Source organism: Elaeis guineensis, chromosome 7 (assembly GCF_000442705.2).
Source record: "Elaeis guineensis isolate ETL-2024a chromosome 7, EG11, whole genome shotgun sequence".
Taxonomy (NCBI): domain Eukaryota; kingdom Viridiplantae; phylum Streptophyta; class Magnoliopsida; order Arecales; family Arecaceae; genus Elaeis; species Elaeis guineensis.
Window position 1 is genome coordinate 13,594,799 of NC_025999.2, and position 72,089 is coordinate 13,666,887.

Consider the following 72,089-nt stretch of genomic DNA (forward strand, 5'->3'; position numbering starts at 1 on the left):
TCATCTAAAGACATAATTCTGTATTACAAACCAAATTTTATATCTCAATGATGATATGTATCAATACATTTAACATTCTTCCAGTCTGAAGTGAAACATCATATACAATATATGATCTAAACAAATCAAATCAAAACTGCTATCCAAAATTCATCTAAAGATATAATTCTACTAGTTGGGAGGCTTCTATTGGTAGGGAGGCTTTATACTGACTGGGAGGAAGCTGCTGGCTGGGATGATTGTATCACAAGATGTAATATAATATATTGCCACAAAATGATATAAATATAAAGTGATAATGTTCAGAATTATATATAATGGTAAAGCCATTCTGTATCACACTCTAAAAATATAATTTTGTATCGCATTCTGCCAATCTCAAATTGAACATCATATCCCAACTACCATCCAAAACAAATCATATCTTTGGCTGGGAGGAAGTTGCTGGTTGGGAGGCTTGTGTTGGCTGGGAGGCTTGTGCTGGTTGGGAGGCTTATATTAGCTGGAAGGCTGGTTGGAAAGAGGCAGGTAGGGAAACAATTGGATGGGAGGATGTAGCCTGGGAGGCTAAAGTATGTTGGCTATTGGCTCCTGCTAGTGTTTGTGAGGGAGTAGCCATCTTCATGAAAATAAATATTGAAAGTAAGTATTGAAACATAATAAAAATCTAGTTAAATACATATTAAGACTAATAAATGAGCATTTCAAACATGTGATCCATCCCTTTTCCTACTAATTTTACTCCCAATTTGACTGCAACCAATGTTTTGCTCTTCCTCCTTTGGCTTTTCCTTTCTAGATCCCTTGCAAGTCCTTGAATTAGGGCTCTATTTTTTATAATTCTTGCATCTTAGAGAACCACCCCTTCTTCTGATTCTAGAAGAATCTTTTGACTCATCTGCTTCTTTTCTTCTTATCTTTTTGGATCTACCTGAAGAGGCCTTTAGGGGAGGGGGATATATAGTGGGGTATTCTATCCTTGACCAGGCTTTCATGCTAGGAACCACCTCAATGATCTTCTTATAAGCTTTAAAAAATATACTTTTGATGTACCATACATTGACAAAATAGTATACATCCTTTTTAGTATATATAATAGCTACCACTGTATGATAGCATGGGATGTCAGTTAAATCCCACATCATACAGTCATATGTACTCTCCTCCAAGTTGACAGCAACTCTGTCACTGCAATGTTCCACTTCAAATCTATACCTACCTCCCCATATGCAATTATAACCCATAGCCTCCAATATATTTCTCTCCAACTTCTTTTGAATCTTTGGACAAATAGGCCTTGTAATTTTGTCTAATTCTTCTCTTTTTGCTTGGAATTGCTGCATCAAGAGCCTTTTAATAGTCTCAAATAAAGTGATAGTTGGTTTATCTGGAGCATGAACTACGTACTTATTAAATAACTCACAAATATTGTTCAACAATATACTAGATTTGCTTCTTGAAAAGAATGCACGTTTTGACCATAACTCAGGTGGGTGCTGTGTCAGCCACTACTATGTCGTTTCATCCAACTGATGTAGCTCATCTATGGCAGACTAAAAGTCATAATGTGTGGTCACTCGGGCATATTTCAAAAGAGATCTCTATAATTCTTGCCCTTAAGTCTAGCACTTTGAAAATTAGCATGCAAATATTGCACACAAAATCTATGATCAGCAGTAAAAAGTATGGTTGGAAATATCTCAATAAGATCCTACTCAATTGTTTAAAAAGTAAATAAGTTAAGAATACCTAAGTATAATACTAAACTAACTTTGAACAAAAATTAAGTATTTTCGAATAAAAACTTATCTTTTGTTTATCTGATATAAAGGTCCAACCATACTCTTCTAAGGGTCTAATGTCACTCAATAAATATGTCAAAAACTAGCTCTAGCCATCCTTTGTCTCTGTCTTGACCACGGCCCATGCGATGGGAAATATATTTTCATTATCATCTTTTCTGACTGCAGTTAGAAGTTGTTCCTTAAATGAGCCTTTTTCAAATGGCATCCATCCAATCCAATGATAGATTTACAGCCATTGATAAAGCCATGCTTGTATGCTGTAAGACAACAGTATAGTTTCCTGAAGATAGGTTGACTGGACTCATCTGGTCTACAAACATCCATTAACATTATGCTTCCAAGATTAGTTCACCTAATTATTTGGTAATACTCCCATAGATGGGCATACTGGTCTTTATGGCTCCCCTACATCACCTCAAGTGCTTTATTCTTAGCTTTGTAGCATTATGGCTTCGAAATAGAAACCGTCATATTCCTTCTTATATGCCCTCTAAAGCCCTTGATACTCCATTTTGCATCTGATTTAATCTCCTCAAGGTACTTCTCTACTAGAAACTTGGATGATGTTGTGATTTTTCAATTGCCTCTCATATTGATGCACTGGTTGGAAGGTCTTGATTTAAAAGGTATCATCCCTCTGCATCGGTGAAACATGAATCCTTGACCAACAACTTTGCTTGCAAATAGCCGTAATTTGAGTTGTCTCATATTGTAAAGCTATAGTATCTTTCTAAACTATGTGGCATTACTAAACCTCATTCCAACAGAAAGTTTGATGGCCGTTTTATATCGATAAGATCGTTAAATTTGGGATAGTATAGACCAGAGATCTCATCATATAAATTCATGTCACTATCTAAACTATGAAGATGAGAGCTATCACTACTCTTTACTTCCACCTCAATAGGTTGCTTGTTTCCAAAAAAACCTACACTTTCACGTAGAGAAGAGTGCTATATCCACGATCTTAATTTTTCATCAATAACATCCCTGTCCATATACTCATCAAATAGATCATCATTCTCTAAATCACTTAACTAACTAAGTGATCCACTAGTACTACAAGAACTGCCAAGTGACCACAACAATAGTTCAAAGGTAATTTAAAGCAATATAAATGGGATCACAACAGATCATTTTTTATGCTCACATGCAACACAACTATGACCACAACAAACCTAAGGCCACAATCTCTATTCTATACCCATTTAACAAATGGAATAAAATCAACAATCAAAGACATATCAAAATTGAATTTCATGACCAACCATCAATGGTATTTAGAAAAACCTCTTTATATATGAAAAAACCCTAAATTTGATCTCTAAATCATGCAATTTTTATGCCTTAATTTAAAGCATTCTAGTAAACAAACAAACATCATAATGCACTAAATCATCATTAATCAATCTCAAAATAAAGAAAAAAAAAATATCGGTCAACAAAAAAAGATAATATATTTTAAGATGAGTAATTGGAAACTTTGGATACCAATAAAGGTCATGCACGAGAAAAAAGAGATTATCAGAGGCACGCGAATGGTGGGATGGTAGTTGGGTCATCTAAAATTCATCAAAGAGAGGATGATGGAAGGATAGAATCTGAACCGAAAGCTCTCGAAATTGGAAGGGGCGTGGTCGAAATCCATTTCAAATAATCCCCATAAAGGGGTATTTTTGTCCACTATAGCGGCAAGTGAATGCGTCCGTGGTTAAGTGACCATTGTGATATTTTTGAAATGCTCCGACGACTTTAAGAACCTATTTGATATTTTTTAAAATATAAAAAATATTAATATAATTGATCTAAATTTCAAAAGATGTTTGTGTAATTTATTCTGTGAAGTAGACTTTCGTTTGGTCGAATAGACCTGATTGTCGGATCAATGATCCAGTTGACCTGGCCCCCTGGCCGTCTTCACGTATGACCTGTGGAGGCCGTCCTTCTTCTTCCCTGTAAAAAGAAAAATCTTAAACCGAGTCATCGCTGTCCCACACCAGTGTACACCTGCTCTCGTTCCGCCGATTGCCCCAAATTGGTCCCCTTTAGCAGCCGAACCACCGGCCCAATTCAACCCCGGTTGGAGGGCGAAATCCCATGGGGAAAGCGTAAAGTAATAATAAAAGAAATAAAAGGAAAAGGAGGCCTTCGATGGCGATGGGGCATGGCGGCTGGTGGCCTTGGACGCTTATATAAATAATATTACATAAAATGAAAGAGAACATTATAATCTTGTTAGCATAAAAGGATAATAAAGTCAGAATAAAGGTGGAATAGAGTAGCTTATACTTATCCCTCCTTGCCTTGGCTTTTGGGAAGGAAGGAGGGCGGCGAGGAGTAGCGCGAGGATAGGAGGACGAGCAGGAGAATAGGATGCATCGGGACGTGTCGCTGTGCAACACGTACAACTATGGGGACGCGCTGTACTGGGACGCGCGCTACGTGGAAGAAGGGGGCGCTTCCTTCGATTGGTACCAGCGCTACTCCGCCCTCCGCCCCTTCGTCCGCAAATTCGTCCCCACCTCGTCCCGCGTCCTCATGGTCGGCTGCGGCAATGCCGGTATCATCCCCTTTTACCTTCTTCTTCGTCCTCTTCCTCTTTCTTGCTACCAAAATCCATTCCTAAGTCCGATAAATTGAAACGTTTGCTGGCCGCTGCTGTTGTTGTGGGCATGTTGATAATGCAATTGTGGGATGCTGATAGGAAATGATGACATTAACTTGATAAAGAATAGGGTATGAGCATGGTGAAATCGGATGCATACTTCTTTTTGCTTGTTTTTGTTTTGTTTTTTGCTTTTTAGGTGAGACATGGTAGTAGGTGAGGTTTGTTTGATTTCTGTTACTTTATTTGTTGTAACATGTTTGTTCTCGTGGCTATTTCATTTTTTTCTTCATCCTTTTGATGGATACAAGGAGACTTCTTGCAAGATATCGTGCTTGGTGCTGATCTTGTGGTGAAAGTTAACGCTAGGATTTTTCAAAACTGGATACTAATTTTACAGTTTGATTGCTAGATGATATGTTCCATAAATATTTGGAATAGATGGAGTTGTTGCTGCTATCATTGGAAAAGGGAAAAAAGAAAAAGGAAATCGATTATTTTAAAATGGAAGTCCTTGAGGTTCTACCTGCATATGGGTGGCTACTTTGGAGCTTGATTTAGTGGGTGGATTATATGGGCTTTGATTTTTCTGCTTGCCATATTGGTGACCAGAATCTTCTAAAGGGAAAATAAAGAACAACCGTACCCTGTGTTGCAATATTTGCTTTGCCTCTGTGGCCTTTAATTGGTCGACCTTGCTTTCTTTGGGCAAGTGCTATAGCAGAATCCTCAGTTCTGGTTCCGCAGGTCCTACCCTGTCCCCTTCCTACCCAATCTTCAGCTCATTCCTTCTCCCAAGTACATCCTATATAGCCTTTTGAAACTTGTCTTCCTAACCTCAATAGTGATGTAAGAGATAATAACTCATAAAAAAAGAACTCAGATTCTAAGTAAAACAGACATGAGAAATGCAATTACGGATTTTTAGCACAAAGCATGACCAATTACTTTCTATTATCTTGGATGTTATAGCATTATTAAAACTCATAATATATTTTACAACTGGCAACTATATTTCTAAATTGCCAGGACAATTTTTTTTTTTTTTTTAATTTTTGATAAGATTTGTTTAATCTATCAAGTTTCAATCTGGATCACACATAGTTTTGACTTACACAAACTCGTGAGCTTGTAGGGAAGGAAAGGGAAAAGGCTTAACCTTTCCTTGTACCAACTTCACCTACACTTTGAGGCACCTTCAGGTTAGTGATGATTTTGGTAGCATCTGCAATTGCACTTCAGCAAAATGGTAACTTTGGGATCTTACAATGTCATGTGCACATGATACTGAAAAGAATTCTGATCTTATTATCTGATCGAGTTGGAAAGCTTAAGGATGTTTAAATAATTGAGATATCAGGATATGCAAGCCATAATGAGCGAGGTATCAAATATTGACCAATATAAAAGAAAATTGAGCATTGTTTAATTACTGATTTTAATATCTTTTTGTCACTTGTTAGAAAAGAAAGAGAAATAGTAAAAGGATATTGAATTCTCTCAATCTATATATTAATATTGCATTAGCCAATATCTTTTGACATCTCAGTTACATCAATAAAGAAATACAGGGTTACATTGTCTGTGCATGCGTGCATGTGTGTGCATGTACACATTCATGCATTGTTTGTGTTGGTGCCTTCGTGCATATATGCATGCATATCAGTTACATCAAAGAAATATGGTGTTGATTGTATGTATGTGTGCATATAAATTTTGTCAATAAAGAAATATAGGGCTGATATTGTTTGTGTACATGTGTGCATGCATTTCAGTTGCTTCAATAAAGAAATATAAGACCAAGGTTTCAAAACTTGGCTTTCTATCAGACCAGTAGAAAATCAATTAATCTCATGCTGAGACATGGTATATGTTTGCTTCTTGGTACCATATCTGGTTGGTTTTTTCAGTTTTTTTGGTGTCATCATATTTAATAAGGCCATTACTTCCTTTCTATTTTGTCTTTTTAGTGTTTTAGTTGTATTTCATGGATGTGTGATACCGGGCTATCTTGATCATGTGCTCACTATTGGTTGGGTTTTTCAGTTTTTTTGGTGTTATCATATCTAATAAGGCCATTTCTCCCTTTCCATTTTGCCTTTTCAGTGTTTTAGTTGTATTTCATTGATGTGTGATAGTGGGGTATCTTGCTCATGTGCTCACTATTGGGACATGCTACAATTTTTTCATCCCTAGATTCCATTTATTTTATTTTTTTAATTCTTATTGTAATCCAATAATAATAATAATTCATAAAAGTAAAGTATATTATATAAAACTCACTATGTTGTCAGGCTATCCACCCTACAATATATCAAAAATTTATGACAAACAAAAAATGGCATGGCCTTCTCCTAATTTTTTCACTTCTTGCTGTTTGTTAACCATTAAAAGAAAGGGATAGGAAGAGGCTCTTCGAATCAAATATGCTCTAGCATGCATGCTATTGGAAATGGCTCTACGCCTCATCCTCTACTTCCCTTCTCTCTTGTCCCCCGTCGCTCTTTCTGTCTCCATCCCTCTCACCTTCTATTTCTCTCTCTTTGGCTGTTGACTCAAAAGGGAAGTAGAGCTTGTGTAACGATCAATGCAAGTTATGTTGTGTCTGAGTGATTCATAAGGATCTTCAAACTTGGTGTAGACCATTTTAGTCACTATGGATAGAGTTGGATAGGATTCGGGAGTAAAGATCTGCCACATTAAAATGTTGAATCACATGCTAAACTTCAGGAGGTCATAATTTAATCATACAATGTCCGATTGAGATGATCTTTTTTTTTTGAGATTGGGTGTCTTCTGAGATCTATAACTTTAGGCCAACTCTTAGGAGATTGAATTGGGCCAAAACTTCATCATTTGGGCCTTGAAATAGGCTATTCAAATTGAAATTTTCCTTTGTAGGAAGACTTTGACCAGATATTATCTTATAATCCGTGAAGAATTAGGTGGAGCGATAGTAGGCAAGGTTGTTGTAGAAGTTGAGATCTACCTCCCATAAAATTTTAGTATTTTTATAATTATTTATATTACTCATCATTTTTAGAAATCTAGTCCTATTCGAAATAAGAAGAGGAATTTGACCTGAATTGTTGAAGGATGGATGTTCTGTTGGAACCTAGGATGAGGAATTCAACTCGAATTGTGTAAGGACTATATGTCACAATTTATGTGGTGTAAAGAATTAATGAATGAAAGAAAATGGGATTTAAGCTTTATTTTTGTAATTCTTCCATCTTCTTTTACTTTTCTTTTATGAGATTCAAGTTGAATGGATTGAGGAAAGTCTTTCTTATTCTTGATCGGATTAAGTTGGTATCAAAGTGTCGATCCTCTATATTTGTGAGGGTCTTAGTTCATGGTCCAGATGCATGAGCAATAAAGTAAAAGAAGGGCTATCCATGCTTCAAGTACATAGAATGACAAATACGAGTGTAGATGCTAGTTTTTCCTCGATGGATGATGAGATAAAGGGACGTCTCACACAATTGGAGGAGAAGATCGCTTAACTTGCTGAGATTATTTTCAAATTGGCCATACCTTCGCTGCAAGCACAAGCACCAACAACTCCTGTTGAGAAGTTATCTTCAATGTTTGGAGATGAAGATCCTCCATCTAGCGAGAAAGATGAGCGATATAGAGGTATGCAAAATCTCTTTTCCACTATTTAAAGTTGAAGGTCGAATTGAGATCTCTATATACGATGGGATTATTGATGTAAGGAAGCTATATAACTGGGAAGCTATATAACTGGCTAGACCAGTTAGAGCTCTAGTTGACTATCTATGGATACTCTAGCATTCAGAAGATAGCTTTTGTTCATCTCAAGCTTTCCAGCCATGCTCTTATCGGATGAAATTCGTATTTGAGGAATGATGTTCTAATATGATGTGGAGCAAATTCAAGGGCCTAATCAAGAAGTAATTTTATCCATTCGGCTACGAGGAGGATCGGTGGATCAAGTGATAGTATTCACGAAAGAAGTATGATCAATTTGTTTAAGACAACATCGGTACCACAAGCAAGTAATTTCACTTAGAATCTCTATCAATGATCATTTAGTTTTCATAAAGTATGTTGGAAGTTTCCACAAAAGCATTCGAAAGGAGCTGAAGCTTTTCAAAGTTGAAAATATCAGCAAAGCTAGCATGAAGGCCATGGGGATTAAAGAGAAGAATTAGCCCAGGGAAGGCAAGAAGAGTGATAAATTTAAGAAAAAATGATGAAAATTCAGGTAAAAAAAGGGAGCAAAGCAGGAAGCACGTTGACATGACTTAGAAAATTTATTGTGATGACTGTAACCTCTGTAAACACATCAAGAAGTGTTGGAAGCTTCACCCAAATTGAAGCTGAAGTGAAGAAGCCGAAGGACAATGATTCCAAGAAGAAAGAAGATGATTCTCAATACTGTAAAGGTGGAGTAGCTACCCAAGCTCGAGTATGCAAACTTTATACGGAGCTTGGTGGTGCGGAAATCCAAGACAGCAACTGAGAGTCTAAGACAGATTTAGAGGTGCGAGAGGAACTCTTTCGCTTGAAGATCCAAGTGAAGTAGAGCATTATCGAGGTTATTTTGGATTTTAAAAGTTAAAAGAACATATCTAAAAATCTAGTTTAGAAGCTAGCATTGTAGACTAAGCCTCATCCACATCCCTATCCTCTTTTTTGGATTTAAAAAGATGTTGAGTTGAAGATCACTAAGTAGTGCACCTTCAAGTTTGTTATAAATAAGAAGTATATTGATGAGGTAACATATGAAGTAGTTTCTTTGGATGTTTGTTAGGTCATCCTTGGGAGCTCATATCTTTGGGCTCAAGTTGTAGTCTTCTATAGATAATGGAGGAAGTATCTTCTCATAAAAGACTGGAAGAAGTTTATTATCAATGCCTCTAAAACAAGGAAACGTAGATCTTTCGATTGTTGCTCAGGAAAAGCTATTTGTTAATGCCTGTAGCAAGTTTGCAATGCTGGTACGAGAAGCCAATGCTAGTCATTAGCAGCAAAACTCTCGTCCCTTGGTTTCATTGACCAATCTATTGATATTAAGATTAAGGAGTCGCCCTTATCGACTGCGAGGAAAGATGGCAAGGAGTGTTCCTATTATGAAGTCCAGATGCAAGAACAAGCTAAATGGTGTGCTAAGACTTGAGAGCAAAGAAGAGCAAGGCCAGAAATCATTTTCGAGCAAAGCTAGGTGGTTCAATCACGAGACAGGAAGTAGGTATTTCTCCACTTTCAGCTTTAATTTAGTGCAAGCTAAATCACCTAAATAGGGGCAGTCATGATTTAGAAAGATTATCAGATTTGATGTGGATTATTTTGGCCCCTACAGTTAGTTAGGGTTCAGGAGCAAGATCTGCCATATTAGAAAGCCAAATTATATGCCAAATTTCAAGAAGCCATAACTTGGTCATACATTATCGGATTGAGATGATTTTTTTTTTTAAAAAAAAATTGGATATTTTTTTGAGATCTATAATTTTGGAGCAGCTCCTTAAGGGGTTGAATAGGACTAAAATTCTATCGTTTAAGCCTCGAAATGGGCCAGCTAAATCATTTTTTTTAGGAAAGACTTTGATAGGATGTTATTTTTGAATCCATGTAGAATTAGGTGGAGTGATAGAAGGCAAAGTTGATATAGAAGTTAAGATCTTAGTATTTTTTTATGATTATTTATATAAGTCATTTTTTTAGAAATCTAGTTCTATTCGAAGTAAGAAGAGGAATCTGATCTGAATTGTTCAAAGACGGGCACTTTCTAAAAACTAGGAAAAGAAATTCGACCTGAATTATGCAATGGCGGATCTCACTATTGTAAATAGGGGCTATATGCCGTAGTTTGTGTGGTGTAGAGAATCAATTAATGAAAAAAAGGAGGATTTAAACCCTATTTTTGCAATTCTTTCACCTTTTGGTTTTTTTTAAGAGATTTGATTTGAGCTGATGGAAGAAAATCTTTTTTTTCTGATTGGATCATTGAGATCTATACTAATTGGTTGGCAGTAAAATATGGCATGGTATTGTGCCATTCCATTTTGGACATGTCAGAGACCTATACTGACACAACCAGAGCTAGTGATGGAGGGGGAAGGAGAGGAAAAGAGAGAGGGAGGGAGGGAGAGGGGGAGGAAGGGAAGGAAAGGGATGGGGGGAGAGGGAGAGAGGCAAAGAGAGGGGCAGAGAAGGCTTTCAAGTCCCCTTTCCTTTGATTGCACGATAATAGGAGCTTCAACCCTCTTTTTTGGATTTTTTTAAAGTGAAGTCAGCACTATTTTTTAAGTGAAATTTTTGAATATTTTTGCTGACAGCTTCACTTAGAAAATGCAAAAAAAAGGGTTGAAGCCTCTGTTTCATTTTGAAATAAAGGGCTCAAAAGCCCGCTCTCCCTCTCTTGGCATCTTCCTCTCTCCCTCTCCCTCTCCCTCCTCTCTTTTCCCTTCTTTCCTTCCTCTCTCTTGTTTCGCTGGATTTCTCACACCAAGGAGTGGAACCATGCTGGTCTGCCCCCAGTATAGCTCGGTCTGCCCCAAGTATGGCTTGGTACATTTTGGACTCAGTGGTTCAGGGTGATAAAACATTCTATGGATCTAGGATCTTATTTAAAAGGCTAGCTTGAAGCTATTATTTGGATTTTTTTTAGCCATGTGTAAATATCCAAGATTTTTCCAATGCATTACTGATATAGGATTAAATACATAGCTTGCATAGGTCTGCACATGCTCTCTCCATTTAAGTCTCGACTTCCTTGGTGGCCTAAAAAAGTTGGATCCTATCAAATCCAACCAGAAACATCACGATCGATCTGTAATTAGGTCCAAATAGGCTTGTGCTATAGTGTCTTCAAGTCTACATGAGTTAGAGGCCACATGCATTCTAATATCATTTGTAATAATCTAAGATCTTATCAAAAAAGACTAGATAGAAGGTATTATTTAGGTTCTTTAATCTTGTATAAGTACCCAAGATCTTTCTAGCGTATAATTCATATGGGATTAAACACATGCCCATGCAGGTTCTTGTAGCTTCTGATGAGGTATCCTTAGAAATAGGGAAAGAACACCTTGCATGGTCCTCTGCTCTCCACCCCACATTATTTTTTAATTGTCATCCCATTCTAAATGGCCTTCATGCTACTTGAGTTAGCTTCAGTATTGGCCGGTACCAACCCATTTCAACCAGGATGCATGTTCATGCATTGTGTTGGCCAAAGCAATCTCGGTAGTTACTGAGCAGTGTCAACTTGTTTTGGCTGGGACACCCTGTTTTCATTAATTTCAACGACCTGGTGGGCATTAGGGTACTTTTTTGGCTGGAAAGGTATGATACCAGGGGTACCATCTTGTTTTGGTCTTTTAAATCATTGTAGGACTTACATTTTTTTGTGTGTGCATTTGCGTGTGTTCTTGTGTTTGTGCACATGTGCATGTTTTGTGGACGCAGACGTGTGTCCATGTGTGCACATCAGTTACATCAATAAAGAAGTGCAGGACTGATATTTTGCATGCATATATGTATGTGGGCATGTGCATGTATTGATTGGTGACTACTTGATATTCAAGATATCTTTGTTTGAGCTAAGATCACATAAAACCATGAATGAAGCGATGTTTTCACATTCTTTATTTTCCAGTCGAGTTGTTCTCAGTGCACCTAATTATAGCAAATGTCCCAAAGAATCATTAATTACTTGCTGGTTTTTAAAGCATGGACTGATATCTATTTTTCTTGGATTATATTTGCATGATATCCTGGTCAAATTTATGAACATTGATATGTTTAATGTTGCACTTCACAATGCAACCTAATCAATTTTAAGCATTGCCCTAGCAAGTTCTGTATTTTATTAAAAGAATTCCTTCCTAACATGCTATCAAATACAACTAGGATGATTCTCAGGGTTTGTTAGTATTTTGACATTTTACTGAACTTTCTATTTTGCTCACAATATATTAATTTAGTTGTGATAATCTGCTTAACAGTTATGTCAGAGGACATGGTGAAGGATGGATATGTAGACATAATGAACATCGACATTTCTTCTGTTGTAATAGAGATGATGAGAAAAAAATATGCACATGTTCCACAGCTGACGTGTATCCTACATAGCAGTTCCTTATCAAATTGATAGTTTCGGGAAACCTAAATGAACATGCAATTTTTTTATCCTTATATATTGATAGACATGCAAATGGATGTAAGGGATATGAGCTTCTTTCAGGATGAATCATTTGACTGTGTCATTGATAAAGGTACTAATGTCTAACCTTTCTTTTCTTGTTTTGCATATTTTGCAAATATCATGCTAATATATGCCATCTTTCAATTTTTATTGCTCAAATCATGCATTGTCATGGTGACTTTTGTCTAGGAACTCTGGATTCTCTGATGGTAAGTTTTGTATGTTCCCTATGTTGTTACAACCAGCTTTGTTAATTGGCATGTTCTAATCCTCTAGTATTGCTTTTGAATGCTAGTGTGGCACCAATGCTCCACTCAGTGCCTCTCAAATGCTGGAAGAAGTGAACAGGTCTAGATCCTACAGCACTGAAAATTTTAAAATTAAGTTATTTAATCGGTACAAATTTTAAACTTTTTAACAATTGATATCTTTTGACATGTAGGCTTCTTAGACCTGGAGGGGTCTATATGTTGGTATATCCTGAATACACATCAATCTTTCTATTTATGTTGTTGTGTATATTGATATTCCAAAAGTTCAGCAAATGTGATTCATTCATGTCAGATAACATATGGTGATCCATCAGTACGTATTCCCCATTTGAACCAAGCAGGATGCAATTGGAAAATTATACTATACATCATAAGTGAGTATAGAAATCTTCTCTCACCCTCCCTGATTCTGATTTGTGTTTATGATTTAATGGCAAAGATGTGGTGCCTTGACTTATGTCTCATTTTAGTATTATCTTTTGTTTTCTCCCTTTATGAATTGTTCTTAAGAAAACCATTGTATGAAGAATGTTGTCAAAGTATTGTACTGATTTCCTTGCTTTTTCCTAAACCTTTTCTTGACATTCAGATCAGGATCACTCCTTTCATTAAACATATAGTGATGTCCCATTTTTAAAACCGTAATCCTTAAGTTGAATCAGGATGAAACGTGCTTTACTTGTTGTCTACATTTAAGATTTTTGGACTAGAATCCAAGTTGGAATTTGGTTTTACATGTTCCCTCCTGTTTAACGCTCAGTTTTCTCCTGCCTTCATCTTCTTTAGTCATGTTGCATGTCATAACATTTCAGAGAAAGAATATAATATAATTATCAGGCTTCTTTACCGCTGCTACAGGGTGAATTCCATCTTTTTGGTTCTTTTGTTATTAAAAAGTTGTTATATTCTTTTTAAAATAGCGGGATAACCCTGTCCCAATACTTGGGATGGTATCCCATCTCGGTGTCCCGCAGGATGTCCCGTCGGAACTTGAATCCTTAATTTCTATGCTATGAAATTTGATAGGAAGGACTTGTCTTTTTGGTTCTTATGCACTAATTTCTCTTCTAATATTCTTGTTATTGCTTTATTTTGTGGTAGATTTTGTTATTGCTTTATCAAGATATCGTGATGCATATGTTGCATGGATGAAACTCTAATCCAGAACCAAAAAACTTTTCCTATTATGATAGATCTCATCAAGATTTGCAACAGCATCAGTTCAAAATTTTACCATTGCAGGCTAAAATATTCATTTTTTGTTGAGTATTGCAAGTATAATAGTTGCTAATTGTTGATCTATTAGATTCAAGAGTAGCTTTGATTACGAGTGCAAGGGTTCCAATAGTAGAATTAGAGGGTGCCTTGAGATGTTATTGAAATGGCTGTTCATGGGACAGACTTGACTATGTATGCTTCATAAGTGCATGATACCCTTCCATAAAATTCATTAAATGTTTATTTGTTCAGTTACTGTAATTGTGTTACTACTAGGTTGTCCCTAATATAGACTAGTTATCATTTTTCCATTAGTTAGCATAGAAATACAATCACAACATAAATAACTACTGAATAAAGATGAAGTACCGTTTATTATTACGTTGCAAGAAACACTGATAGGAAAAAAATTCGGGCCTTCTATTAATTTGTGGTTATATGGAGCAAGGTTCTTGGAGCTAGAACCAGAACCTATGTCGGTTGGTCGGCGATACGAGTTGGTATGGGTCCATATTGGATCAGACCAGCGTGAACCGATATGGTAGAGAAGGGGAGAGGGAGATGAAAGAGAGGGGGGAAGGAGAGAAAGAGAGGGAGAGGGAGAAGGAGAGGGGGGGAACAGGGAGAGGAAGTTGGAGCTCTTTCCGAGCTCGGTAAGACCGGAGGGAGGGAAGAAGAGAGAGGCGGAGAACTCATCGGATCACCAGAGGCTCGCGGAGGCCTCCAGATGGGCGGTGAAGCCATTGTGAGCTCTTCGACGGCCGGCGAGCCAGCTCTGAGGGAGCGGTAGGCGGCCGAGACTGGAGGAGGGTGGATTTGAAACAGGAGTTCGCCCCTGTTTCATTTTTTTTTGGGTTATAATGGACGAAGTCGGCAACACATTGCCGACTTTACCTTATTTTTTTATAAAAAATTTTGGTTGAAGTCAGCAAACGATTTGCCAACTTCAACTGAATTTTTTTTTTAAAAAAAGGTGAAGTTGGCAACCAAGTTGCTAACTTTGCCTGTTAAAAACTAAAAGAAAAAGGGAACAGGGTTCTGCATAGGAGGGCGGAGGTCATCCTCGGTTCGTTCGGCCTCGGCCGCCCTTGACGCTCGTTCACTGGCCGTCGAAGAAGTCACGTCGGCATCCCTTCGATGATCCGATAACCCCAATCTCCTCCTCTCTCTCCTTCCCTCCCTCTACCATTATTGAGCTCGATAGAGCTTAGATGGCCTCTGGTGGCCTCCGGCAGCCGCCAGAGGCCCTCTCTTGTTCTCTCTCTGCTTCTTCTCCCCTCTCTCTTCCTTTATTTCTTCTCCCTCCCTCCGAGACTCCGCCGTGCTATTTTGTATGCTAGAATCGGACCGGTTTCTTGCCGGTATGGTTCGGCACGGCCTGAACCATCTGGTTTGGGATGCTTCAGAAAACCTTGATATGGAGTCTAATTCATTTTTCAACCATCATTACGAACATTTTAATATGACATAGCTTGTCCTTTATGGTCATCTTATGAAACTTTCTAGTACAAATGCCAAGTGATTACATTATAAGATTCTATAGGCATGTCTCTTTGTTGACTTTGCTTCAGTCTTCTAGCAGACAGTCAAATCTTTCTTTTACTCTTCTGAAAATAGATTGAAGGCAGAGAAATGTCTTGCAATGGGACATGTGCTCCATTTTTAATTTGCTGTAACTTGTTTTTTTAACCATTATTGTTTCCAACATTCTTACCCATTCCATGCGTATAGACCTTCTTTTTTTCAGCAACTAATACAGTGCAGATGATATTGTCACGCCCCAAATTCGGAACATAACACGGCCATGCTACCAAGGGATGGACCCACGATAACACGAAGCCAAATTCATCTTCTTAAATATAATGACAGGTGTATCACAAATAAATATAATAATAAAGTTTAATTTAATTATTTAATTAACCAAAACTGGTTCAGAGCATCTAAATCCAAAGATGAAATAATCAAAGTCTTAAAATTCATAATGACTACAATCTATAAACATAAACTGAATTCCTAGTGCAAAATTTTTCAAGCTTGCTTTGCTGATCCCCAAGCCTGGATTCTCTTTTCTTCGGTCCTAGCCTTATTTCTCTGTACATGAAAAAGAAAACAAAAAGAATATGAGCTACACTAGCTCAGTAAGTAGACTTCCGCTTCCTTACCGGATCAAGCATAAGTTTTCTATGATAATGCATCATTTAGCAAATATCAATTATTGCGAAAATAAATATTTCATAGAGCATATAATAAAACAAGTTATAAGCTCATCATGCATGTATAAATCATGTATATTTCACAATTATGAATCGTAAATCATTTTCATCATGTATTCATGTCATGTTTCAAAACATTGCTCACAGACATTCGTGCTAAGGTCACTATTATACCCGTGACAGGGCCATGTTTCTTAATCGACAGAGTTCTTAATTCATATGCCAATTTTATACCCGTTGGCAGGGCCATGTTTCGTGTGGATGTTAGCTCCGGATGTCGACCTTCTCGAAGGAATTCATTTATAGCTATCTGAGAGCCTTTGAAATCATTTTATCTTTTTCTTAAAACACACATATACATAAATAGAAAAACAATAAAATTCATGCTTCATAATCATGCTATTTTTATATGACATATTCATGAAATCAATGCTCATCATAAAACATGCTTTTTCATATCACATATGCCGATCCTTATTTTATGAAAAATTATGATTTCATCAATAGTAATTCTTTACATAAAAGCATGATCATTTAAAAATAAATAAGGAGCATAAAATCCACTTACCTCGATCGTCCGGGATCTTTTAATCTTCCTTAAAAGAATCGGACAGTCCTATTTAAAATATTAAATCATCAATAAATTTTATATATTTAATAAAATTACAATATAAAGAAATGACCGATTTGGTAATCAGTCCACTAAATCTCTTCTTTCGGCTCTAAACCGATCTAAGGTCATAGGTCCCTAGGTCCCTAGGAGTGGAGAAAATAGCCTAATAAGGGATTCATAGGATTTCACGGAGAGAGAAATTTTTTTTTTTGGAGAGAGAAAGTAGAGAGAGAAAGTAGAGAGAGAATGAATTCAATTCTAGAGAGAGAAAGACTTTAGAGAGGGATGAGAGAAACTTTCTCTCTTTTTTTTTTCTTTTTTTTTTATTCTTATTATTTTATAAATATATATTTTTCTTTTCTTTTCTTTTTCTTCTTTTCTTTTCCTTTTTATTATTATTATTATTTGATTATATATATATATATATTTTTTTTTCTTTTCTTTTCTTCTTCTTTTTTTTTTTTTCTTTTCTTTTTCTTTTTCCTTTTCCTTTTCTTTTTCTTTTTCCCTTTTCTTTTCTCTTTCTTTTTCTTTTCCCTCTCGTGGCCTTCTTTGGCCGGAACAGAGGACCTAAAGGTCCCTGTTCCCCACGTCGGCCGTTCACGGCCACCCCTTGCCCGGCGGTGGCCGGCGGCAAGGGAGGCCTTCCCCCGAGTTCGGAGGGCCTACACCGGCGATCGGGGATGACCGTCGGTGCCGAAAAATCGGAGAAAAGAGGAGACGAAAACAGGGGTTTTCTTTTCCAGCAAAATCCGGCGACCCCGTCACCGGCAATCGTGCCCACAGGCACGGGAAAGAAGGGAGAGAAGAGAGGGAGAGGAAGGAGACCTTACCACAACCTCAGGTGACCCCCACCGGCGTGAAATCACGGCGAACACAGGTCGAGGAGTCACGGCTTCAAACAGGAAAATCGGAGAAAAATTTCCGGCAATCGACGGTGACTGATGGATCTACCCATAGAGGAGAGGAGGGGGGTTCTTATAGAGCTCGTCCTAGGGTCTTTTAATGGCCCTAGGACTCCGATTCTTGATCGGGGAAGAGGAAGACTCCGATCGGGAGTCTTCCTGTTCTGTTTTTTTTTTTTTTTTACTGGCTTAGTCGGTCGGATTTTTACTGGGCTTAGTGGGCTGGGTTATCACATTCTACCCCCCTTAAAAAAAAATTTCGTCCTCGAAATTTAACATACCTTCATTTTCAAATAAGTGTGGATATCTCGTCTTCATATCGTCTTCAAGCTCCCAAGTAGCCTCTCTCTCTTCATGATTACTCCAATAAATCTTTACGTATGGAATGGTACGCCGTCTTAGAACTTGCTCTTTTCGATCAATAATTCGCAGGGGAAATTCTTCATAGGTTAGATCTTCATGAACTTGCAATGGCTCATACTTTATCACACTGTTTGGATCAAATACAAACTTCCTCAGTAGTGAAACATGAAAGACATTGTGCACTTTGGATAAATCTGGTGGTAAGGTTAGTTCGTATGCAACATCTCCTACTCGATTTAAAATTTCAAAAGGTCCAATATATCGCGGACTCAGCTTGCCATGTCTCCCGAACCTCATGACACCCTTAGTAAGTGATACTTTTAGAAAAACATGATTACCGACCTGAAATTCTAATTCTCTTCTTTTTCTATCTGCCCAACTCTTTTGTCTATCCTGTGCTGCCTTGAGTCTTCTCTTGATTAGATAAATTTTGTCTCTGGCATCTTGAACTAACTCGGGACCAATTAATTTCTTTTCACCCACTTCATCCCAATACAGAGGGGATCTACACTTTCTTCCATATAGGGCTTCATAGGGTGCCATCTGGATACTAAAATGAAAACTGTTATTATATGCAAATTCAATCAATGCCACATGATTATCCCAATGTCCTCTGAAGTCAAAAGCACAAGCTTTTAACATATCCTCCAGAGTTTGAATTGTCCTTTCAGATTGGCCATCGGTCTGAGGATGGAATGCAGTACTAAGCCTCAATTCTGTTCCCAAAGCATCTTGAAAATTTTTTCAAAATCTAGATACAAATCGTGGATCTCGATCAGATACAATACTTATTGGAACACCATGCAGACGTACAATTCCATTAATATACATCTGGGCTAACTTATCAAGCGGAGTGCCAATTCGAAAAGATAGAAAGTGAGCTGATTTAGTAAGCCGATCAACAATCACCCACACTGCATCATTTTTTCTTGTTGTCCTTGGAAGTCCAGTAACGAAATCCATCGTGATATGTTCCCATTTCCATTCTGGTATCTCTAATGGTCTTAGCAGACCAGCAGGTCTTTGATGTTCGGCTTTCACTTGTTGGCATACCAAGCATTGAGATACAAACCGAGCTATCTCCTGCTTCATTCCATTCCACTAGAAGAGTTGTTTTAAATCTCTATACATCTTTGTACTACCGGGATGAAAAGAGAAACGGGATTTATGGGCTTCTTCCAAAATTTTTCTTTTTAGTTCAGGATCACCTGGTATACATAATCTGTTCCCAAGATAAAGAGTTCCATCTGTATGGAGTCTAAACTCAGTTCGTAATCCTTTCTCTATGTCCTTCTTAATCTGACATAAATGAATATCACTTTGTTGGGCCGCTTTTATCTGTTCGATCAATGCTGGTTGTACCATTAAATTTGCTAACACATTCTTAACATCAGAACAAGTCACTTCAATTTGCAAATCTTCAAGATCCCTAAGAATTTGTTGCTGAAAGGATAGCAGAGTCATCACATTCGCTGAAGACTTCCTACTAAGTGCATCTGCCACCACATTAGCTTTTCCAGGGTGATATTTAATATTTAGATCATAATCTTTTAATAGTTCAAGCCACCTTCTTTGCCTCATATTCAGCTCTTTTTGAGTAAATAAGTATTTCAAGCTTTTATGATCAGTAAAGATTTCACATGATTCTCCATATAAATAGTGTCGCCAAATCTTTAAAGCAAAAATAATGGCTGCTAACTCCAAATCATGGGTCGGATAATTCTGCTCATAGGCTTTTAATTGTCGAGAAGCATAAGCTATGACCTTATCATTCTGCATCAACACACAATCTAATCCTTTCTTAGAAGCATCACTATAAATAACAAATCCTCCATTAGATGGTAGGGTAAGAACTGGGGCAGATATCAATCGTTGCTTCAAATCTTGAAAACTCTGCTCACATTCACTGCTCCATTCAAATTTTATTCGTTTCTGAGTTAAGCGAGTCAGAGGAATTGCAATTTGGGAAAATCCCTTGACGAATCTTCTATAATAACCAGCCAAGCCTAAGAAGCTTCTAACTTCCATCACATTAGTTGGTCGAGGCCAATTTACCATGGCTTCTATCTTCTTTGGATCGACTGAGATTCCTTCCTTAGATATTACATGGCCGAGGAAGACAATACTATCCAATCAGAATTCACACTTGCTAAGCTTGGCGAAGAGCTTCTCTTTTCTCAAGGTCTGAAACACGATCCTCAGATGTCTCTCATGTTCCTCTATATTTTTAGAATACACTAGGATATCATCAATAAAAACAATAATGAATTGATCCAGATACGGCTTGAAAATCCTGTTCATCATATCCATAAAAGCAGCCGGTGCATTGGTTAGTCCAAACGGCATTACTAAAAATTCATAATGACCATACCTGGTTCTAAATGCAGTCTTAGGTACATCTTCACCTCTAATTCTTAGTTGATGATAGCCTGATCGTAAGTCAATTTTGGAGAAAACTTGAGCACCCTGAAGTTGATCAAATAAGTCATCTATTCGTGGAAGAGGATATTTGTTCTTTATGGTTACCTTGTTCAACTCCCGATAGTCAATGCATAATCGCATGCTCCCATCTTTCTTTTTCACAAATAACACAGGAGCTCCCCAAGGTGATGTATTTGGTCGGACAAACTTTTTATTCAAAAGTTCTTGCAGTTGATCTTTTAATTCTCGTAATTCTACGGGAGCCATCCGATAAGGAGGTTTCGAAATAGGTCCGGTTCCTGGGGTGATATCAATTTTAAATTCAACTTCACGCTCTGGGGGTAATCCGGATAGTTCATCTGAAAAAATATCAGAAAATTCCTTGACAATTGGGATATCATCCAGATTTATCTTTTCCTTCTCGACGTCTATTACATGGGCCAAAAATGCTTTGCATCCTTTCCTTAAAGCTTTTCTTGCGTTCATGATTGAGATAATACCCAAAGATTGTTTGGATTCCGTATTATGAACTTCGCCTTGAAAGAAGAATTGCGGTTCATCCGGAATTTGAAATACCACTCTTTTTCCAAAACAATCAATATGTGCATGATATGAAGATAACCAGTTCATCCCAAGAATAACGTCAAAATCATACATATTTAGCTGAATCAAATCTGCTGCTAATTCTTTTTCTTCTATTTGGATTATGTAATTCTTGAAAATAATGTCAGCAACAACAATATTTTTAAAAGGTGTGCTAACATATAATGGTTCATTTAGTTTTCCAGGCACACAATTCAAAGAAGTAGCAAACTTGAGAGATATAAAAGAGTGTGAAGAGCCAGAATCGAATAACACACGAGCATAAATAGAATTGACTGGGATAATACCTGTCACCACTTGATCATTTGCATTGGCCTCCTGCTGGTTTAAAGTAAACACTCGTGCATTTTCTTTTTGTTTTTGATCAACTGGTTTGTTAGATCTAGAGTCATCTCTTTTCTTATTTGGGCAATCACGAGCCATATATCCTTTCTCACCACATAAGAAGCATGCTCCAATCCTCTTGAGACAAGGTCCATTGTGATTTTTTTCACAGTAGGAGCAGGATGAAGATTCTTTCTTCTTATCAGAGTTATTATTTTTGAAATTTTTCTGCTGATCCTTTAGATTTCCTGCTGATCTCGGTCTCTTCTTATCTCCTCTTTCTAGTTCTGCTCTTTTCAATTCAGATTTTACTTTCAAAGCTCGCTCCAGTACGTCCTTGTAGTTATTGAAAATATGAGAAGACAGACGGGATCGAATTCCATATCTTAGACCTTGTTCAAATCTGTTAGTTTTACTCCTTTCGAATTCCATAAGTTGGGGGCAGAAGCGGCCTAGCTCATTAAACTTGTTAGCATATTCTAGCACCGTCATATCATCCTTTTGCTTTAAGGCTAGAAACTCATTTTCTTTTACCAATCTCATTGTTCCTGGAAAGTACTGATCATAAAATATCTCTTTGAATTCTTCCCAAGTGAGCTGATCATCATTGTTCCCATAGGCAGCTTTTATTGCAGTCCACCAAAACTCGGCATGTCTTTTTAACATAGGAATGGCTAATCGGACCTTCACATTCTCAGGGTATTGCAGAGCATCAAACATCTTTTCCATCTCTCGAATCCATGTCTCTGCAGCCATAGGATCAGATCCACCCTCAAATAGAGGTGGGTTGAGCCTTCTGAATCTCTTGTAGTATGACTTCATAGATAATGTCGGTCGAGGAACAGTCTGTGCCTACTGCTGAATAAGCTGAGCCACCACTTGACATACACCAGCAATGTCCGTCTGTGTGGCCGGTGCGTCAGGAGCCCGCTCAGTTGGTTGATTGTCAGCTCCTCGTGACGTCAGTCTTGCTCCTCTTGTCCTAGCGGCCATATTTGCCAAAGTCTCGCCCTCCCTATCGCTCATCGCTTCCTATTCAAATGCCAATCATTATTACGTTATTTTATAACAGAGTTACAGTACAGTTAATAATTTAAGTCAGAGTCTAACTATGCGTAACCTAGCTACTCACTGTTAGGTTTTAAGTTCTATCCTTGATTAAACCTATTGCTTTGATACCATAAAATGTCACGCCCCAAATCCGGGACATAACATAGCCATGCTACCAAGGGATGGACCCACGATAACACGAAGCCAAATTCATCTTCTTAAATATAATGACAGGTGTATCACAAATAAATATAATAATAAAGTTTAATTTAATTATTTAATTAAACCAAAATTGGTTCAGAGCATCTAAATCCAAAGATGAAATAATCAAAGTCTTAAAATTCATAATGACTACAATCCATAAACATAAACTGAATTCCTAGTGCAAAATTTTCCAAGCTTGCTTTGCTGATCCCCAAGCCTGGATTCCCTTTTCTTCGGTCCTAGCCTTATTTCTCTGTACATGAAAAAGAAAACAAAAAGAATATGAGCTACACTAGCTCAGTAAGTAGACTTCCGCTTCCTTACCGGATCAAGCATAAGTTTTCTATGATAATGCATCATTTAGCAAATATCAATTATTGCGAAAATAAATATTTCATAGAGCATATAATAAAACAAGTTATAAGCTCATCATGCATGCATAAATCATGTATATTTCACAATTATGAATCGTAAATCATTTTCATCATGTATTCATGTCATGTTTTAAAATATTGCTCACAGACATTCGTGCTAAGGTCACTATTATACCCGTGACAGGGCCATGTTTCTTAATCGACAGAGTTCTTAATTCATGTGCCAACTTTATACCCGCTGGCAGGGCCATGTTTCGTGTGGATGCTAGCTCCGGATGTCGACCTTCCCGAAGGAATTCATTCATAGCTATCTGAGAGCCTTTGAAATCATTTTATCTTTTTTTTAAAATACACATATACATAAATAGAAAACAATAAAATTCATGCTTCATAATCATGCTATTTTTATATGACATATTCATGAAATCAATGCTCATCATAAAACATGTTTTTTCATATCACATATGTCGATCCTTATTTTATGAAAAATTATGATTTCATCAATAGTAATTCTTTACATAAAAGCATGATCATTTAAAAATAAATAAGGAGCATAAAATTCACTTACTTCGATCGTCCGGGACCTTTTAATCTTCCTTAAAAGAATCGGACAGTCCTATTTAAAATATTAAATCATCAATAAATTTTATATATTTAATAAAATTACAATATAAAGAAATGATCGATTTGGTGATCGGTCTACTAAATCTCTTCTTTCGGCTCTAAACCGATCTAAGGTCATAGGTCCCTAGGTCCCTAGGAGTGGAGAAAATAGCCTAATAAGGGATTCATAGGATTCTTGGAGAGAGAATTTTTTTTTTTGGAGAGAGAAAGTAGAGAGAGAAAGTAGAGAGAGAATGAATCCAATTCTAGAGAGAGAAAGACTTTAGAGAGGGATGAGAAAAACTTTCTCTCTTTTTTTTTTCTTTTTTATTTTTATTTTTATTTTTATTCTTATTATTTTATAAATATATATTTTTCTTTTCTTTTCTTTTTCTTCTTTTCTTTTCCTTTTTATTATTATTATTATTTGATTATATATATATATATATTTTTTCTTTTCTTTTCTTCTTCTTCTTTTTCTTTTTCTTTTTCTTTTCTTTTTCTTTTTCCTTTTCCTTTTCTTTTCTTTTTCTTTTTCCCTTTTCTTTTCTTTTTCTTTTTCTTTTCCCTCCCGTGGCCTTCTTTGGCCGGAACAGGGGACCTAAAGGTCCCCGTTCCCCACGTCGGCCGTTCACGGCCACCCCTTGCCCGGCGGTGGCCGGCGGCAAGGGAGGCCTTCCCCCGAGTTCGGAGGGCCTACACCGGTGGTCGGGGATGACCGTCGGTGCCGGAAAATCGGAGAAAAGAGGAGACGAAAACAGGGGTTTTCTTTTCCAGCAAAATCCGGCGACTCCGTCGCCGGCAATCGTGCCCACAGGCACGGGAAAGAAGGGAGAGAAGAGAGGGAGAGGAAGGAGACCTTACCACAACCTCCGGTGACCCCTACCGGCGTGAAATCGCGGCGAACACAGGTCGAGGAGTCGCGGCTTCAAACGGAAAAATCGGAGAAAAATTTCCGGCAATCGACGGTGACTGATGGATCTACCCATAGAGGAGAGGAGGGGGGTTCTTATAGAGCTCGTCCTAGGGTCTTTTAATGGCCCTAGGACTCCGATTCTTGATCGGGGAAGAGGAAGACTCCCGATGGGAGTCTTCCTGCTCTGTTTTTTTTTTTTTTTTTTTTTTTTTTTTTTTTTTTTTTTTTTTTTTTTGTTACTGGCTTAGTGGGCCGGATTTTTACTGGGCTTAGTGGGCTGGGTTATCACAGATATATACTAGAGTTAGTGCATCTATTTGTTTCAAAAACTAGGACAGGAGAAATCTCAGCTGAATTCCGGATGATGCTGGGACTTGATCCCAGGTCCTTGGAACCAGCACCCGAAGATTCTAGCAACTACAATAGTAGTATCCTCTTCTTATAATATGGTAAAATGGTAGCTATAAACATGCAAATGGTAGCTTTGATCAAGGACAATTGTGACTGGAAAGTCTTTGATCTCTACAAATACATTGTCATGGCCCCAATTTTGTCTTTATTATTGTCACAATGTTATTATACCCACTTGATCTACTTTTACCAAGTGTTCCTCCACTATATAATCTCTTTTTGTAATCCATTTTAGAATTACTGCTCCAGTTAGTTCTAAATGTATGAATTTTTCAATTAATTTTGGAGCTAGAAAATCATCTTAACAGTTAAATTTCATGCCATGGGTTCAGATTATTCCTTTGAAATCCTTATTATATGTTGTAGTCTTCATCCTGCTTGTCACTTCTGTAGCTTCATAGTAATTCAGAAATTTGGTCCCACAGTAATTTGTGTGACTAGGAGTATTTCCTTTCTTTATCAGCTTGCTTTATGTCAATTCATCTGGTATTGTCATTTGTTTCTGTAGTTCATCAAATAAATCTGTTAACCAATGTAACTTAATTTTAACAACTACATTTTTGTATGCAAGTTCGTTCCTTTAGTCATACCTCTTTTAATTCTTTTAGAATGATCTAATTTGCCTCCATATTTTTCTAATGCTATCTATTTCAAGTGTTAAAGGATTGTCCATCATTGTGTTATCTCATTATACTCTGCAAACTTCTATGTTATTTTTGTTCTAATGCTGAATATTTACAGCCAAGTCCCTGAGAATCATACTAAGGATCCCTATAACATATTCTTTTGGGTCCACATCTCCCATGTATTCCTAAGATAACTCCACAGAAATAATGCTTCCAATGAATCAAATGCACTCTCACAGCTAAATGGCAACATGTGTTTAGCTTAATTATGCAAGTAGTCATACATAGGATGCTACAAAGTTAGGGTGTTACATTGACAGTTCCCCAAGCGATTTTCTTTTGCTTGATGTTGTCCTGCAATCGGCATTTCTGATACAAAATTGCAACCTTCTGTTATTGGTACATGCATGCCTTAAAATCTAGGTTATGTACCAATTAAATTCTGGGACACCATTTCACTGATATGCTTACATCAATGTATAGTGTCACATTGCTGAAAGATGACGTCAGAAATGATGCACAGAATATGTTGTAGAAAATGAAAAGCTTTGGTTTTGGTTGTTTAGCGCTAGGCTTGGTCCCCAGTTTCACCTAAACCTCAAGACATCTATGCTAGCAAGTTTCTCTGCATTATTGTGAAGGGTAACCTGTGCGGTTAATGTTTCTGTTCCTCACTGTTGGATTTAAGTTCCATGCTAGCTTTCCAGTATACTGTGGTGGATACCATGTTTCAGAGATTTGACCGCTAAAATGTCCACAATTTTCACTATAATCTCATCTTTTAAAGTTGATTGTTAAGGCATCTACATAGTTCCCAGGAAATTTGAGCTTCCTCGCTTCAAAAACTTTCCAAGCATATCATGTGTTATCGATATTTTTTATGCTTTGCTTTTTCGCCAACATTGTCATATTACTGCTGCAGATTGGTTTCGAAAATGTGGTTTCTCAGTACATATGCTTTTCTGTAGTGTTTTAATAGAAGAGACAACTAATAATTATTCAAATTGATTTTGGCATGTGTTTTAGTTGACTAATCTTTTTGTCAGTAGAAAAACACCAAGAATGACATTTTTCAGTTTCCTTTGTTAAATTTCGTATTTGACAAATTGAGTATCAGTGACAAGGGTTTTTACTCTTTTCCAGCCAGACCTGGATTTGAAAGCCGTGTAGGCTGCAGTTCACCAAAGTCCATCATGGAGCCTGTTCCACTAACAGAGGGGAGTCTGCTTCCAGCAGGTTTTGTCCTCGAAGATCCAGACTCCCACTACATTTATGTTTGTAGGAAGATGCATGGATTATTGGAAGGTGCTCCCCAGCTTCCCAGTCAAGTGGGAGCAGCCATTGCACAATGACTAGAGGGTACCTTCTAAACATTTATACAATCTATCATTCTAAATTATAGTTGCTCAATCCACAATGTACCAAAGAGATACTAGAATGTCACTTTAGAAGGTATGTGCTCCACATTGGTAATTCATTAGTGATGCTGGAACGGTGATATCATTGAAAATGAGATCATCCTTTTCAATGTTGTGTTATTGTTATGTTTAGTCTTCAGTTTATGTCTTTGTTATACAAAGAGTGCCTTTAAAACGAAAATTATATGGCAGGCTTAACAATTTAATAGAAAAGGCTGGCTGTGAAGGGTCTATCCTTTTCCAAAAAGTTGGCTGCTGAAGAATTTCTGAGTTCACACATGCTATAGCTGTGTTTTAAGGATTAACATAATCGAGTTTTTCTGGCTTTTCTAGGACTTAAACTTTTTGAATATTGCATGTTAATGTTTATAGGTGTTAGAAAAAAGTTCAAAATTGAACTAATATAAGATGAAAAGGTGATGCATAAAATGGAACTTTGTAATTAAATTAGTAAATTTCAATTTCACGATTTAGGCATTTCCTGAGTTTTATTGCACTACTTAGGAATATAGGGCATTCAGATATCCTATATTTGTTCAGTTTTTGCCTCTTAGATTACTCTTAAGGATTTTTGTATCTTTGGCACCGATGCAAGGCACTTCAGATTGCTGCTTGCTTACGAATGTTGTAAACATGACATATTGCATTGAGCATTGTGGAATGAATATGTGATTCATTATACAACTTTTAGAGCTAATGGGAAATATAAACAGGATAGCCAAATGATCTGTTGGCCTATGCAGTCAAACAATCAACTTTTAGAGCTAATGGGAAGTAAACAGGAGAATTTTTGTATCAATTCTACACAACAATAGAAAAAAGTACAATACTTTTAAATATGCACATGTTAAATCTATGATCTTTATATGTAAACCTTTTTAATTTTGCATATATCAATTTTGAAAATTACATGGATTGGCATGAATCAACACCCGTGGTTAATAAAAGGTTGCTGAGAAGGAATATTTTGTCAAATTCCTTTGATAGATAGCTATGTTCAAGCAGAAAGAGGTTGTATAAACATTTAACTGTTCAAAGTTGATGAAGAATTTATTTTATCAAAAAGAAAATCAAGGAGAAGTTGTCTTAAAGAAGGGAGAAAGGATATGCTTGAAGAAGGTGCCCTGGGGAAGCAAAACCAAAGATGCCTGCCTCCCTCCAGGTAGTGTTAATTGAAGGAAAAATAAGTCAGTCATACTTCTGGTTGACTTTTAACTGACTCTTGCTAGATATATATCTATACTATTATTATATCAAGCAAATATTTCAGCTTTTGTCCATCATCAGTTCCACGTTCAGAAGTCTCACAAGATGAAAAAGGAAGAGTGCTGGTGGGTTGATGAGGTCTCATGTATGAGCAACAACTCAATAAGGTGAACCATCAGCTGGGGAGTTCAAGAAGACATTTAAGAGAAAAATGAGCCTGACTTTCTCATAAAGGTCACATTGAGAACAGATAGGGATGAGATCAAAAAAGAAAGAAAAAGAAAAAAAAAAAGAAAAAAAAAAAAAAGAAAGAAAAAGAGATCTCATGCAGATAAAAAGACAAGTAAAAGATCAAACAAGATGAATTGATTGACCTCATTGTCTCCCGTTTTAGTCGATCCATCCATGTTTTCCAATTTGTATCATATATGCCGGATGCTGATTTATATAACAAAGTTTGAGAGAAGTGCACGCATACAAATTTTATAGTTTTGCTCATCTCATTTCATTTATCAATGAAATACTAAGGTGGCTTGCCAACCTTTCTATAGTCCTCGAAGATATCTGGATTGCTGATTTCCCTGTTTTTATTCGGTGTAGTTGGCATTCTGCCAATATGGCCGGGGTCTCATTTGCTAGGTTGCAACGTGGTTCCCCCTTCTATACTACAAAAGAGGGAAAAAAAAAAAAAAAAAAAAAAGAAATGTGAGATGATTTGCTATCGTTTCATTACAATGATCATTTTTTTAAAAACTTGCCAAGCTAGTTGCCTCACATGGAAGAGATCCATTACTCAAAGCGCCATATGGTTGTTAGAAAACGGTACATGAGATTAGAGGAGATTAGAAAATTCCAAAATGGACAAATTTCTAATATCACTAAAAGGCAAAAATTTTAGGTGTCACAACAAAAAATGACATTATCCTCCACAAATAAACCAAAAAAAAAAAAAAGCAGAGAGCAAGCTTCAAAATGGACAAATTCCACGTATCTTCATAAAATGTCTAAAGGTTTTTGTCCTAACATCTTTTCAAAACGGCAAAAAGCTCTAGACTTCACGGTGAACAATGATATCATCCTTTACAAATGAACAAAATGATGATCATCTTTGAATTGACAATACTCTACAAGCATGTAAGCTCTATCAGAACTACCACGATGGCGTTTATTTTGCTGAGATATAATGGCATCAACCAGTATTGGCTTTTCTTCTCAATAAAACGATTTCAACCGCTTGACCAAGAACAACTCGTGTCTTTTTTTCTGAAGAGAGGCCATTACAACCGCTAGACCATGAGTACCTTCTCTTATGGTTGCAGGCTATGGCAACGCGTGGTCTGCATGAATTAACTTTATTACAAGCTCTAGCAACGACAAAAAGAGGTGGCACCATAGCTTCTAGCTAGTAGTACAAGATTCAAGATATTCTGTTCATAAGATCAACTATATAAACACTCAGTTCCTTCACCCTAGACCAAAAGAGATACAAGGGACCCAAAGAGCTAGAGTGAAAGCAGTAGAGAAGAGAGATAATGAGGAGAGTGTTGTTGTGCTTACTACCGTGCTTCTTGGTAGGCATAGAAGCAAGTGCTACTACTAGGCAGGGAGATGCCCTCAACAAGCTCGTCTTTGATGCTTTCAGATTGAAAAGAACAGCAGTTGGAAGTTCTTCTTCTTTTACGACCCCTCGCATCTCCAACCTACGATCAATAAGCTACCCTCAACAAGGACTGAAAAAGAAGGACAGGATCGAATACTTGCCCGGCCAGCCTGAAGGTGTAGACTTTGATGAGTATGCTGGCTATGTCACCGTCGACCAAAAAGCTGGAAGAGCCCTCTTCTACTACTTTGTTCAGGCTGTTGGCGATTCTTCTTCCAAGCCTCTACTTCTCTGGCTCAATGGAGGTGACATATATATATATATATATATATATATATATATTACCTGCACCCTGATGGTATCAGTTATATATATTCTGATCACAGAAATCTCTGACCGTATTATTTCTTTCATGTTGTGATTAATTAAGGACCTGGCTGCTCATCCCTTGGCTATGGAGCGATGCAGGAAATAGGACCATTCCGTGTCATGAGCGACGGCAAAACACTGTTTAGAAACCCATTTGCATGGAATGGAGGTGCAATATTTATGCATGTGGATGCTTTAATTCTTTTAGGTTCATTCGTAGCGTGTGTGTGTGTATTAGTAGGTGATCATGTTTAATTTTGGATGTTGCAGTGGCTAATGTGCTGTTCTTGGAGAGCCCGGCTGGTGTAGGCTTCTCCTACTCCAACACCACCTCCGACTACAGCAAGAGCGGCGACAGCAGAACAGCGGAGGACAACTATGTGTTCCTGGTGAACTGGATGGAGAGATTCCCAGAGTACAAAGGTAGAGATTTCTATATAGCTGGGGAGAGCTATGCAGGCCACCTTGTACCCGATCTTGCCACAACTATTCTCCAACAAAAAAATACCAACATCAACCTTAATGGAATCATGGTATCTAACTATATACATACCTTCAGCTTCTTGAGCATATATAGTCCCTTAAGAGTAAGAGATTGTCATCTTTGATGCTGATACTGGCTGATGCTAGATTGGCAACGCGGTGATCAACGACGCAACTGACAATAGGGGGATGTTCGACTACTTATGGACGCATGCATTGATCTCAGATGAGACCATTGATGCGATCCACAAGTACTGCAGCTTCTCGCCCAACGCCACGAACCAGGAATATCGGTGTGGAGATGCGATGTCAGTGGCCAGGGAGGTCTCCACGGTGCTTAATATCTACAACATCTATGCTCCTCCTTGCTCAAGCGGTATCACCAATACTCCAAAGAGGCTCTCGGTTCGTTTAAGCCAGACTAATTCACCTTCTCCTTATCTCGTACTCCCTTTTATTTCTTCTTCTTCTTCTTCAGTTTAATATCTGGCCTTCTGAAGGGATTTTACTTTGTGGGAGATACAGATCAAGAACTTTGATCCATGCAGTGTAGACTACGTTGACACGTATCTGAACCGTGCTGAAGTACAACAAAAGCTTCATGCTAATGTTACCAAGCTCAACTATACCTGGTCTGGTTGCAGGTATGTATGCTCCCACATCCTGTCCAAATATGTTAACTGGCAAGAATGATTCATGAAACTTAATTTATTAGTATATCCGGATTATCTTCTAATTATAAGTAGCGGCACCTGTAATATCTAATTGTGCGATGCCATATGAATACGAGACCAGATGGATAATCCTGAAAAACTAGGGTCATGCTTGTCATGCATATGCCCTAGGGGTGCAAATTAGCTGAGCAGCTCGAGCTGAATTTGGATCAAAACTTAATTCGACTTGACTATTATCGAGCTGTCAAGTCGAGCTTGAGTAATTTGAATAGTTTTTTAAGTGAAGGTCAAGTAATAAAATACTCAATTTGAAGATTCAAGAGTTTAATCGAGCATACATATTTTTAATAATATTATATTTTATTTATAGTATATTATAAATTTAATATTTTAAAATATAATAAATATTTTTGATCTAAACTAACTTCTAATTTTTAATTATATTTTTTAATTATAACTAAGGCTCAAATTCGAGCTCGAGTATGACTCAGTTGATATACAGATCGAGTTGAGTTGATCTCGCATATTATTATTATTTTTATTATTATTTTATTGAGCAAGTTTAAACTTAGATATTAAAGTTCGATTGATCTCAAGTTGAATTTTGAGCACAAATATTTTGAATAGAGTCAAGCTCAAGTCACTAGCTATTCAACTCGACTTGGCTCAATTACAGCCCTATTTATCCCTTTTTAAAGCTAGGATATATTTGGCGAACGAAAAGATGCTCCTTGCGTTCAAAGCTATTCATATTCGTAGAGAGAGCAACCTATCAGTTGCTTGATCATAGGCAAGCATGAGTCCATTAATTAGAGATGTTGTATATGTTTAGTTTGATTCTATTCCACATGAATGTTTTATATGAATCCATTAATTAGAGATGTGGTATATGTTTGGTTTGATTCTATTCCACATGAATACTTCATATACATTTATAGCATAGCTATTTTTTTTTCTTTCTTTCTCCATAGACCCTTAATATTATGCAATACATGCTGCAAGGATGTGGAGATCAGCTAAACATGCCATCTTAGGACTTAAAAAAGACGAAAATAAGAGGCCCGGTTATTGAATCCTCTAAGCTTCACATTCACCCACGCCAACTTGATTTGGTTTATTGATTCCATTGACCCAACCCAACCAATTGTTGGTAATGGAATCCATGCGAGACTACTATATATGACCATTTAATTAAAGTCTATTTGGGTTGTCTTTTAAGTTTTTTTAAACAAATAGCCACAAATACGTTTCTTAGTAAAATATATTTTTTTTTGTAAAAGAAAAGGGGATATATCTTTCGCCAATTTCAGATTTTATGACTTTTCACTTTTGATGATGCAGGTTCATACAGAACAATCAAACAGCCATTTTTAAAACTTATTTTGTAAATTTATTTTAATAAAAACTAATTGGCAAAACAGTCCCTTGGTGTTTCTATTCTAGGCAAGTCCATTAAGCTTGTATGTACTAGGAAAATGCATGTGAAGATGGGATTGTAGGAGCCGAGCTAATGGACCAAGAAGCAACATCAGAGTTCCCATTGTAGTAGTAGAGATGAGCGAGATGAGTAATTAAGTGTCTTATCTGCATATATTATTCTCTCTTGTTGCAGTCCTTATATCCTCATTCCTTCCATTTATCTCTTTAATATCATTTAAAGAGTTATGTCAATCTCATGAAAAAAGAAAAAATGAGTCATGTTAATCATAATTGCCTTCTGCTTTGGTAAAAAGAAAATACGAGTCGAGTTCTTAAGAAATCAGAACACAAGTTGATTAATGATGTATTATTAGAAATGGAAATTGCATTTTATTTTTTATTTGAGGATCACACAAAATGAAATTGCCTTTTAAATCAGTGTTCAAGGTAAAAAGTTATGGTCAAACTTAACATGGCCAGACTTATAACATGAACTCCATTTGGGAGATAATTAGATTTTTCATGGAGACAGCATGTAATATCTGTTAGAAACTTGTTAATTTGTTTTCCATCATAGTCAGTCAGCCTACACACTAACAGAAATGTAAATTCAAGGACATGAGAAGATGAAATTTAATACTTGAATATATTTAATTCTCATTATATACTTGTTAATGCAAAATATTGTGGTGCAGCCAAGTGATACAACAATGGTTAGATAGCCCTTCGACGGTCCTCCCGCTTATCAAAAACCTCATGGCCAGTAATATACAAGTTTGGATATACAGGTAAATTTACTATATTATTATTAAGCAACATTCTTAATTAGCCTTTCTTAATGTTTCAAAGATTTTTGTAAAGTGGGTGATTATAAGTTTGTAATTAGTTAAACTAATTAAATGCAGTGGAGATGTAGATGGAAGAGTTCCTGTTACTTCAACTAGATATTCTATCAATGAGCTACTGCTCCCAGTGAAGAAACAATGGTATCCATGGTACATCGGAAACAAGGTAAACCTCACACCCATCCTTAGTATTAAGTCCATATTTTTTCCGTAAGCCTTCTCGAAACCACATGTGTAAGCTCTAAATAAAAGAAATGGAAAGGTGATTAGGGTAGGATGTAATGTGTCCCCATAAAATATTTCATCATACTAAAAATTTAAATAATAAAATTTGTTATATCTAAAAACACATCTAGCATAGCTTTTCATTAGATATTTTTCTAACGAAGCCTAACATCCTTTTAAAGTTTCAATTTGAGAACTGCAATTCTATAATTAGCAAATTAATAGATGTATCAAAACAATAAAAGTAGTAAATGCATAACTATGTGAAATTAGCTTTACAAATTATTATAATCATTTCCAGAAAATTGAGTTCTAATTTCATATCAAGGCTCTTGTTCTTCAATTATTACTTATTCCTCCTCTTCTTTCTCATCTATTTTCTCCAAACAAAATTAGCAAGCATAAGAGGAAAGTAGCATTTAAATGTAAAGCCCAACAAAAAGGATTTTGTAATTATAGTCCTTTGAATTTATTATACTAGATCTGCAACTTAGGCAAGTTGCATCAGTTTGAGGGCTAAGTACTCCAACCCAACACAATCTCTATATCTCCTATCCCTAGCCAACTCTAACCTCTATTCCATTACATTGCATGTTATCCTTCATATGTCGATTATTGTTTTATGTACAATGTATCAAGCACTTGCAGTAGTTGTCTATGTTCTTTAACCACTTAACTAATTAGCTTGCATCCATTCTATCAAAAAGTATGGTAGCCTATTGGCCAAATTCGAATTAATATTATCTTTAATGTCACTGATTTCTACATTAGCTTCTTCATTGCTAGTCCAACTTCTAATTTCACTTTCTAAACTACCTTCCAACTCATTGGAATAAATCATCTATAGTCAGCAGAGTAACAAAAAAATAAAATAATTATCAGGATTGCTGAGCGGCAAGCATAGATTTTAGTACTTACCAGGATTCCACAAAAAGATTGAAGTAATTAGTTAAGCATCCACCATCAATTTAACCCTATTCTTTATCATATATAAAATTTTGTTATGAAAAAATGACATTCTAATCGGCTATAAATAACTTGTGTAATGTTATATTCATATTGACTACTTCATCTTTATCTTAATTTCCCTCTTGGCATCTCAAGGTGGTAATTTAAATTATATAAAGTTTAGCAACTGATCATTTGTAACTATTCTTAAAAACTACCCTTTTTAATCTATTTGAGATTTGGAGCTCATTTATTATTTAATATAAAAACTATTCTTATGCAACTATATATATAACCATTTTGTTTGGTGAACAGGCTTGTGGATATGGTGTGACTTATCATGGTAATTTAACATTTGCAACTGTCAAAGGAGCAGGACATGAAGTTCCAAGTTACAAAGCACAACAAGCGCTTCAGCTTGTCAAATTTTTCCTCGAAGGGAATCCAATCTAAAGCTAGTTTTATACATAGGAAAAATATATGAACTCGAAAGCACCTTATTTACTAGTGTAGTTCTACTACATTGTTAATTAGTAATATTTTCAATCGTGTACTTGTTATTATTTTAAAAATAAATTTATGGTGCATAGTTAGAGTATAGCTAATTCCTTGCTGCGCCCCCGCCCCCCCCCCAACTCTCTCTATATATAGATATAGATATAGATATAGATGTGTGTGTGTGTGTGTGGCACTCTCTCCCAGCTATATCACTTATCAACGATACATATACTAAAGGTTTAGTTGTTTTGTTTATGCATGAAAATTGCTAGCAAAAAATGATCTTTCTTATCGTAAAGTAGGAAAGACGACATTGAGAGTAGTTCAATATTATATTAATTAATTTAAGTTGAACATAAATATATTGCAGATCAGAATGCAAAAAAGGTGATGCAAATGTATAATAAAGTATGAAGGGAAAACAAAGAACTCAAAAACTTCACCTCCTGCTCTGGTGCTTCTTCTCTTCTATTTTGTGTAGTCAAAGCAATGAAGAATGAGAACTTTCCTCGAGATGCTCTTTGAGATCGGCAACCTCACTTGGAATTGGCTTCTTGGTAGCATATATATAGGCACCTGATCATCTCTTGTACAAGTGTCTACATTGACTTGCTTCTTTTCTCTCATATGTCACGTTTGCAAGTATTCAAGTTTAATTGCTTCCGTCTCCATCCCGGGGGAGCCAAGATTTGTTTCAGGAGATATCATGATGATATCATAAAGCAACAATAGAATAAATAATTAATAAATTAACATTCAAACTTAATTTAAATAATTAAATCAAATATCTTACAAAATAATATTTCAAAGTCTTATATTAACTTCAATAAATCCTAATCTAAATTAAAGATATCAAATTTTGTCTCTAATCGGTCTCTTATAATGAATCCCTAAGTTAAGCTAGCTCTCTGAATATGTAAAAATAGTAAAAATATAGCATAACAAGCTAGGCAATCCCATAAATAATTAACACTTTAGCTAGATAAATCAAGCAATAATAATATATTAAAAATAAATATGCAAGATACATTACTTCAAAATCTAATTCAAAATATACAGTACCATCCAAATAATAAGTATGAAGATCCAAATTTTTTAGAATTCAAATTTTATTTATAAATTAATTTCTTTCAAAACATTATGTTAAGCTCAACAACCATAAATTATAACCACATTTATATTTTATGGCTAAGTTAGAATATAAGCTCAATCGAAGTGCTATTGTATAACCCAAATGGTAGAGTATCAAAGTATCAATATATAACCCCTACTAGTGGGTTATCAAAATACCAGTACATAATAGGATATCAAAGTGCTAATATACAATCTCTACTGGCAGAATATCGAAGTACTAGGACATAACCCCAACTACTAGGGCATCAAAATTCTAGCATGTAACTTTCACTAGCAGAGTATTAAAATATTGACATATAACCTTCACTAGTAGGATATTAAAGTGCCAATATATAACCCCCACTGATAGAATATTGAAACACAGTTTGGCTATGAGTCTCTCTCAAATCAAAATATTTTTTTTCAAAAATGTATTCCATATTTCAAATCGAAAAGTCCATAAATTATGTGACATTGAAATCAATTAGGCATAATCCATATCAAATTCATTACGTTTGATCTTGAATCATTTGATATTTTAGAAAATGAGCATATTCAGTAATGAAAAATATAATACATCAATTTAATAAATCATGATAAAAAATATTTTATAATTTATAAATAAATTTAAAAAAGATGAAGCATTATTTATCTTATAAGCGAAACCCTCTGTTAGATCCAATTACTTTTGAATTTTTTTTTCAGAGCTTAATATTCTAAAACTATATTTTTTTCAGATCATCACCATGATCATTTTAAGAATAAAAATCATAAACCCCAACATCCTTATAGGTCTAGCCATGCAATAGCACTCGATATCTTAGTCAGTTCGATCTAGAGCATCTAATTAATCAAATACAAATCAAGAGTTATACTAGGATTCTAGGATGTAATTGATGGTAAAATCTAATGGTGCCTAGTCTAGCTAGGTTGGAGCCGACACACCATCTGGTGGTGATGAATCAGGATCTTTTCATACAGATTGGATTAAAATTATTGAAGAAAGACCATTATTAGATCAAACAACCTTAGAGAGATAGTGGAGAGACAAACAATCTAGTGAAACTTTATAAAGAGAAGCTAGAGAGAAAGTAGAGATAGAAAGTGGAAAGCGAAAGTGAAGATAGAGAAAGGAGGGGAAGAGAGAGGAAAGAGAGAGAAAGAGAAGAGAGAGTAAATCCTTTTCTTCTTTTTCTTTTCTTTTTGTTCCTTTTTATTTTTTTCTCTTCTTCCTTTGGCTTCTGGTGAAGTAAGGGACTTGTTGATCCCCCTTTTTCCTAGGATAGAGGAGTCTTATATTGGTGGTGGCTCTGGCCAGTGATGCAAGCCATGGTGATGCAGTCAAAGGTAACCTAATCAATGGTCGGCAGCGATCGACAATTGTTATTGAAAATATCCATAATAAATCATGAAAAATAGGAAAAAAATCAAATGTAGTGCCCTGATGCAATAGTGCCAGCCATAACCTATTCCATGACCTATCTCAACTGGTCATCATTTAATCTAATGGTCCTGCTCATGTTGCTCTCTGGACATCTGGATTGAGTGTCATGTGTGGCAAAGTTAGATGGTGTTTGCTCAATCTGCTCCTCTGACTGTGCAATCTCTTGTGGAAGCTTCATAGGTATAGACGGCTCAGGCTCTGATCCATATCTACTGCTCACTCATTGGGTTCAGCATCAAGTTGATCCGTCTCCTCTCCTCTACCTTTATGCTCATCCATAGATATTGCTCCTTGATGTAGCTAATGCCCGCAATGTCCCTCTTGGAGATGAAATCAAATTTCTCCATCTTAGGGAAGAAAATGGGATTAATCATGCGGTATAGGAGGCACATCTCATCGAATAACTAGCTTACGCTCACCTCCTCTAACTCCTCTACATGGTCTTGACCTGGAATTCATCTTGGTCCAATCCATCATTAGTCAAGCTTGCCGCTAGAACTACTATTTGTAGGCATCCGAAGAATCTGATTGATACTCTTTATGTCCAAAACTATCCAAACTCTCTTGATGATTGTCTCCAAAGTACTTGCCCCAAACTTGATATTCTTCTAAAGTTCTCTAATTAAGTTGGGGTAGGTCGGTAGATCCAATGAACATATAAATTCTCAATATATTTTCTTCAGCTCTCTCCTAATCCCAATACCTTTACCTAAGAAACTCAAAATCAATTTTTCTTCCTGTGGTGACAATCCATGAGGATAGAGGTCCACTCATGGGTGTGGGCTGAGAAGGAGGAGGAGGAGGTGAAGGTCACAGTTCTTCCCTTGGAGTAATGCTCGGGTCTGACATAAACTTAGTTCTTCAGTCAACAACCCTTTCTTCATCTCTATCTTGTCTCAACCATTGGGTGAGCTGCTTCTGAGGAGCTATGGAGGACCAAACATGGATCAACTTGGAAGGCTATGGACTTGATGGATTGAAGAGAAGAAGGGGTTGCAAGGGTCCTCAACTTGAATAGGAGAGAGTAGAAAAGGAAAACCCTCGAGAGTGCTCGGATTTAAACATTCCATCCTAATACAGGGGTCAACTCGAGCTAATCCACAAATTGACTTCTGAGCAAAAGTCGGCTTGAGCTTTATCATGAGTCAACTCCTGAGAAGGGGTCGACTTAAGCTTCATCATGAGTCAACTCCTCCTCAGCATAAACCTGTGAGTTGACTTTCCTTTTTATTAGGGAGTCAACTTGTAGTTTTCTTTAGTCAAGAGGTTGACTCCTCAGACCAGGAGTTAGCTCTAGAGGATTTGATCAAGAAAAAAAAAAGCAATCAAAATAAGGATCAAATGTAGCTCAAATCAAATTGAATGAGATGTAAGGGATTCTAGATAAGGGCTCCAAAAATGAACTTTAGTTATATGGTATTTGCATTGTCACATCTTATAAAATTTTTGTTACATCGAATGCATAATCTTCTAATTATTACTTAATCCATAAGATTTGAGCACAATAACTTTCAGTTGCAATATATTTAACCTCGATCATTGACTATACTATTGAATTTGTTATGTGCTAAACCATGAGAACAAATTAACACCTAGAAATATTGATAAGCTCTACTTATTCTTTTATGGTCTATTTTGTGTCCAACAAATTAGCATTTGAATAATTAATTAATTCAATTGATAATTATTTTGAGTACCGAAGTCCTATAATTTGAGCTTCCATTAAGTATTTTAGGATTTTTTTAACCGCACTTCACTATAAGAATCCAGACTACTAGCAATGGCTATTTGCCATCACTAATAGTCCAGCTACCATCGTTGACAATATCGCTGTCATTAATTCCGCCGTAACAGTCAATCTGAAAAAATTTTATTACTTAATATCCTTATTAGTAATGATAAATATTGCGGTCACTAATGTGACTATTAGCGACGGTATTAGCAATGTAATAACTCCATCGCTAATCATTTTCTAATTTTTAAATTATTTTTTTTAAAAAAAATTTAAAAATATTAGCAATGGTATTGTTGTGGCTAATGCCATCACTAATAATTATTAGCGATAAAACATATCATCGCTAATGTCATCTCTATTTTTTTATTTTTTAATTAAATATTTTTTTAAAAAAATATTAGAGATGGCAGTATCATCTTTAATGCCATCGTTAATAAGTATTAGCGACAGTATTTTTCATTGCTAATACCATTGTTAATAATTAATTTTATTTTTTTAAAAAAATAATAAATATATTTTTTAAATTCTATTTTAATTAATCATAATGAATTATGATTCTTAATACCTGTTATAATTAAAATCTAAAGATAATATGGCAACAAAAATTAAGAATTAATTATATTATATTAAAAATATAAATTATATAATTTTTTTTACAATTAGTATAAAAAAATATAATACATCAAAAAAAATTAGATCTGATCCTTATCATCATCCGTCTCCTCCTTCTTCCACTCCTCTCCAGTAGTCGGTGCATGAGAGCCAGATGTCCCAGCATCCTGTAACAAAAAAAATAAAATAATATTAGTAAGTTTCGATATGGAGGCATATTTTTCAATACAGAGGTATATCTTTCGATACACTCCTTCGATTCTCAAACAGATTATTCTTACATATTTTATTCAATGATACGGAGCTATAGATATCCTCGGCCTATCAATTGGATGGTTAGATTAAATTGTTTGCCCTTAGATTTCTTTTTCAGATTCAAACCTAAATATATGAAGCTTCTAAATATGAAAACTTAAAACAAGTAAAAGAGTTTAATAATATAATTACCTAATGTGATGGCTAGGATGATGAGCCTAGCAGGTCATGCAGCTGCGGATCTCGAAGAAGCTTCATGATCATATCGTGAATGGCATCTAAGAGGCTCTGAGGTTTCTGGCTTAGAAGCTTCTGCTCGACCTCCTCCATGTACGCATCACTCTAGATCTGAAATGTCGAGGCCTGTAAGGATATCGAACCGACAGAGGGTTGAAGCTGTGGTCGAATCTTATGACCTGGCTCCTACTCACCCCTCCGATGGTGCTGAGCCATCCCTCAAGGCAAAGGGGGGCTGAGAAAATAGGTCATCGCCATACCTCTCAGCAATGTACTCTACGCAATGCATCTGTACAGTTTAAAAATATATTAGTTCTAATATAAAATTAGATCCTGTAATAACTTAATTAGTAAATAAAATTTAAAGTTCTTATCATGATCTATCATGATGTAGAATCTAAATAGTCATCAGTCCTCCTAGACTGATGTGTGGCCTCCCATAACTGTAGCTGGTTTGGTGGATGACCCAACTATCATATCTATAATAAATAAATAATAAAATTAAATTAATTAAAATATGTATATAAGAGTTTTTTACAGTTCTAGTGAAGAGTTTTAGTATAAATTTCTTATCAGTCTGTCGGCTATAATATATGTGCTGATCGAGCCGTCTATGTGTCTGATCGAATCCTGTTGGACGGTCTGATTCTGTCGGACCCTCTACCACCTATCAAAGTACTCCTTATTGCTCCACTGATCGCAGAGGGTCTGCCATATATCCACTCACATCCAGTGATCCATCAAGGACCTCTAGTTCGATGGTGGAGGGGATCGATGTGCTAGATGATAGACTGCCTGAGGTTGTAGAGGCCATCTTAGGACCTTTATGTGGCCACCTCCTCGAAGGTCCGATGGCCAACCTCCTCATCCTAGAGAGTCTCAAATCGATAGTACTCCTGTAAGATACAAGCAAGCATGTATTAATATATAATTAAAATATCAACATACCAAAAATTAAAAATTAAACAAGTTTGGATTTATCATAAATATCTTTTAGGCTACATCATGAGCTCCCGACAGTCAACTCGAGAACTCATTCATCGATCCTGACATTAATCGACATATGATCCTAGTAACGACATGAGATGTAGAAAGCTCTTTGAATGCTGCAAAATTGATTTCGAAGAATAAATGTTAACTCCAAAATTATTAAATTCTAAATATATTAATTGAGTGTGTAGTACTTATGAGCGGCTCTAGATATGAATGATCTCTTTATCCTCTGATCGAGTAAGACGTGCCGTGAGTCGGATGGGTCCTCGACCACGATACTGTGTCTGAGAGCCGGTGGTCGCTACTGCATGCGATCATAGGGTCACTGGTGACCTCCTATCCTCCGAACCAGAGCATAAAACATCTAATACAAAGAATGTTATATTAGTTAACAAATGACAAAATAACATAAACAAAAATATATAAATTAAGTATTAGAGCTTACTGTCTGATGAGAGAGGTGCAGAACCATGCAAGCTGGTCGCATGATCGCTCTCTCCTCGAGAGCTCTATCCTCGACTGGTGTGGCTCCAGCCTGTGGAAGACATGATGTATGCTCTCTGAAAATAAAAATAAATAGATTCACTAAATTAATTATATAATTATGGATGGTAATGCAAGATGTGATGCAAGATAAGTAATTAAAATGATCCAAGAATTATATACTTAGCACCACTCATTGGCCTCTTCAGAAGTTTGGTATCCTTCAAAATCTTCTTCCTATTCTTCCTTTTCTTCCACCTCTTCCTCTTCTTCTTCCTCTTCTTTCCCTTCTTGGGGAAGATTGTCCTTTAAAACAATCTCAGTTGGATCTATCTTCTCATGTTGGCCATCTTTATGTAAAAGAATTCCTAGAGCATCCAATTCTACATCATTGAATGATTGATAAACTCCTACTATCTCATCCTCTTGAAAGCATTCTGATAATTGGGACTCTTTTTCCTTTTCAAGTGCGTAATGAACGGCTCGAGACTTAATTTTGCATACAGTCCATCAATCTTTTCTTCCTCTTTCTTTTGATGAAAAAGGAGTATAATATATTTAAGCAGCTTGTGCAGCTAGTACAAATGGCTTATTGACATAAGCTCTAGATCCATGTGTAATTTCAATAAGTCCGTGCCATGGATCAACCTTTATACCATTGTCAGTATCAAACCATTAGCACTTAAATAGAATGATATCATTATCTCTAATAGAGCTCATTTTAATCACTTCTTCGAGGATTCCATAGTAGTCACTCTCCACCGTATTTTCCCACCAGCTACCTTTTATACACACATAACTGTTCATTGTGCTTTTATAATTTCTATATTACTAAGTATGAAATTTGAAACCTTTTACGTTACAGCCATTATAGCATGTCATGTATTTTTCAGGCCTGTAACATAATGGTCTCAACTTCATTGGTATGGACTCCCTCCCTTGAACAACCTATGTATTATAAAAAAAATTAAAAAAAATAAAATATATAAAATGACAATGGATGCTTACCAATTGACAGAACCAATATACAAAGTTCTCTAAGTGCTGTGTTGATATTTCTTCATCACTTATGCTTGAATTTTCTCCTTTCAGCATCTCATCATATTGCATAAAAATGCATAAGATAAGTATACTAAAATAAGTGATTAAAGAGTTAAGATTGTGATGGATACTTCAGGATATATGGGTCGACCTTCGAACAGTTTAGCAAAACATATATCTCTGCCTATCAAAGTTCAGTATCAGAGAAAACTCGACGAGCCTCATGTCCAAATTCTCGAGCAGAATAGGCAAATATTGAGATCTCCCATTTTGATCCCCCAGCACCACCGTCATCATTTTGGCCCATTTGAATCAGCTTGGTCTGCATATTGGGATTAAAGTAGTGTTAGCTAAAATTTGAATTCTTTTATATTATATAAGCCTCCACAATAAAATCTTCGACTCGGATCTTATTTTTTACTTTCTTCTTGAGACTGTGCATGTATCTTTCAATGGATACATCCATCTGTATTGTACTGGACCCTCCACCCTAGCTTCATACTCCAGATGAATCATGAGGTACTCCATGGAGTCAAAGAAGCTGGAAGAAAATATCTTTTCCAACTTGCATATGATCCCTACACTGTTAGCCTCAAGACTGAAGATGTGATCGATGGATAGTTCGGTAGCATAAATATCTCTGAATAGATGGCTAAGCTCGATCAAAGAACTCTATATGAAGTTGGAAAGGAGATCATGCTAAGTCAATGGGAGTAATCATTGCATGAATATATGATAGTCATAGCTCTTTAGTCCATGAAACCTGCAATCTTTGATATTGACGCACTGAACTAGATTACTTGCATAACCATCTGAGAATTTACGGCTCTTACACCATTCGCAAACAATCTTCAGTTGCTCCCTTGTTAGGGTATAAGATGCTTTCGGCTTTAAAAATTTTTCAGGTGACATCTTAACCAGTTCTAATAGAGGATACTTGCATGTGTTCTTCATATCTGCTCAAGTCTTAGGATTGTCCTTCATCTTCCTCTTGACATCCATAACAATGTAGAAAATATTATTGAATACATTCTTCTCGATATGCATGACGTCAAAGTTATGACGGATTAAATTGGTGGACCAGTAGGGTAATTCTCAGAAGATGCTTTACTTCACCTAGTTATAAGTTGTACCAAACCCCTGAGGCTTCTGCTTATCAAATTCAATACCAAACGAGACTTCATCCAATTGGGATATCCTTTGAAATACTTTCATACCACTAAGGTGTTGAGCACATGATCATTCTCTATCTTATTCCTCCTAAAATCATCCCACTGCTTTCGAAAAGGATGATGCTCGGGGAAGAATTGACGATGACAATTGAACCAACAGGACTTACGACCATGCTCAAGCTAAAATAATTTAGTATTCTTCATGCAATAGGGACATACTAGCTTTCCATGAGTGCTCCATATTGACAGCATCCCTTAAGCAAAAAAATCGCTAATGATCCACATCAATGCAGCCTTCAATATAAAATTCTACTTCTTCAATGCATCAAAAGTATGAATGCCATTGGACCATAATAATTTTATCTCCTCAATAAGAGGCCTTAGATATATATCAATACTTCTACCAGGATGTTGTGGTCCTAAAATGACTAATGTAAGAAAGATGTTATATTCTTTCATGCACATCCTAGGTGGCAGATTGTATGGAGTGATAAAGACTGGCCAACATGAATAAAGGACTGCTGCATGACCGAACGGTGTAAAACCATCCATAAATAATCCAATCGGATATTACATGATTCCTGAGCAAATAAAAGGTGGCAAGCATCAAATTGCTTTCATACCTCACTGTCTGATGGATGACACATCATATCGGAGTGCTTGCGTGGTCCTTCTTTGTGCCATCTCATCTGCCCGATAGTACTCTTGGACAAGTAAAGCCTCTGAAGTCTAGGAGTGAGGAAAATATATCAAAGAACCTTGTATGGTATATCTTTCTGATTTCTATCCTCTTGCCTCTGTTTAAATCAGTTTGCACCACATACACCGCATGAGCTCTTTTGTTGGTCCTTCTTATAGAAAAGTATGCAATCATTATGGCATGCATCTATCTTCTCATATCCTATGCTCAATCTTTTCACCATTTTTTTGAAGCATAGAAGCTCTCAACAAGCTTCTCATCTTTCGATAGTATTTTTTTTATTATTACTACCATCTTATCATAACAATTGACCGTCATATTAAACTCGACCTTCAAGTTCAATAACTTTGATACAGTTGATAGTACAATGTGTGTTTCACATCTCGACCATAGTGGTTTATCACCATCTTTCAGCATACGGTAGAAATCATCACTGCCAGCTTTTGGATTGTCTTCTACATCTTAATTAAATTCAGGACTAGCCACATCTATAACCATGTCCACCATTCTATCTGTGTCCATATCCTGCTTGATTTTAACCCTTGCAACTTCCTCCCACATCTCTCTATGTAGGTATCAATACTTATAGTTGGTCATAAATCTACTCTTATACAAATGGACAGTAATTGTATCCCTTTCAAATATTTCTCTATTGCCACATCTGTTACAAGGACAACGAGCCCGTCATTGATGTAAGAGTGCCGCATTCTCAAAAATAAAATTATAAAAGTACTCTACATCCTCTCTGTATTTAACAAAAATCTCTCTATCGACTATTCGACGGTCCATCCAACTACGATCCATGGCAGACTATCTAAGAATTTTGTATATAAATAAATACAAGATAATTACTAAATACTATTTTATCATTCAAAATGGCTTACATAGTAAATGCATCATATCATCAACTCATAGGTAAAGATAGATTCTATCCCATTTAAAAAATGTATTAATTCTATAAGTCCATTACAGTAATCAAACGATATGGAACAGCAGTCGAAAAAAATTTTGATAGCATTTCTTTTTAGTTCTCTCATTTAGGGAGAACAAAATAAAAATACTGTCCAAAATTTTTTTTGAACCCTCAGCATACTGTTTGATTACTGTAATGACCTATAAAATTACTTATTTTTTTTAAAATTATTCATAGTGAATAATTAATTGATCAATATACATAATTCTTTCATCCGTACAAAAATAAATAAATATATGAATATATTAGAATATGTACATCAATCAACTGACATATCCATCACTCCATGCAATGTAAATTTTATTAAAACTAACACATAATTAATGCTGCCCGACACCTTCCATCAGCCTGAGCGTACTAGGTGCGCGGGGGCTAGATGCCTTGGATGCCAACTGTGATCCGAGGCTCGGACATGCAGGACATGCCCAGACTCTGTGTTTGCAATACTGCCCAGCATCTTTCCTCGATCCAAGCACTCTGCATGCCCAGACCTAAATTCCATACATCTAATTAATTAATTATCTAATTAATTAATTAAATCAATATTTAATTAACTTTTAGTGATGGCACTCTAGCCGTCACTAATACTAGACAACATTAGCCATCGCTAATGCTGTCACTAATACTCACAACGCTAATGCAGGAACGGATCATGGGGTAGGAGTGGTGGGGCAGGGCTGAGGTGGCTGACTCAGGGCTGCGGGTTGGGGGCGACGGGGTCGGGGCGGGGGTCGTGGGGCAATGGGCTGGAGGCGGCGGGGCTGGGGCAGGGGCCGTTGGGCCGATGGAGTCATGCCACGGGCTGGGGGTGGCGGGGTCAAGGGGGGCGGTGGAGCAGGTGCAGGGGCCATGGGTTGGAGGCGGCAGGGCCGAGGTGGGGGCCATAGGGTCAGGGTGGGGGCTGATGGAGTTAGGCTGTAGGCTAGGGGCCATGGAGCCGGGGTGGAGCCACAGGGCCAAGGGGGGTGGCGGGGCCGCAGGGGGCGGGGTGGTGGGGTCGCGGTCATTGGGTGAGCGAGGTCATCTTGAGGTCGGGCCGGTGTGGAGATGGGGTCAACATGGTCGCAGCGGCTATAGGACACCGAAGTGGGGGGTTGGGGAGGTGAGGACGCTGGAGAGGGGGATTGGGGTCGAAAATGGGAGAGAATGAGTGGGGAGGGAAATATTTCAATTTTATAAAAGACTATTAGCAATGGCAAAGTACCATTGCTAATACCATTGGTGACAGTATTAGTGACAAAAAAATTTATCGTTAAAAATAAAAATCCATCGCTAATACTTTTATCAGATTTTTAAAATAATTTTTTTTAAAATTATTAGTGATGACATGACTTCCGTCGCTAATACTGTCTCTAATAACTTAGCCTCACTAATATTGTCGCTAATACAATTACTAATAATACTTTTTATTAGCGATGGGATCAGCCATCGCTAAAAAGATATTTAGTCGCTAAAAGCTGTATTAGCGACGACAACACTGCCGTCGCTAACAACCATCGCTAATAACCTTCCACACCTTCACAAACATTCGAATATGGTATAATTTTAAAATTTAAAATCTATTTTCACCGTTCATTATCTAAATAATTATTGTTAGAGTATCTTCACAAAAAACTATCTTGATCCGAAAGCCTTAGATATATTGATTAATAAAATTTGATTTCGATGCTGTGAACGATCGCATGATGATCTGATAGATAAAGACCATCAATGGATCTAAAAATTTATAATAATAATCTCGATAATATTTATAGCATACTATCAAAATTTTACTTCAATCAGATATCATTATCATGATCAATTTAGTATGAGATTATTTCAACTGTTAAATAAAAAATGAGTAATCAAAAGGCCAAATGGTGTCCTATTAAATCTATTTTTTAGATAAATAATTTTTACTACTATTTTAATTATTTATATGATGATGATTATAAAATCTAAATCGTATGTATATGAACTATCTATGTTAAGCAGATCTTACAAAAGCATAAGTATAATTACTTAAGAATTTTAAAAATAAGTATCAAGAGACATATAGTTTTGCATCGTTCATATACATGCATTTTGAATTTTATGATCACTATCATACAAATGATCAAAGTAGTAACAAAGATCATTTATCTAAAAAATTATCTTATAATCAGACGTCGTTTGGCCTTTTGATCACTCATTTTATATTTAACGATCCAAACCATTTCGTACTAAATTAACAATGATAATGATATTCGATTGAAGTAAAATTTTGATAGTATGCTACAAATATTATCAAAATCATCATTATAAATTTTTAAATCCATCGATTGTCTCTATCTATCAGATTATCATGCGATCGTTCGTGACCATCGAAATCAAATTTTATTGATCGACATATCTAGAGCTATCAGATCGAGATAATTTTTTATGATGATACTTTAATGATAATTATTTAGATAATAAATGATAAAGATGGATTTTAAATTTAAAAATTATATCATATTCAAAAAAAATAAGAAAAAAAATTATATTCTGCATTCAGTGTTAGTGACAGCAGTTGTCATTGCAAATACTCTTACTGCCGTCATTAATAATTTTAATAATAAAAATTTTTTTCTTTTATTTTTTATGATGGTGATTACCGTCGTTGATAGTTCCGTAGCTAATGATTATTAGAGACGATAGCTGTCGTCGCTAATATTCTTTTCACCATCGTTAATAATTTTAATAATTTTTTTTTTATTTTTTATAATGGTGAAAGCACTCTCTAATAGTACTGTCATTAATTATTATTAGAGACAGCAGATGCTGTCATTAATACTCTTTTCACCATCTCTAATAATTTTAATAAATAATTTTTTTTTTCAATGATGAATGCCATCTCTAATAGTGCCGTCGCTAATGATTATTGTCGTCACTAATACCATTTACATCATCGATAAAACTTATATAAAAGACGGTGAAAATGCCATCTCTAATAGTTATCGATAAAATAATTATTAGCGATAGAATCATTGCCATTGGTAATGCCATCGCTAATAGACATATTAGTGACAGCAAAAATACCATCGCTAATAGTTGTCGCTAATATCTTAATTTCTTATAGTACTTGTATGTATTTCTTTATAATTTAATTGATATATATCTAGCATATATATATAAAATAAATATTATATCCAGTCTTCTTGCAGTCAAATATAGTAAAGATCCAATCATATCTCTATAAGTTTTAAGTCAAACGCTTACCATTCTTATCTTGATCAAGCTTACATGATGGGCTCATTGGGATGCCAATTTTTTTAGCATTCTCCATTCCAAATTTCTTCAATAATTTTTTTATATACTTGCTTTGGTTGATGAAGATTCCTTCCTTCATTTGCTTGATTTAAAGTCTGAGAAAAAAGTTAGCTCTCCTATCATGCTCATCTCGAATTCATGCTGTATGAGCTTGGTAAAAATCTTAAAACAATATCTCATTAGGAGTACTAAAAATAATATTATTTTCATATATTTGAATAATTAGTATATCATTTTTTTTGATAAAAAAAAATTGTATCAATATTTTTTTGTATGAAATAATTTTTATATAAGAATTTGCTTAATCTTTCATACTAAGCATGAGATATGTGTTTTAAACCATATAAAATTTTATTTAGTTTGAAAATATAATTTGGATATTCATGATTTTCAAAGTTGAGAGATTGTTCAATATAAACTTCCTTTGTAATATATCCATTTAAAAATATACTTTTTATATCTATTTAAAAAAGTTTAAAATCATACAACAAGCAAAAGAATAAAATAGTTTAATTGCTTCTAATTTAGGTATTTCTGTAAATATTTCATTCAAATCAATACTTTTTTTTTTTAATTGTAATCTCGTGTAACCATCCTATCCTTGTTTCTAAATACATTACCATTTTTATCTAAGTTATTTCTAAAGACTCATTTTGTTTCAATTAGTAGGTGATCTCAAGATCCCTTAATTAATTTCCAAAATTGATTTCTTTCAAATTGATTTCATTTCTCTTGCATAGCATTTATCCAATTATGCTCTTTTTTGGCTTTCATTACAGTTTTAGGTTTAATGTGTGATACCAATATAAGATGATTGCAGACTTCTCTAGGAAATGTCCTAGTTCTAATGCCATATGAAGGATCGCCTATGATTAGATCTTTGGGATGACTATATGCATACGTCCACTCCCTTAGCAAGCTACTTGTACCTTATAGTTAGTCATTTGAAAAATCTTAATGATCTTCATCCTCATCTCTATGCTTTTGATCTCTTCTTTTCTTGCCTTGAAAATGAGTGTCTTTCAATGTCAATTCCTCTATCTCATTCTTTATGGAATTTGCATCATCAAGTAAATCCTTTTTTCTCGATGAAAGATTGTTAGATTCATCAAACATTATATGGATGGATTCTTCTACCATTGGAGTTTTCTTATTAAATACTTTATAAGCCCTACTATTAGAAGGACAATCTAAAAATATGGCCTTATCAAATTTTACATTAAATTTGCCTAGTTTATACATATCATTGTTTAAAATAAAATATCAGCATAAAAACTTTGAAATAAAATGCATTAGGTTTTCTTCCTTTCTAAAGTTCATAGAAAATTTTCTTTAAAATTGGCCTAATTAATGCATAATTTAGTACATAACATATTGTATTGGTAGATTTCATCTAAAAATATTTTGATAAGTTATTTTCATAAAATTATGGTACATGTGATTTCTTCTAAATCCTATTTTTTCTTTCTGCTATCTTATTTTCTTAAGATGTCTTAGAGGCTAAAAAATTATATTCAATTTTATTTTTATTATAAATTATTTAAAATTTTTGATTTTTAAATTTGGTTCTATGACTACTTCTATTTTTGAAAGTAGTTAAGGCTTTTTAGTTTGAAATTTTGTATGGAGTTTTAAAAATGCACTAAAAGCCTCATCTTTCTATGTAAGAACTAAAACCCATGTAAATTTCAAAAAATCATTGATACTTATAAAACTATACTTTTTACTATATAGGCTTGTAGTCCTAATTGGACCAAATAAATCTATATACAACATTTTTAGTGGCCTACTAGTTAAAATAATGTTTTAGATGTAAACAAGACTAGTTTGTTTCCTTAGTTGACATACATCATAAATTTTTATTTTCAAAATTGATCTTGGGTAAATGATTTACTAAAACTTTTCTAACTAATTTTAAAATTAAATTCATGCTTACATGTGCTAGCCTATGATGCCAAATCCATCTAGTTTCATTGATTTTGGCCTTCATAGCAACTAGACATTGCATATTTTACATGGTTAGATAATCAAGATCAATTATGTAAATATTTTCATATCTATATCCTATGAATTTAATGCTATCATTAATTAAATTAAAGACAATACATAAAGATGATTCAAATAAAACTGTAAAGCCTCTATCTTGACTAATACTAAGTTATATTTTAATTCATCTATAAGTAGAACATTTTCTATAAAAGTATATAGAAGGGGTGATTCTTATGTTACCCATCTTCTTGTGCTGTTATCTCCAAATGTCATCACCTCTCCATGCTTAGCTTGTAGGGTAATGAATTGAGCTTCATCCTCCACCATATACCTCAAGTACTCACTATTCAAGTACCATCTTTTTTTTAATCTATAGATAGCTAGGCATACCTATAAGATAAGAATCATTTTCTTAATTTAGGTACTCAAGTGTTCTTGGATCCTTTGGAGTTACTTGATATGGTTCCATTTAGAATCCAAATTTTTTTCATTAAGGTATTATACTATTCTTTTGGTGTTATATTTTTAAGCTTTATGGCCTAACCCATTACATTTAAAATAAGTTATGGTTGAAGAATGTTCAAATGATGCCTTTACCACTATATTGTTCAAAAATTTTTATTTCTTTTAAGGATATATTCTAGTCAAGCTTTATTATATATAGTTTTTTGGTCATTTTAAATTATTTATAATTTTTCAAAGCTTAATATGACTTTATCTACTATAGATTTCAAGTTTTGAATTTTTTTTCTTTATTTTAGTGTTTTCATCTATTAGAGACTTTTTCTCTTTGAGAAAACCTTCTTTTTTTTTAGCTAGATTTTGATTTATCTTTTTAAGTTTCTTATTTCTTTTAGTTTTTTCAAAGTCATTGATTAATTCATAAAGTACTTCTTTGAATTCATTAAATATAAATTAAGAAAAATTTTTGGAGTTTTACCTCATCCTCATCTGCCATGGGGCATAAATTTGTAATATCTTCTCATTCTTCCTCAGAGCTTGACTCATTGTTATCACTCTAAGTGGCCATTATTCCATATTTCTTCACCTTCTTAGGGATCTTTTTGAGATAGAGGCAGTCCACCTTGAAGTGCCTCGACTTCTTGCACTCATAGCAAATACTCTCCTTTTCCTTCTTCTTACTTCCTTCTCTCTTTATAAATAGCTTTTTCTTATATCCCTGCTTCTTTTTCTTCATGAATCTACTGAACTTGGTCATGATCGATGCCATATCTTTATCATCATCAGCTTTCTCTGACTCATCACTTTCTTCTTCCTCCTTGGCCACTAGTTTTAGTACAATTTTCTTCTTCGTCCATGACTCTTCAATATTCTACCGTATGTTGAGCTCGTGAGTTATCAAGAAACCAATCAACTCTTCCAATGCTAGCTTGTTGAGGACTTTAGTTTTTTGTATCATTGTTACCTTAGCCTTTCATGATCTCAATAAATATATGAGAATTTTGTGAACAAGTTTACTGTTAGTGTAAGGCTTACTAAGACTTTTCAAACCATCTATAATATTAGTAAATCTAGTGAACATTTCATTAATTGACTCATTTTGTTTCATTTTAAATAATCTATACTTATGTACAAACATATAAATTTTAGACTCTTGGACTTGATTAGTATCTTTATGGGTAACATCTATTCAATCCCATATCTCTTCAGTAGATGTACAAGTGGAAATGCTACTCAACTTATTTGCATCTACCAAATAACACAAAATCATTCATGACCTTAGAATTAAGCTATGCTACGTTCTTATCAAACTTATCCTAATCCCTTTCAGGTTTGAAAAAGGACATACCATCAATAACAAGATTATCTGTGTAAGGATGATTGGGTATGATGCTTTACATGTCATAATTCAAAGTTTGTGTAAAAATTCACATGCATGCTTTTCAGTATGTGTAATTTATGTCATTGAACAGTGGGGTTTGGTTTGTGAATTGCCCTTTGACAAGTATGTATCTCATTTGGCTTGCTATGATCTTGATCTCTTGATCATTAGATCACAAAGGAGATAGCATATTAAAGCTCTGATATCATTTGTTTTCCAGTTATACAATCAAAGAGGAGGGGTGAATTGAATTGTTAAAACTTTAAAGAAGTATGTGTAGTAATCAAAATAAAAAAGTGAGTATGGAGTAAATTACAATATGTGTAGACAAATGTAAAAGAACAAGAGACAATACATGCTAAATAAGAGCATCTTTATAGTGGTTTGGTAACAAACTCCACACCCATGTCTACTCTCCAAGAATGCATGCTTGAATATTTCACTATAGTCAACAAATATTATAGTCTGATTATTTTAAATGGGCTCACAATCAATCTAATTGATTTCGCACAAGATCTCAACCAAACCTTCCCCAAACTAAGCCTTCTCTTGATTTAACCACTACAGAACATCCAATTTCAGGTTTGTATGGATTTTGCCCTCTAGTTTCAGTCACTTGAAACTTGTTACATAGCAAAAGAAATGAGTTTAAAAAGATGAGAACCATAAATGCATAAAGCTCTTTTAAGAATAAATAAAAGCTCACTGAAGCTCAAATAGAAGTCATGCTGGATGATATTTGAGGCTTAAACTTTAGCTTTTCAATGCTTGAGTGAATGTTCTCTTGGTAGATATAAATTATCTTAAAAGTTCAATCAATAATTGCAAATTTACTTCTCTCTTTTGATTTTCTAAAGTGTAATCAAAGCTCTTCAATAAAACTCATTTTTTTTCACTTGGATGTGCTCTCCATTTAATTTTAAGCCTTAAATATCCTTATAAATGGCTAGAACACCTTAACTAGCCATTAGAGCAGTGAAAATAGCCACTAGAGAAGAGATTCAACCATTGAAAACTATCAGAAAAACTAACCATTGGACTGTCAAGCATAAAGGGATCGACTCCTCTTATTCAGGGGTTGACTTATCGTCATAGGTGTTGACTTGTAGAGCCAAATTGATTTTTTGAATACTATATTTTTGACCATCCTTTGTCATGCATCTGTGGTCATTTTGGGGTTGACTCTTGCTAGAATTGGCATTGACTTATGTTTGAAAGAATTATACTCTACAAGCCAATCGCATATGGGATGTAATAGAATATTTTTCTATCTTTTATCTTCCAAACTCATATACTTGATATTGTTAATTAATAAAATAGATATTTCAATTCATTATATGCTGCAACTTATTATTGTTTAAAATTATAATGAACCCATAGATCTGGACAATGATTTTAGGATCATGATGAGATCACACCAGTGAGGCTTAAATCCTCGATAGCCCTAATCTAAAATATTTTTAGTCATTGGTTTATTGAGTCAAAAATCAATGATATCGGTAAGACTGGCACATCTTATGTGTGCTCAGTGGTGAGGATGGTTGATCTCACAATTACTTATGTGGCGATACTAATACAAGAATGTAGGTGCTTATTAAAAAATGAGTTCACTGAATTGACCTACGAGAGAATATCTGATAGAGTCTTATTTATATATCAGCTGATTGTTCTCTAGTAAAAGTTATGCAAGTGATCCTTTGACCTAAGATCACCATGGTATCTTATGTACATGAATTCATATTTTGGTTCACTTCCTAACTTGATTCTCTGATCTTTATGTAGGGTGTACTAGATATGGTGAAGTATGCATGGAGATTGTGAGTAGTCAATAAGGAATCAATCACTCTTAATAAAGGGAGCGAACATCCTATGTGCTCTCATAAGTTGATGATTCTAAAAATCTTTAGCTAAAATAGGATGATAATTAGAAAGAGATTTTTAATATATCATTAACTGAATCATCACCTTTTGATCGAGATACATTTAGATAAGTAATTAGGTTGGACATGATTTTATGCCCATAGCTCATTTGGAATGTTGTATGACTGTAGGATTGAATTGTACGGTAACTTACTACTAAAAGATATTTTTGATATTTTTATCAAATTTTATCTCTTTCGGATAATCATGATACATTACTAGACATCAATCTTGACTTATGGACTTATAAGAATTAAAAGAGTTTAATTCAAAAATTAATTAGAAAGAGTTCTAGTTAATTGGTGCAATTGGGTTGATCTAGTCTAATCGGATTAGGGTTAGGTTAAGAGCTTGAGTCCACTGTTGGCAAGATTTGAAACTCAATAGATCACATACTTTAGGATTTGATCTTGATTTGATTTAATTAGAATTTAATGTAAATCCTAGGGGTTAATTTGATATGCTAGCACATCGTGTTAACCCAAGTTTCTAATTAGGTTAAGTTCAAAGTGTTTGAGCTAAATCAAATCTGTTGCCTTTGACCTAATTGGAGTAGGTCTACATTAATTGGTTTTCTATCTAACTTGGAAGTGTTTCAAGTGAAGAAGGACTCCTCCATGCCATCAGATTGTCCATGCCAAAAATAATTACCGCAAAGATGGAGAGTCCTTCTTTTTTAAGTCTCTTAACATCTCTTCTTATTCCATCAGTTTCCTTAATTATCACACGTCAGATTTAAATATGAAATTTATGGGATGTAGAAGAGGAGGATTTCTTTTATATGAAGGCTCTTCTATGCCATTTATTTTATCAAAGAATTAATTTTCTGCATGAGGGAGTGGAGCACCAAGAGTTGGCACCCCTTGGGACTCCTTGCCATCCCTTCATTCTCTATTTAAATAAGATGCCCCTTATGAGATAACGGCTGTGAAATGCTAAAAAATTAGAGGCTTAGGCATGTGATAAGACAGAAGAAAGTCAGGAAAAAATTTGAGAAAAAGATAAGAAAATTGAGTGGAAAAAAATTAGAATGAAGAGAGGTGAGAAAAAAGGCAAGCGTGGTGTACTTGTCTTAGGATTTGATTTTTTTATGTATTGGAGTACAAAATCAAATAATAGGTTGTGAGATTTCTAGAGAGAATTCTCTTGACGTGGTCTTAGTGGAGGAATTGAAGACAAACAGAAAGTGGTGTGACCATTTTTCGAGAAGGAAGCCGGCAGTGTTCTTGTGAAGTAAAGGCTACGGTGCTGCATCGGTTGGGAAAGATCTTGATCATCTTCTATGTGGATTATCATTGGAAGACTTCTACTTTAGAGTCTCATGAAGATTACCTTCTTATCATATTGCTCATTTTAGAAATTATGAGTTTCTTACTCTTTGCATGCTTGATTTTGGTTTGTTCGACATCTACAAGATAATTCTAGGATTTGAGTTTCAGTTGGATAGTTTTAATTATTAAAATTTTTTTTATGCATATTAAAATTTTTTAAAATTCATATTCTACTATATGATTGGAACCCAACCATGGTATCAGAGCTATCCTTATTAGATTGGATCAAATAAGTGCCTAACTTGTAGTATAGATTTGATCTGATTCATATAAAACCAATATGCTGTATCGATTTCTAGCATCGATCTTAAAATCAAAAATTATTTTTAACTTTATTTGAGCCATGAATTTAAATTTTAGTTATTAAATTTAGAATTTGCTATAATATGAAATTTAATGGTTCATGGTTGTTTGATGCTTAAATTATTTTGATTAATGGTGTATTGTATTTACATGCCTAATTCATTTAGGATTTTGTAAGTTGATTGTACTTGTTGTATATTAAGTCAATTTTTCTTTTATACACTCTTTGTGATTATAGTAATCATTTTTGGTATGATAATATGAATGATATTATAATTTAAAAAATATATTGTATAGCATAAATTATTATATGTATCTTACATATTATGTAGAAGTTAAGATGTGCTAAGACTAGTCTAAGATCCTCTATAAAAATTAAATTAAGTTGTAGTGTCAGGATTCACTTACAAATCAAATGACAAATTTATTTGATCAATTGATGTCTAGATAAGTGTTAAATATAATTTTCTAATTAGATCCGTATGCTAATCTGACCAACTATGTTAGTATCTAAGAAAAGCTACAGGGAGTCTCCCACCTACTTACCTAGCTAATTTGGTCTAATTGAGTTTTAAACTTAGATTGATTAGTAATGTAGGCACTACAAAGGCCTTCCTTCATGCTTAGTCAATAGAGTATGTCAAAATCTTAGTGAGCTTGTTGTGCTATCCACAAGACTTACTATAGAAATTAATATGATATTGACTAAGTGTATACTAATGCTTATGGGATATTTGAATAGTATTATCTTGTTGTATTATCTACAAGGACAGTATTGTTTGAGTATGACCATATGAAAATGAAGGGTTAACTTACCTAGAATACTATAGTTTGTTGTGCTATCCATAAGGCTATGAGTAATCTAGAGGTAAGAAAAATGTTGAGAACTGTATGAAGTATAATTGGTAAAGAGTTACCTACTCTTAAACTCATGAATGTTTGTTGTGCTATCCACAAGGTATTTGTGAGAAATAGAGATCTCAACCCCACTTAAAAACATGATGATGTTTCTCATTTTCATATTTGAGGATTATGAAATTGGTTAAAATAATGTGAGGTACAATTAGACAAAAGTCCTTATCTAGTTGTGCATGTCATCATGAGTTGTCTGCTTATACAGTGTTCTTGTTATTGTAGATTAGCTGCATAATGACATCCTCACTATCACTATGTGGTATACTAGATGCAAATAAATTGATTGGATCAAATTATGTGGACTGATTGAGAAACTTGAGAATAGTTTTCACACAGGAGAAGTCTCCTATATACTGGATATTCCTGCATCCGATACAATCAGAGAAGATGCATCTGAGGAGGAAAAGACCACATATAAAATGTGGAAGGATGATAGTGTAACTGTTAAATGTATCATGCTTGCCTCCATGAATAATGAGTTTCAAAGGCAGTATGAAGGCGTGGATGTTCCTTCTATACTCCTTAATTTGAAGGAGTTATATGGAGAATAAAGCCAAACTGCTAGATATGAGATATCTAAGTAGTTATTCTATATCAAGATGAGTGAAGGTATATCCATGCAAACTCATGTTCTTATGATGATTGATCTGATCACTCATCTGGGATAATTGGGTTTCGTCATGGATGGTGAGCTTAGTCAGGATTTGATCTTATAGTCATTCTCCGATTCCTTCTCACAGTTTGTCATTAACTTTCATATGAACAAATTGAATATTAGCCTGCCTAAATTGCTGAATATGCTTAAAATAGTAGAGAGCCATTTTAAAGATGAAAAGGCTCTAGTTCTTATAGATAAGATCTCCAAGAAGAAAGACAAGAAGGAAAAAAGTACTTGCTATCATTATGGTAAGGACGGGCACTGGAAGAGAAATTACAAGGAATACCTTATAATTTTGAAGCATAAGGAAGCAAACATTGCTAAAGATTTATATATGATACAAACAAACTTATCATTAAGTATTTCAACTTTAGATTCTTGGGTGTTAGATACTGTCTGTGGCTCACACCTTTGTAAATCGTTGCAAGATCTATAGGAAATAAGAAATCTGAATGAAGGTGACTTCGTATTGTTCGATGCTAGTGGAGAGTCCATCTAGGCTGAAGTCGTAGGAACCAAGATGTTGAAATTGCCTTCAGATAAAATTTTGAAACTAAAAATCTGTTATTACATTTTTAAAATTATTAAAAATATTATTTTTGTACCTTTGTTATTAGAATTAGGTTTTAAAATAAAAGCTAAGAGCAATAGTTGTTCTATTTATTTTTCTAATAAATTTTATAGAAATGCTTACATTGATAATGGTCTTTTATCTTTATCACTTAATGATAATATACTTCATGTTGATAATATGAAGAAAAGCAAGAGAGAAGATGTAAATGTCACATACTTCTGGTACTATCAACTTGATCATATAAATGAGTCAAGAATTAATAAGTAATATTTAGATAAATTTTTTGATTCTAATGATTTTGAATCATATGAAATTTGTGAATCTTATCTAATGGGTAAGATGACCAAAACTCTATTTACTGGATATGGAGAAAGGGCGAGTGATATTTTGGATCTAGTATATACTGATGTTTGTGGTCCAGTATCGACTTAGGTCAGAGGAGGATACTCCTACTTCATCATATTTACTGATGATAAGTCAAAATTTGAATATGTGTATTTAATGAAATACAAATTCGAAGTCTTTGACAAGTTTAAAGAGTATCAAAGAATGATTGAGAGACAAACTGACAAAAGTATTAAAGCTCTTCGATCTAATCGAGGAGGAGAATACTTAACTAGTGAATTTCTTGATTATTTAAAATTAAATAATATTCTCTCTCAATGGATACCTCTTTACACTCCATAATCAAATGATATTACAGAAAAGAGGAATCACACCTTATTAGATATGGGGCGGTCCATGATATGCTTTACGGATCTTTCGATCTCTTTTTAAAAAATTGCTCTCGAGATCGCGGTATATGATTTGAACAAACTACTATCAAAATCTGTCTCTAGCACTCCATATAAGATATGAAAAGGAAAGAAGTCCAGTCTTAAACATCTTAAGATTTTAGATTATTCTGCTTATGTAAAAAATATTGATGAACATAAGTTTAGTGCTAGATCAGAGAAATATAAGTTTGTAGATTTTTTCAAGGAGAGTATAGGATACTACTTCTATCACCCTACTTAATAAAAGATGTTTGTTGGTAGGCATGCCATTTTTTTAAATAAAGAGTTCATCCAAGAAGGGGATAGTAGGAGGACAGTTGAACTTGAGGAAGTTCTAAACTTATAGTCTATCCAAAATCATTATGTGAAGAATTCACAAGCTAACACTCAACTAGAAGTGTCCATTGTTGAGGCACAGCTACTATACACACCTCTTCTTCGAAGGTCAAGTAGAGTGTGTAATATACCACTCAGATATGGATTTGTCATTAAGAATGATAACACATCACACATCATTAAAAATGATGATCCAATGATATATTCGGAAGTTATCATGAGTAGTGACTCTGACAAATGATTTGAAGCTATGAAATCTGAAATGGACTCTATATATACCAATCAAGTTTGGACTTTGGTCGTTGCGCCTGAGGGTGTAACTCTAATAGACTGCAAATGGATCTTCAAAAAAAAGATTGGAGCAGATGGCCAGGTAGAGATATATAAGGCCAGGCTAGTAGCAAAAAATTTTAGACAAAGACAAAATATTGATTATGAAGAAACTTTTTTGTCCGTAGTCATGCTCAAGTCTATTCGGATCATGCTTGCTATTACTGCATATCATGACTATAAGATCTAGCAAATGGATGTCAAAAGTATCTTCCTCAATAGAAATATTAAGAAAAAAATCTATATGACTCAGTCAGAGAGATTTATCTCTAGTGGGAGAGTAAATCAAGTGTGCAAGTTAAATAAATCTATTTATAGATTGAAGTAAGCATCGAGGAGTTGGAACATCCGTTTTAATGAGACAGCCAAATTGTTTGGCTTTATCAAAAATATAGATGAACCTTATGTGTATAAGAAGACTAGTAAGAGTGCTATTATCCTCTTGATCTTGTATGTGGATGACATACTGCTTATTGAGAATGACATCCCTATATTGCAATTGATCAAAACATGACTATCATAAAAGTTTTTCATGAAAGACTTGAGTGAAATATTCTATATACTTGGTATAAAGATCTATAAAGATAGATCGAAAAAGATGCTTGGCTTGTCCCAGTCTAGGAATATAGATCTTGTATTGAAGAGGTTCAGCGTAGAGGGAAGTAAAAGAGGTTACTTGCCCATGAGTCATGGCATACAACTCTCTAAGAAAATATCTCCTAAGACACCAGAAGAGAGAAATAGAATGAGCTCTATTCCTTATACTTTGGCTGTAGGATCGATTATGTATGCTATGCTGTGTATCAGGCCTAATGTGGCTTATGTCTTGGGTGTTGTAAGCAGATTTTAGATAGATCCAAAAGAAGATCATTGGAAAGCTATGAAAAATATACTCAAGTATTTGGGAAGGACTAGAGATATTTTTCTTATATACAAAAGATCTGATTTGAAATTAGAAGGTTATACTGATTCTAGTTTTTAATCTGATCCAGATGATAGCAAATCCATATATGGATATGTGTTTACCCTATATGGTGGAGTAGTAAGTTGGAAGAGTTTCAAACAGCAAACTGTTGCTGACTTAGTTACTGAGGCTGAGTACATTACTGCTAGTGAGGTTGCTAAGAAGGTCGTTTGGATAAAGAAGTTCATCTCAGCATTGGATGTAGTTTCGAAAATTGAATAACCAGTGTCACTTTATTATGACAATACTAGGATAGTTACTCAAGCCAAGGAACCGAGGTCTCATCATAAATCTAAGTACATCCTCAGATGGTTCCACCTCGTTCGAGAGATAGTCGAAAGATGCGATATGATCATGGAGTGAGTTGACACTAAGAATCATATAGTGGATCTATTCACTAAGGCCTTATCATTATAGCAGTTTAGCTACTACCTAGATTGCGTGGGCATCAAGTATAGGAGCGATTGGCTTTAGTGCAAGTGAGGGATTGAAGGAATTATGCCCTACAAGCCAATCACTTCAAACTCATATACTTGATATTGTTAATTAATAAAATAGATATTTCGATTCATTATATGCTACATCTTATTATTATTTAAGATTATAATGAACCCTATAGATCTGGACAATAATTTTAGGACCGTGATGAGATCATGCTAGTGAGACCTAAATCTTTGATAGTCCTGATTTAAAATATTTTCAACCATTGGTTCATTGAGTCAGAGATCAATGATACTGGTAAGACTAGTACATCTTATGTATACTCAGTGGTGAGGATGATTGATCTCACAACCACTTATGTGGTGACACTAATACAAAGATGTGGATGCTCATTAGATAATGAATTTACTGAATTGACCTACGAAAGAATATCTGATGGAGTTTTATTTACATGTCAGCTAATTATTCTCTAGTGAGAGTTGTGCAAGTGATCCTTTGACCTGAGATCATTATAGTACGTTGTGTACATAAATCCATATTTTGGTTCACTTCCTAACTTGATTCTCTAATTTTTGTATGGGATATTCTGAAAATGGTGAAGTATGCATGGAGGTTGTGAGTGGTCAATAAGGGATAGATCACTCTTAATAAGGAGAGCGAATATCCTATGTGATTTCATAGGTTGATGATTCTGAAAGTCTTTGACCAAAGTAGGATGATAATTAGAAAATTTTTTTTAATATATCATCAACTGAACCATCACCTTCTGATTGAAATATATTTAGATAAGCAATTGAGCTTGACATGATTCTATGCCCATAACTCATCTGGGGTATTGTATGACTGAAGGATTGAATTGTACGGTAACTTGTCACTGAAGAATATTGTTAATATTTTTATCAAATTTTATTTCTTTCGGATAGTCATGATATGTTACTAGATATTAATCTTAACTTGTAAACTCATAAAAATTAAAAAAAATTAATTCAAAAATTAATTAGAAAGAGTCTTAATTAATTGGTGTAATTGGGCTGACCTAGTCTAATCGGATTAAAATTAGGTCAAGAGTCTGAGTCCACTGCTGGCTAGATTTAGAATCTAATGGGTCATATACTTTAAGATTTGATCTTGGTCTAATTTAATTAAGATTTAATATAAATTTTAGAGATTAATTTGATATGCTAGCATATTGTGTTAACTCAAATTTTCAATTAGGTTAAGTTCAAAGTGTTTGAGCTAAATCAAACTTGTTGCCTTTGACCTAATTGGATTAGGTCTAAATAAATTAATTTTCTATCTAACTTGAAAGTGTTTCAAGTGAAGAAGGACTCCTCCACGCCATCAGGTTGTCTACACCAAAAATAATTGCCGCCCAGCCTTTATTAGCATTAAGGAAGATGGAGAGTCCTTCTTCTTTAAGTCTCTTAACATCTCTTCTTATTCCACTGGTTTCCTTAATTATCACATGCCAGATTTAAATATGAAATTTATGAGGTGCCGAAGAGGAGGAGTTCTTCTATATGAAGGTTCTTCTGTATCATTTATTTTATCAGAGAATTAATTCTCTGCATGAGGAAGTGGAGTGCCAAGAGTTGGTGCCCCTTGAGACTCCTTGCCATCCCTTCATTCCCTATTTAAATGGGATGCCCCTTATGGGATAAAGGCTATGAAATACTAAAAAATCAAAGGCTTATACATGTGATAAGAGAGGAAAAAGTCAAAAAAAAAATTGAGAAAAAGATAAGAAAATTGAGTAGAAAAAAAATAGAAAGAAGAGAGGTGAGAAAAAAAGCAAGTTTGGTGTGCTTGTCCTAGGATTTAATTTTTCATGTGTTAGAGTATAAAATCAAATCATAGGTTGTGAGATTTTTGGAGAGAATTCTCTTGACATGGTCTTAGTGGAGGAATCGAAGGCAAACAAGAGGTGGTGCGATCGTTCCTCGAGAAAGAAGCTGGTAGTGTTCTTGTGAAGTAAAGGCTGCAGCACTGCACTAGTTGGAAAGAGCCTTGATCATCTTTCATGTGGATCATGATTGGAGGACTTCTACTTTGGAGTCTCATGAGGATCACCTTCTTACCATATTGCTCATTTTAGAAAGTATGAGTTTCTAACTCTTTGCATGCTTGATTTTGTTTTGTTCGACATCTACAAGGGAATTCTAGGGTTTGAGTTTTAGTTGGATAGTTTTAATTATTAAAGCTTTCTGTATATATATTAAAATTTTTTAAAATTCATATTCCACTACGTGATTGGAACTTAACAGTGTTACCATGGGTCAACTCTCAAAGGAGCTATTTTTTCATGTGTTTTGTCTTTTCCTTAAGACCATTTTAGGGTTGATTCATCTAAAACTTGGGTTGACTCATCCTTGACTAGGGTTGCTTCATGAAACTATGGGGTCAACTTTTTATGAGGTTATTTTTGCATGCTTTTATTTTTCATTTGAGATGGTTCAAAGGTTGACTCATCCAATCCTAGGGTTGACTTCTGGAAAGCCCTACTTTGCTCTAACATATTGGTGTCAACTTTTGGGGGGTGCTTGGTTCGTCATTTGATCTTTTAGATATTTATATAAATATATCTAAAATAGAAAATTTTATATCTAAATATATAAAAAAATTATTTTAGATATTTATTCTTTTTGATCATGTTGTCATTCAAAAGTAGCTTTCAGATTTGTCAACCAAATATATAACAAACTATTTGTACAGATTCAGAATAGCTTTAGGATATTGATAGCCAAATAAAAACTACTTTGTCTCAAAGTAGCTTTTGACATCAAAATATAGTTTTTACTAGAATTTGTTTTTTGGCCAAAAATTATAGTATCACCAAACTAACCCTAAATTTCAGTATATTGAATCAAAAATTTATCTACTTTGTTAGCTTTCTATGTCTCTGTGTGTGCGAATTTGGTTACACATATATCAAAATTTCAATATTTTTTATAGCCTAGTTGAACGAATTGTGAATTCAAAGTTAAAGCACTTAATTTATATCATTATAGATTTTTCTTAAAGAAAAGTTTTCTAACTACACTTCATGCTCCTAGTTTTTATTTTAGTATTTTTGCAATTAAAATTTCATAATGGTTTCATACTTCAAAAAATATTGTTTTAACAATAAATATGTATTATAAACAAGTTGGTCTGTTTGAGAAAAGAATTTGTATTAATTATTTAAAGTGCAATTTCTTTGTACCTTCCTGTAGATTTGTGGATTGTGATACAATCTTTGACAAAAGAGGAGAGAAATGGGAGTTTCCATATTACTCACCAAAATTTATTCGAAGGAGAGAATCTATGGGGGATTACATGTAGTGATTAAAAGCAAAGAAGAATCTACAAATGAGAAAGGACCTATAAAAGGTATACAAGAGGTAAGAAACACAATTTCCACATACCAAAGAGAGGGAATAAAAGATCAAAAGAAGGAGATCCAGAAGAATATATGTTCATCCAAGATTAAATGTTCACTGAGAATAGTGCTGGATCAAACCTTACTCCATCATCGTCTCCCAAAGAGGCAGAAACCAAAATGTGCATCCCAAGAGAAGAGCGAGAGGCATCAACATCAACCTTCCTCCATCATTGTCACCACCAAAAGATTCACAAATCAAACTGAAGGAGATAAGTAGTAGAGCAGGTGCAGAGTCAACAAGCAAGGGGCTACCAAAATGGTTAAGGAAAGCCAATGACAGGCACATTAGCAACATTCTTATTGGCTGCCGGAGCCTTCAAGTTGTCCCAAAGCTTACAAGATCCTTTGGCTTATAGAGCATAGACCAGTCATTCAAAAGCTGCCGGATTTTAAAGTTAACTGAATGAGGCTCTAAAGATTTATGTAGAAAAATCCTATCATTTCTTTCATGCCAGCAACTCCAGATGACTGCCGCAGTCAACATAAAAACTGAAGGTCGTAATTTTTTGACAAAAAATTCACATCTCCAGTTGAAACAAAGCTTCTAGAAGTCATTTTTTGAAATAGGTACCTAGAGAGAGTGATTGAACATTCTCCAGATAGAGGCAACAAATGGGCAAATAGTGAAGAGATGATTGATGGATTCATTCTGATGGTCACATAGAGGGTATCCATCTAGGCAGTTTCCTGTTTTCCTGAAAAGATTCTCTCATGTTAAGTTTATTGAGAAGACAAAGCCAACTGCAGCATTTAACCTTATAAAGGATACTGATATTCCACAAAAGGTTTAACCATCACCCATTTAACCCCCTTGAATTAAGAAAGTGATAAAGAGAGGGAGTTGAGAAAGCACCTTAGAAGTTAGCTTCCAATTGGCTCAATCAATCCCATCATTTAACTGAAAGTAATTGAGGATATTTAAAAGGAATGAGCGTTCAGCAAGGGCAACTTGAGACAGCTGCAATCTAACTCTAAGCTTCCAAGAGTTTGATCAAGTGGAGAAGAATTTGGCAACCACACCAGATTTCAAACTAGAGGACTGATAAGTTTTAGGAAAGAATTCAATGAGAGGTACCTCTGGGATCCATGCGTCCTTCCAAAATAGCACTTCAAGCCCATTACCAATCAGAAATTTGATATGATTTCAAAAGAGAGGGAGACTTTTAAAAATATCATTCCAAGTTCTCGAGCATCTTTTATCTGGCTTCCATGCAGCAGAGAGCTTGATTTTTTTTTTTTTGAAATAAAAAAAATTAAGGATGTTCTTCCAAGTGCTCATGCTGTGGTTAAGTAACCTCCAACCCCATTTTGCAAGAAGAGCTTGGTTAAAGGAAGAAATATCTTAGAGTCCTAATCCACTACCCTCTTGCCTGCTGAGGCAAATCTTGGCCCAACTCACTTTGCAGAAGAACCTGCCCACCTTTTTAGCTCCTTTCCAAAGAAAGGAATGCTGAATCTGATCAAATTTTTTGATTAGCTAAGAGGGCATATTGAACAAAGACATGTAGTATATTGGGATGGAAGAAAGAACAACATTAACGTTGACAAGTCTACCTCCAAATGATGGAAACTTGCCCGCCATGTAGCAAATCTTCCCTCAATTTTTTGGAGAAAGGGCATCCAATCAGGTTTAGTGATATCGGAAGGAATTGGGAGAGGGAGCCAAGCCCCCAAGAGCAACAAGAACTCGACTAAGTATATCTTAGGAATCCACCTAAGAGAGACTAAGTCAAAAGATATAACTTAATCTTGAGTTGCAATGATGTTGTATTTCAATAACTCATGCATGCTTACATCTATCACCAAAACATCTATTTATACTAGTTGGAGATAATCACTTTCATCTTCCCTAGATTACACATTTAATTCAAATACATGACCCTATCCATTAGAAATCTAAATTCCTTCTTAAAGCCCAAATCTGTCTTCTCGATTTCTGCTGCACAGCTTGGAGTAAATTGACCATAACTTCTTCTAAGAAACTCCAATTCATGCACTGTTTATTGCATTAGAAACTTTTTAGAGCTTTCCAGGGATATATAATTTGACCATATTTAATGATCGAATGACTTCATAATTTCACGAACAAGTGATCCCTTGAGTTCTGCATTTTCTGGATAACCATTGCAACTCTTATCCCTTGAGTTCTGCATTTTTTGGATAACCATTGCAATTCTTATTTTTTATTATCATAATGTCCCCATCATGTTATTTATTATTATCATAATGTCCCCATCAATTCTCCCCTGGTTGGAAGAGACTTGCCCTCAAGTCGGACTCTTCATCTTCTTCGATGTATGGTGATAAGTTAGAGATGTTGAAAGTCGCTAAAACTCCATAGTCTCCTGGGAGTTCAACTTTGTATGCATTTTTACCCATCCTTTTCAGAATTCGAAAAGAACCATCAGCTCTCGATTTGAGCTTCCCAAAATGAGCTGGTGGAAATTGCTCCTTTCGAAGATGAATCCACACTAAATCTCCTTCGTTGAAGCTTGCCTGCCTTCGAAACTTATTAGCTTGTTTCTTGTACTTCTCATTTTGTCGAACGATCTTCTTCCAAACCTCTTCATGCAAACTCCGAATCTGCTTCACTGTTTCTTCAGCATCACTACTAAAAGAGTGATTAATTGAAAGTGGAACCAAATCCAATGGACTGATAGGATTAGCTCTGTAAACAATCTCGAACAAACTTTTACTAGTAGATTTGCTTTGAGAGCGATTGTAAGTAAACTTCGCCTGAGATAGTTTTAAGTCCCATTATCGAATATTTTCTACTACCAAGGACCTCAATAAACTCTCCAAACTTCGATTGACAACCTCTGTCTAGCCATCGGTTTGAGGATGGTGAGAAGAACTAAATTGAAGGGTAGTTCCATGCTTCCTCCAAAAAGTATGCCAAAAATGACTCATAAATTTTGAGTCATGATCAGAAGTGATAGTCTTCAGAATACCACGAAGCTTGACAATCTCATTGAAGTAAAGATTAGCAATATGAGATGCATCCAAAGTCTTGAGACATGGAACAAAATGTGCCATCTTAGAAAATCGGTCCACCACCACCATAATCGAATCTTTGTTCCTTTGAGTCTTCGGCAATCCCACCATGAAATCAATGCTCATGTCTTCCAATGGGGCATTGGGAACGGAAAGTGGTGTGCATAAACTGGTATTTTGTGAATGAGCCTTAGCAATATGACAAGTTCGACAACACTCCACATGTCTTGAAACATCTCAAACTATATTCGATCAATAAAAATTTGCATCGATGAGAGCAAGAGTTTTGTCTCACCTGAAATGACCTCCAAGTCCACTGCCGTGGGCTTCTTTGATGATTGCCTCCCGTAAAGAACATCAAGGAATGCACAATCGATTGTTCTTGAAAAGATAACCATCTTGTAAGAGGAAATCTTTTCAAGCACCTTTAGAGCATTTACTCCAAACCTTGAAAAAATCGAGATCTTCCTTATAAAGCTCCTTTATGGCTTCAAATCCTAGCACCTTCACTTGCATCAAAGAAAGCAATCCACATCTTCTGCTCAAAGCATTGGCGACTTGGTTTTGAGTACCACTCTTGTGTTTGATCACGAACGTGTAAGCTTGAAAAAACTCCACCCACTTGGCATGGCGATTACTGAGCTTGTGTTGGCCATTGATGTACTTCAAGTCCTCATGATCCAAATAGAGTACAAACTCCTTCAAAATGAGATAATGCCTCCAATTGGTCAAAGCTCGAATGATGGCGTAAAACTCCTTGTCGTAGGTTGAATAATTTCTCCTTGACCCATTCAGCTTCTCACTAAAATAGGCGAGTGGTTTGCCTTCTTGAGAAAGAACAGTTCCAATTCTCACATTCAAAGCATCACAACATACTTCTAATACTTTCTCAAAGTTAGGTAATGCGAGAATCGGTGCTTCAGTCATCTTCTTCTTTATCAACTCGAAGCTCTTTTGAGCTATCTCATTCCACTTAAATACTCTTCCCTTCAAGCATTCAGTAATGGGGGCAACGAGTGTGCTGAACCCCACGATGAATCTTCGATAGAAAGATGCTAGCCCATGGAAACTTCGAACCTTTTGAAGAGATCTTGGTGTAGGCCAATTCTTGATCGCCTCTACCTTGCTCGGATCCATGCTTATTCCTTCATGAGAGACAATATAACCCAAGAAATTGACACAATTTGTGAGAAAGTGACATTCCTTGAGGTTTGCATATAGGTGTTGCTCTCGAAGCACTTTGAAGACCTCTCGAAGATGCTCCAAGTGCTCTTCCATGCTAGTACTATAGATCAGGATGTCGTCAAAATAGATGATCAAGAACTTGCCAATGAAAGCCTTCAAGACATGGTTCATAAGGTGCATAAAAGTACTCTGAGCATTAGAAAGATCGAATGGCATTACTAGCCACTTGTAGAGACCGTCTCTTATCTTGAACGCCGTCTTCCACTCATCTCCAGGACGCATTCGAATTTAGTGATAGCCACTCTTGAGATCAATCTTTGAAAAGATCGAGGCACCGTGAAGTTGATCAAGCAAATCATCAAGATGAGGTATTGAAAAATGATACATGATGGTGATCTTGTTTACAGCTCGACTGTCGGTACACATCCGTCAAGACCTATCCTTCTTCGGCATGAGTAGAGCAGGAACTGCGCAAGGGCTTAAGCTTTCTTGAATCCAGCTCATCGACTTGTCGTTGAAGCTCCTCATGTTCCTTCGGACTCATTCAATAGGCCACCTTATTTGGAATAGAAGCATCTGGCACCAAATCAATATGATGCTAAATTCCTATCATGGGAGGAAGTTCGGAAGGAATCCCATCGGGCACCACATCTCAAAATTCCTCGACCAAAGGCTTCAAAATAGGCGGAATATCCTCCTGCTCTTCATTCTCCTCCAAGAGCACATCGGGAGATTGATCCATGACTTGGAAAAATTGAGACTTCGAGAGATAAGAACTCCCTTCTCCAATGGAAGACTTAGGCTTGTCTTCCATTCTACAAGGCACCAATGTGATCTTCACACCATCCTTAATAAAGGAATAGGTATTCTTGAAGCCATCATAAATCACCTTCCAATCTTATAACCAAGGTGACCCAAGAAGTAAGTGACATGCATCCATCGGAACCACGTCGCACAAAATCTCATCCTTGTAGTGTAGTCCAATCGAAAATTGAACCAGGCAATGCTTGTTGACATGGACGTCATTGCCTTTCTTGAGCCAAGAGAGCTTGTAGGGCTCCGGATGAGGCTCCACCTTGAGCTACAACTTCTCCACCATGGTAGTGAAAACAACATTCTCATAACTCCCACTATCAATAATGACGGTGCACACCTTACCATGAGAAGTACATCGAGTGTGGAAAATATTGTGACGGAGCCACTTATCATCTTCAACATGTGTAGACTTCAAGATGCATTGAACGGCGAGAGCCTCTCCCTTGATCACCGTAGGTGACCTCTTCTTGCTCGACTTCTTTCTCCTCATCAACGAAGGAATCGAACACCGGATCATCTTCCCCTTCTTCTACTAAGGAAATGATCTTCCTATTTGGGCATTCGGAAGCGATGTGACCAAATCCTATTTGCGAGGGTTGCCACCTTATGCTTGAGCTAACTTTGAAGAAGTAGCCTTTTCTGCTGACAAAGGCTTGGGATTCGAGGTACTTCGTGGTTAGAGATCCCCTCTCTGCCTAAGGTCTTGCGAGTACCTTTCTCCTTAGACTGATTCTCCACATGAACTGCCAGCTTGCAAACATCCTCAAAAGTCCAATAAGGTTGCAATTGGACAACATTGTGGATTTCTGATCGAAGACCGCCGAATATCGAGCAATCGTTTGCTTTTCATACTCCACGACATCACATTTCATCATCAGATGCTCGAATTCAGTGGTGTACTCTTCCACAAACAACTCTTCTTGTTTGAAATTGTAGAGCCGATAGAAAGAGTCTTGCTTGTAACTAGTAGAAATTTTTTCTTAAGCTCCTTTTTCATCTTTTCCCACATCACAATCCGCCACTTTTCTTCACTACTTTTCATCTCCATAAAAAATACTAAAATTCATCTACTCCATAAATTTATATTTTTTATAAAATATAAAAATAATTTTTCATGAAAATTTTTTTTCCTACGCTACCTCTTTCCCCGCTACTTTCCGTCAACCAAACCTGTCCGAAGTTTAAAACATTTTTTTTGGATGAATGTACCCTCTCTTTCTGTCTTTTTTGTCTACTACCTGGGACGACTTGGACCATATGAAGTTTTAATTTGGTCTCCTTCGTAAGCATGACCCGAGTCGCTTGATTGGAAATCAAGATCCGTTCCGTTGGGCTACCACCGCAGTGGTATACCACAGCCTCTTTACTTTCGTAAAATACGTGCGAAGACCGCGTTTACTTGATAGCTGAAGGTGAAGAAAGCTAAAGTTGTAGACTATATATAGACTGCGTTCCAGATCCAAAGATAAACAAGGCGCCCAGAGAAAGAGTGAGAAAGAGAGAAGAAGGATGATGGGGAGAATGTTCTTGTGCTTGTTGCTGGCCCTCTCAGCCAGCATAGAGATAAGTGATGCTTTGGGAGGCCGAGGCCCAGCAACAAGGCAGGGAGATGCCCTTAACAAGCTCTATTTCGACGCGTTCAACTTAAAGAGAGAAGCAGTTGCTGCAAGTGATTCTTCTTATGCCGCCACTCTTTTCTCCGATCTGTCGTCGAAAACTTATCCCCAGCAGGGGCTGAAGGAGAGTGACAAGATCACCAAGTTGCCTGGCCAGCCTCAAGGTGTAGATTTTGATCAGTATGGAGGCTACATCACCGTCGACAAGGAAGCTGGTAGAGCCCTATTCTACTACTTGGCCGAGGCTGCATCTGCTAATTCT

General features: G+C 35.5%; 3 protein-coding genes across 4 annotated transcripts in view; all 3 read left to right on the forward strand.

Moving 5' to 3' along the window:
- The first annotated feature begins 4,053 nt into the window (after positions 1 to 4,053).
- On the forward strand, positions 4,054 to 28,876 carry LOC105060149 (uncharacterized). Of its 2 annotated transcripts, none has more exons than XM_073260711.1 (8): positions 4,054 to 4,365; positions 12,387 to 12,500; positions 12,588 to 12,656; positions 12,776 to 12,795; positions 12,882 to 12,934; positions 13,029 to 13,059; positions 13,151 to 13,232; positions 26,846 to 28,876. In XM_073260711.1, the coding sequence occupies exons 1-8, from the start codon at positions 4,179 to 4,181 to the stop codon at positions 27,052 to 27,054; spliced, it is 765 nt and encodes a 254-aa protein (XP_073116812.1). In that variant the 5' UTR covers positions 4,054 to 4,178; the 3' UTR covers positions 27,055 to 28,876. The 2 variants fall into 2 exon arrangements, with proteins under 2 accessions (XP_073116812.1, XP_073116813.1); XM_073260712.1 differs by lacking the exon at positions 4,054 to 4,365 and adding an exon at positions 4,388 to 4,541.
- On the forward strand, positions 26,939 to 35,463 carry LOC105033064 (serine carboxypeptidase II-3). The gene is made up of 9 exons (XM_010907715.4): positions 26,939 to 27,061; positions 29,646 to 30,231; positions 30,357 to 30,464; positions 30,566 to 30,828; positions 30,926 to 31,183; positions 31,304 to 31,422; positions 33,567 to 33,659; positions 33,777 to 33,882; positions 35,205 to 35,463. Exons 2-9 carry the CDS (start codon positions 29,859 to 29,861, stop codon positions 35,340 to 35,342), a joined length of 1,458 nt encoding a protein of 485 aa, XP_010906017.1. The 5' UTR covers positions 26,939 to 27,061; positions 29,646 to 29,858; the 3' UTR covers positions 35,343 to 35,463.
- A 36,192-nt stretch (positions 35,464 to 71,655) lies between these two features.
- The window catches only part of LOC105033062 (serine carboxypeptidase II-3), a 6,205-nt gene continuing 5,771 nt past the window's right edge, over positions 71,656 to 72,089 (forward strand). The window contains exon 1 of the mRNA XM_073261304.1: positions 71,656 to 72,089. This exon is cut by the window's right edge and continues 34 nt beyond it. Within this exon, the coding sequence (XP_073117405.1) occupies positions 71,721 to 72,089 (369 nt within the window). The 5' untranslated portion in view covers positions 71,656 to 71,720.

Coding starts and splice junctions, on each gene's coding strand:
- LOC105060149 (XM_073260711.1), top strand. CDS start 4,179: ATGCATCGGGACGTGTCGCTGTGCAACACGTACAACTATGGGGACGCG. Junction 4,366..12,386: donor GGTCGGCTGCGGCAATGCCG/GTATCATCCCCT, acceptor TCTGCTTAACAG/TTATGTCAGAGGACATGGTG. Junction 12,501..12,587: donor ACATGTTCCACAGCTGACGT/GTATCCTACATA, acceptor ATATATTGATAG/ACATGCAAATGGATGTAAGG.
- LOC105033064 (XM_010907715.4), top strand. CDS start 29,859: ATGAGGAGAGTGTTGTTGTGCTTACTACCGTGCTTCTTGGTAGGCATA. Junction 30,465..30,565: donor CCCATTTGCATGGAATGGAG/GTGCAATATTTA, acceptor TGGATGTTGCAG/TGGCTAATGTGCTGTTCTTG. Junction 30,829..30,925: donor TCAACCTTAATGGAATCATG/GTATCTAACTAT, acceptor GGCTGATGCTAG/ATTGGCAACGCGGTGATCAA.